Source organism: Silene latifolia, chromosome 9 (assembly GCF_048544455.1).
Source record: "Silene latifolia isolate original U9 population chromosome 9, ASM4854445v1, whole genome shotgun sequence".
NCBI lineage: Eukaryota > Viridiplantae > Streptophyta > Magnoliopsida > Caryophyllales > Caryophyllaceae > Silene > Silene latifolia.
In genome coordinates this window covers 42,813,997-42,886,085 of record NC_133534.1, presented here as the reverse complement: position 1 = coordinate 42,886,085, position 72,089 = coordinate 42,813,997, and the positions used below count along the sequence as shown (strand labels likewise).

The 72,089-nt window shown below is 39.7% G+C and overlaps 1 protein-coding gene and 1 long non-coding RNA gene across 2 annotated transcripts; one reads left to right on the top strand and one right to left on the bottom strand.

Moving 5' to 3' along the window:
- Positions 1–10,042: 10,042 nt before the first annotated feature.
- LOC141599657 (glycosyltransferase family 92 protein RCOM_0530710-like) lies at positions 10,043–12,615 on the bottom strand. Its single transcript, XM_074419742.1, has one exon. The coding sequence runs from the start codon at positions 11,949–11,951 to the stop codon at positions 10,182–10,184; it is 1,770 nt and encodes a 589-aa protein (XP_074275843.1). The 5' UTR covers positions 11,952–12,615; the 3' UTR covers positions 10,043–10,181.
- A 28,211-nt stretch (positions 12,616–40,826) lies between these two features.
- On the top strand, positions 40,827–44,031 carry LOC141602632 (uncharacterized). The gene is made up of 4 exons (XR_012524573.1): positions 40,827–40,989; positions 41,089–41,156; positions 42,183–42,269; positions 43,676–44,031. It is a non-coding gene; the product is annotated as an uncharacterized LOC141602632 (long non-coding RNA).
- The last annotated feature ends 28,058 nt before the right edge of the window (positions 44,032–72,089 follow it).

Genomic DNA, 72,089 nt, shown 5'->3' with positions numbered 1-72,089 from the left:
CCATTTTTAGAGCTGTTTAAATGCGGACTTGGACCTGACATGATTATAGAATACGACTATTCCTTTTTTTTTTTCAAATTGATGCCATTACGAGATATTTGATTTAAAAAAAAAATATTGCCACTTTCGAAATTTGTTGCAAAAATTACGGTCGGTCAAACGTTTTTAACCAAATAAATTTTGACTGGCTATATCTAATGTCTACTGTAACACCCCCACATACGAAGGTGCGTTAACAGGACCACCCTAGCATGAGAGACTGTTACCATTTCGGTTTCCCGAGGCTAGTATATCAAAAGTTACCATTCCAAAACACTTATTTAAGTACTCCCTTCTATTCTAAATAACTCTCCATATTTCCGTTTTCGTCTATTCACAATAGTCTCCTTATTTCCTTATTTGACAATCTTTTATACTTATTTTATTCACCTCACCCCACAACAATACCCCACAATACTCATACTTTATCTTATTTTAATCACCTTACCCACACAACAATATTTATTTTAATCACCTTACCCTACAACTGATAGGCTATCGCACACCTATGCAAAGATAATATTTATACCCTAGCAAAACAAATGAATGTAGTACGTAGGGGTCGAACCACAGAGAGACGGGAGTTTATAATTTAGTTGTTATGGAGTGAATTTTACCTCGGTAGATTTACGGTTGATTGATTGGTTTGGTTTGATGTGATGATAAAACAATAATAAAGAAAATGTCTAGGGAGGTCGGGTCACACACGCAAACTATCTAAATGCTCATGTCAATTTAGGAAGTTGATTACTTGATAAATGTTTAGGCTTAAAGACACCCACCTCTCGATATTAGCGTCAACCATAGACCGGATCCTAGAGAAACTCTCGTTTATGACTAGGTCGTCCTACTACACATGCTTAGTCTAATCCGATTCCGTGCCTCTCGACTTATAGAACGAATTAACAAACTTAATCAACGATTACGGCCAATAACCAAAGATTAAACGTTGTGGCGCAAACATGTGATAGAAACAATTTATCAATTTAACTTAGCCTCGTTTCAACATTTACAATTTACTTAGTCATGCATGGTTTCCCTTACTCCTTAGACAAATATAACTACTCAAACATGTTGAAAGTATAAACTAAACTAATACTACATGAAATGATAAATAACATAATGAAAATAGAATAAGAATTACCTTGAATGGAAATGGAAATGGAAATGGAAATAGAAGAACAATGAAACTAGAACAAACTTGAAATGTAACTTGGAATTAAACTTGAAATGTAATTGTAATGTAATTGCTAAAAGGAAATGTAAACAAACTAAACTAAACTAAGCTAACCTAAACTAACTATTAAGATTTAGAGAGAATTTAGATGGAAAAGTATGTGTAAAAGATGTCCAAGAAGTGTCGACCAAAGCTTCTATTTATAGGAGTGAAGGGAGTAACGGAAATAAGCTACAGGGGACTAACCCCGATCGGGGCCACCCAACCCCGATCGGGGTCGTGGTATTTCTCAAATTTCTCTTAATTCCGTCTTAACTTTGCACTTAATGTTGATGCAGAATCCGATGCTTATGTCTTAATGCGTCCGTCTAAGGTATCTTAAGCATCCTTTGGCATCCAATGCAAACTCTTATCATGGGCTTTCATTTGGATTTCTTTTCTTTACATATCCACCAACTAAGATTGGTTTCCTCTTACTCGGGTTTTCCAATTTCTTCCCAAAATGCCCCTATGCTTCCCGAAACTCCTTTGCATGATCAAGACTTGCTCTCATTAGCCTCGTGAACTCTTGTACTTGCTACTTTGACGGGAAAAAGCTACTAAAAGCTTAATTTCCTACAAAACACAATAGAAAACAAGCAAGCACAACTAGAACACGGAATTAGCTCACAAACACTAACATTAGTGCAAATGACATGTAAAATAGAGGTAAAATAGGGGGTTAAAATGTATATAAAATGGACCTATCAAACTCTCCCAAGCTAAACCCTTGCTTGTCCTCAAGCAAGATCATCCCAACATTGCAAATCCCAAGTAGCTAACAAGCAATTGATTCAAATCCCGAAACAACATGGGCATAAGGATAAAGCAAAACACGGATGAGATTTACACGACAGCGTAGCATGGAAAACTTGAAATGAACCTTTAAGCTCTTGCATGATCTTTCGACTTATGGACTCTCACGGTGCACTCAAACTCTTTTATATGTGAAAGGACAATTTTGTGAATAGACACTCAACTATCCTCGACTTATAACAATGTGCCCGCAATTTAATATGGTAATCAATCAAAACTAGTAAGCCAAAACAGTCAAATGTAAGCATGATACAGAAGCCAAAATGGGTAGGAAGAAGGTAATATGTAATGGGTAAGAAGGGGGAACAAATAAATTATGGATTGTGGAGCTAATGTCAAGCTAGCAACAACCAAATGTAAGGATGCTCAATCCCAATTCTAACCAAATTTTGCAATTTTAATCATAAGTAAACTCTCCAAAATATATGAATAATGCATGAGAGTTTCTCATATCAATTTCTTCTTCTCTTTTTCTTTTTCAATTCATACTTCTTTTTTCATTTTCTTTCATGCTTTTTTTTTTCATTTTTTTTCTCAACTTTTTTTTTTCTTTCTTGATTTTTCATTTCAATTCATCATCACTTTTTTTTTTCTTTTTCTCTTTTTCTTCCCTTTCTTGAGCATTAAGACCAAGCTCACATGATATTCCAAACTTTGAACCAAATCCCAATTGAGCACCCAAACAAAACCAAACAAACCTACTAGCTCAACAAGGTAGGCAAATTATAATGTAGCTAAAGATAAATGTTTGTGAAGGGGTCAAAAAGGCAAAAATAGTCATGTGAATGGCTCCAAAATGCTATAACAAATGAATGAATGCTTACCAAGAGATGAAATGAAAACCATATTTGTGCGTTTTGATGAAACACACCATATAAGGAGACACCTACACTCACCTAAGAGAGACCGGATATGGATGCATCGGTCAAAAGGAGGCTCTACCTTACCATTTTGTAGCTTACCACAAGTCAAGATCAAGCCTATTCGGTTCATTCTCCATCTCCCACCTACTATGTCAAGACATCCCCATGCATGCTATATCCCGTCAAATGTAGTGAATCAAGAGCTATCAAACCAAAAATGGGACAAACAAGAGGAATTAGAGCAAAAACAACACAAATTTTTCAAAAATTCTCACTAAATCTACACTAACTAGATGTAAAAACTAATTATAAATTTCGAAAATTGTTGATTTTTTCAATTATTTGAAAGCAATAAAACAACTAGACACACTAAATCCCTCCCCCAAGCTAGAACATCACATTGTCCTCAATGTATAAAACGGGGTTGACCACAAAAGAAAGACAAGTAAAGCCAACAAGGGGAGATGGAAATGACACATGCGGAAAATAAAGAAAATAAATGCATACTAAATTTTAGAAGCCTCCCCCAAGCTAGCTTGAGAAGGGGCTTGGGAAGAAAAGACTTTTGTTTCTTAAAAAGCTCGTCAAAGCCCTTAGAAGCCTATCATATATCTGCGCATGAGCTATTTGAAAACATATGTAAGCAATTGACAAGATATATGCATAATAGATCAAAGTTAGAGATTTGTAAATCTCATTATTGCTCATATGTAAGACTTCAAACAATACCACCCAATCACCCCTCTCATCAGCAAGAGGTGGAGCATCATGTTTAAGACCATAAAATAAATCGTTAGTGTACAAAATATCATTCTTAATGGTCTCAAATGGATGATAAGAAGAATCTAGGAGGTAGGACTCATCAATAATGGGAGGCGTATCCCATTCATTTTCTAAATTAACATCACTAAGTCCTTTATCTACCTCAGTTGGATCAACATTATCTTCTACGAATGAATCGTCAAGGGAGTCAAAAGACTTGGGAGAAGCCTCATGAGAATCACAATGAAACTCGACAAATTCATTTGTGGGAGATAACTCATCTACAACAAGGGGTTCAATGTCATCAATATGAGTCTCTGCATCTTCTTTTGAAATGACACTAGATGGGACTTTTAAAGATAAAATTGGACCATCATCATTGTCATCACCCAAAAGTTCAAAATCATTAGTAACGGAAGACCCAAATTGGGGAGACGGAGAGACAAGAGGAGAGATAATAGACTCACTTACTTGAATAGGCTCACATGGACTTACTTTCTCTTGAGAAAGTTGTTCTATTTGAGCTTGAAGCACTTCAATCTTCTCTTTGATTCTCTCTCTTTCTCGACATTCGGAGGCCATATAATTCAAGAAATTCCATAGATCCTCCTTCCCAAGCAAGTTGTAGTAGTTCCCGTTATTCAAACGAAGAGCCATGTGACGTGTCTCGAAGTTCATGCCTTGAAGTACAACAACACCCATGTAGAGATTGTCATAAGTGTATCCAAGAGAATAGAGAACACGAACGTAAGCATAAAATCGATCAAGATAGTCATGGAAAAGCTCATTCGCTTGTTGCGGGAGAAATCGATCCATCATACATTGATCCATCATTATGAAATAGGCCAAGCTTTAATACCTACAAAATAAGTACTAAAACTACAAGAAAATGGTGAGATAAATCCTAAGGAACAAGTGTTCCCTAGGACAAGATAAGATAAAACTCAACAACTAAATAACAAACAAAACCGTGCTCCCCGGCAACGGCGCCAAAATTTGATAGGCTATCGCACACCTATGCAAAGATAATATTTATACCCTAGCAAAACAAATGAATGTAGTACGTAAGGGTCGAACCATAGAGAGACGGGAGTTTATAATTTAGTTGTTATGGAGTGAATTTTACCTCGGTAGATTTACGGTTGATTGATTGGTTTGGTTTGATGTGATGATAAAACAATAATAAAGAAAATGTCTAGGGAGGTCGGGTCACACACGCAAACTATCTAAATGCTCATGTCAATTTAGGAAGTTGATTACTCGATAAATGTTTAGGCTTAAAGACACCCACCTCTCGATATTAGCGTCAACCATAGACCGGATCCTAGAGAAACTCTCGTTTATGACTAGGTCGTCCTACTACACATGCTTAGTCTAATCCGATTCCGTGCCTCTCGACTTATAGAACGAATTAACAAACTTAATCAACGATTACGGCCAATAACCAAAGATTAAACGTTGTGGCGCAAACATGTGATAGAAACAATTTATCAATTTAACTTAGCCTCGTTTCAACATTTACAATTTACTTAGTCATGCATGGTTTCACTTACTCCTTAGACAAATATAACTACTCAAACATGTTGAAAGTATAAACTAAACTAATACTACATGAAATGATAAATAACATAATGAAAATAGAATAAGAATTACCTTGAATGGAAATGGAAATGGAAATGGAAATAGAAGAACAATGAAACTAGAACAAACTTGAAATGTAACTTGGAATTAAACTTGAAATGTAATTGTAATGTAATTGCTAAAAGGAAATGTAAACAAACTAAACTAAACTAAGCTAACCTAAACTAACTACTAAGATTTAGAGAGAATTTAGATGGAAAAGTATGTGTAAAAGATGTCCAAGAAGTGTCGACCAAAGCTTCTATTTATAGGAGTGAAGGGAGTAACGGAAATAAGCTACAGGGGACTAACCCCGATCGGGGCCACCCAACCCCGATCGGGGTCGTGGTATTTCTCAAATTTCTCTTAATTCCGTCTTAACTTTGCACTTAATGTTGATGCAGAATCCGATGCTTATGTCTTAATGCGTCCGTCTAAGGTATCTTAAGCATCCTTTGGCATCCAATGAAAACTCTTATCATGGGCTTTCATTTGGATTTCTTTTCTTTACATATCCACCAACTAAGATTGGTTTCCTCTTACTCGGGTTTTCCAATTTCTTCCCAAAATGCCCCTATGCTTCCCGAAACTCCTTTGCATGATCAAGACTTGCTCTCATTAGCCTCGTGAACTCTTGTACTTGCTACTTTGACGGGAAAAAGCTACTAAAAGCTTAATTTCCTACAAAACACAATAGAAAACAAGCAAGCACAACTAGAACACGGAATTAGCTCACAAACACTAACATTAGTGCAAATGACATGTAAAATAGAGGTAAAATAGGGGGTTAAAATGTATATAAAATGGACCTATCAACAACAATACTTATTTTAATCACACAATATCTTCCCTCTCTCCAATCTCCTACCCCTACACAAATACTTTACAATATAATACTCCATTCCTTAATTCTTGTGCCCCCTTGAATATGGAGGGTTATTTAGAATAGGAGGGAGTATATAGTTAAAGTTAACAATTACAAGTTCCAAACCAAATCCAAAACAAATGTTGACTAGTACTCAACAACTAAAGCTAAAACAGTAACTCTCATGATAGCGGAAGCTAGACTCGAAGTGATGACTCCCCATCTCGTCCCCAAAGCTAAAGACCATCATTACCTGTCATAACCTGCTGACCATCTCCGAATGGATCACCACAGATTTTACAAAACAAAAACAGGGTAAGTTCACTGTATAATCAAAATAAGACATGTACGATAAAGATAAACAGCTCTTCCACAATCCACCTCCAACTCCCAAACACATCTCGTAACTGACTACCCACTAAAGTGTGTAACCCTGCCACTGGGGGGACCGCAACCTTGCCTACCTAAACCCCCGCTCATCAACGAGCGATAACCCTGTTCATTAATGTGCACATCCCCTCCTGTGGCGGGTTTCACAGAGGGCGAATCAACGGCGTGAAGCCACTCCCGCAAGTGACTCCACTCAACCGAGGACGCACCTCGCGAATATCATCAACCATCTTAACACCAACACCAAACTCCAATCCAACAACGGCACAGAATCACAAAATCAATCGTACAAACAATTACAACACATATCTTAAATCAATTAAACAGTAAATCGAGTAGGAAAACCCTACCTTTTCGCAATCCAAGCACACACAAGCAATCAATAGCGATAATCCATGACACCGTCTGTAATACTCCGTATTTATAAGTCTTGGGGTACTCTATCGAGTAGGCCTTACTCTGTCGAGTAAGGGTAAGTTGCGTTTTAGAAAAGTTTCTTACCTGTTGGGTACTCGATCGAGTAGCTGGGGCACTCGATCGAGTAAGGGGGTACTCGATCGAGTACCTCGGGTACTCGATCGAGTACCTCGGGTACTCGATCGAGTAGCCGGTTTTACGGGGAGTTTTCTCGGGTTTTGTTAATTATGCGATTAAGGTATATAAGCTTTGTCGTCATTATTCTAAATCACTTTTGCAAAACCTAAATTACTGTTTAAGAGAGAAAGCAAGCAAGTTCTTCATCCTAATCGCATTATTAGCAATACCCGGAGTTTGGAAGGTCAGTTCTTAGCGTTGATTATACCGTTGAGTTCCTTGCGTCGAGGGTAAGATCTATGTACCCTTTTTATTGTCTTTCCTTTAATTTGGTTAAACCCTAATTTAGAGATTTGGGGGTTTATGTGTAGTATGTGATTTTGTAGCCTTTATGTGTTGTATGATAGGAGGAGGGTTCATAGAGGAAGCTTTTTGATTCAAAGATGAGACCGTCGATTGTGTGCTTACCGGTAGGATTTCTACTCGGTATTAGTCCCATAATGGGATATTGGTTGATGTGTTGTGTTTGGTTGTTTGATATAGTAATTGTATTGTGATTGTGGTTGTGATCGTTGTTTATGGTTCGCGAGGCGTGGCCTCGGCTGAGTGGGGTCACTTGCGGGAGTGGCTTCACGCCCTAGTTTCGCCTTCTGTGGAACCCGCCACAGAAGGGATGTGCACATTAATGGACAGGGTTATCGCTCACTATGTGGAGCGGGGATTTGGTGGGTACGGCTGCGGTCCCCCACTGGCAGGGCTGGTCCAGTGGACAGTCAGTGATTGAGATTATTGGATTTGGCGTGATTGTGTGTGTGTGACAGTAAAGCTGCCTGTTTATCTTATTGTTGGTATATATTGAATTGTGTGATTAGTACTGACCCCGGTGTTGTTTTGTAAACCTGCGGTGATCCATTCGGGGATGGTGAGCAGATATTGAGCAGGTATTGAGATGAGTACTAGGATAGCTGGGATGGCCACGACATGATGATAGGAGTCTTCCGCTGTAGCTTATTAGTTATTTACATTTCAGTTAGAACAGTCAGTTTGATAACATGTATTGCACTTTGGTTTGGTTTTGAGAATTGTAACTCTTCGCTAAGTATTTATAATAAACGTTGTTTTTTCATTGTTATTTGATTATCATTGCCTCGGGTAACCGAGATGGTAATGTCTTCATACATGAGTGGTCCTGGTAAGGCACTTGGAGTATGGGGGTGTTACACCGTCACCTACACACGAATAAGAACATACCATCACTATAAACCATTCCCCTAATCTAACCCAAATTAAGGTTTACACAAATTCTAACAATAACAATGATAAACTGATTAGGAATACTGGAGACTTACTAACATAGACGACACGGACAACGAGATCCAAAAGATCGCAATCGATCACCCTTGGCTTAGGAAGAAATGAAGATGATTAGAGAAGTTTAGAGCGTCGTTAGGTTTTGTAAAATAATAATTTAGAACTAATTAGAAACTGCTCAACACGCTATTTATGCTTCTCTAATCATTTTAATTAAACCGCGGAAATAATACCCGTCAGACCGGATACTAGATCGAGTATAGAGTATACTCGGCCGAGTATTCTTGGACAGTAACCTCACCAGAAACACACGACGCATTACTCGGTCTAGTAAGCCTTATTCGGCCGAGTAACAGGATTTAGAAAAACGTAGTATTACATCTACGGGTTCATAAACTAACGATTTTTTTTTCGAATTGATCGTCTTTACGAGATCTTTAATTTGAATTTTTTTTTGTCATTTTCGAGTTCGAGACCAAGAATTATAGACAGTATGAAAAAGATGGGTACCTCATACAAAAAAAATATATATATATACACACACACACACACACACACACACACACACACACACACACACACACACACACACACACACACACACACACACACACACACACACACACACACACACACACACACACACACACACACACACACACACACACACACACACACACACACACACACACACACACACACACTAAATATAATATAATAAATAATAAGAATACTAAAACAAGAATAATAATAATGTTGAACAGAACTAATCTAAAATGAAGTGAACTAATTTGAATTTAATAAAAATCAAATCGAATCGAATCAATCGAATCGAATCAACTAAAATTAAGTCCAAAAGAACAAGGGTTATGAGTTACTCCCTCCCATCCAGACCAAAGTTAACATGAACCCACTTTTCTCCTCACAAAAAGTGCATCCCATGTTACCTTTGGTCTGGATGGGAGGGAGTATTTAATATGATATTCACTGTAGGACACTATTATTATATTCACTTTAAGTTTAGTGAATATCATAGTGTAATTTGATGAATATGTGTTATGTAGTGTGATATTCAGCATACAGCACTACATGTACTGTAAAGATGTAGTGGCATGTGGGTAGTTATTATTTTTTTTTTCATTTGTATTTTTTTTATTTTCCTTATAACTATCCTGGGAGTATTTTGCTCCCTAATTCTGGCAACATGATATAATTAAAATCGATTTTAGGGCTCCAACCTTCGGGTTAAATTTTTGTTGAGATAGTTTCTTGACATGGTATAAGAGTCAATGTGATCAAGAGATTGTGGGTTTAAATCTCACCACCTTTATTTCTAAGGTGAAATATGAGCATCGGGTACGGGGAGGTTTGTTGTTATATCCACACTCCAAGTGCAAATGGCCTTTGTGTTAAGGGGTATGTTAGAGTATAAAACTGATATTGGGGCTCCAATCATCGCCTTAAACTTTTGGTTAAGAGGGTTTCTTGATAATTGCCTCGGAGAAGATGCGCACATGTAAGTTTATTAGACGTCCAGACGGGTGGGGAGAAAAGTGGCAAAAACGACTTAAATTCAAATCAAAAATTCAAAAATTACTGAAATTGCATTATTCACCACTTCAAAAATGATTCAAAGAATTATCCAGGCCGTTAAACTTTTGCATTTGTCTATACGTATACAACATGTTGGACTGTATATCATGTTACCAAAGTTTATATTAAACTATCTACAACCACCAAATAATTCAAAAAAATAAAAAAATAATTAAGCAGATCTATACCAAGGAAGTAAAGTTGAATTATTGAAAGCCAAATTAGCTCGAATAAAGTCCCTTAATTTGGTATCCCAAACATCACAAAACTTGAGATGCCAATTTTGTGGTTCAATAGCTTGTGTACCCAACCCTGGTGTTCTATCTTTTGACTTTTCACTATTCTTCTCTTGCCAATCTGGAACATATGCTGAAACTCTTCTTACAAACTTTGTTTTGAATACATCCCAAACTTGGTACTTATAGTGATTGACCACTGCCCTTCTTAGAGGCATGTTTCGGGATGTAAAACCCGTCTTCAACTCAAAATGATGAACTCGATTTAATAGAGATTCATCGACTGCATCAGGTCGTACTATTGATTTATGCCTGTCGTTAGCCTTAACCCGGCATGTGTAACCTACTGCCACTCCCTCAATTGGACTTTTCTTTAGTCCCGACGGTCCAAAATTGTAACAATTTGTCTTAATTTGACCTTTTGATGGTGACCTTAATGTAACATTGTTCACCATATCTCGAAGAGAGTTTCGTCCTCTACCAGGGACAATATTGTTCTTGAGCTTCGGAGTTAGCAAGTAGTAGAATTCGTCAACATCAAAGAACGCGACCCAGTTACATTGATCTCTTGCCCTTAACAAGCAATGTGCAAAACCGGCCTCTTGTGACTTAATCCATGGCCAAACATGTCTAGACACGTTATAATTCTCGGAATTAAGATCGTTAATTACCTCATTTAATTCATCGTCACTATTATTATCATACACAAACCACTGCCCAATCCCGAGCCAAGCATGGTAAACTATCCATTCTCTAATAAACGCGGCTTGGTTCCAAACCATAGTACAAGCACAAAGATCATGCTTATAATTTCGCCTTAAATGAGAATTGCCGCTATTCTTATGTAATTTTGCTATTGAGGGTACTACATAATTCCTTCCATGTACCTTAGAATTGACCGTCCTTTCGACTGTGACACGAATTTCCTCGTTATTTTTCGATATACTTGATTTTGTGACACCTCTAGGAAGGGGACACCGGATGACTTCTTGAGCAGCTGTGATCGCCTTTGTAAATAACTCGAAATCATTGCCAAATCGACACGTGAATTGACTCGGGTCAGACTTCCTTTCACCATTGAGGCCTAATCCCTTCACAAAAATAGCAATTGTTTCTTCCCCATCAAATGTTACCTCATAAGCCAACATTTTACCCCATGATATGGCTGTCTGATTTTCTGTTATTTTCGCCACCCAATTAACACCCGCCACGTTATCCGACTCTACCCGCCCGATTGACATTAGCCGGGTTTGTGGCGGTGATGGGCATCGGACTGTCCACCTTGACCCACCCGGATCATATTCATCAATAGACAAAATTGGATAAGAAATTCTACCACTTTCATTCGTTTCTTTCTGATAAAAACAGTGAATTCTATCCCCAACAAAATTACGAAACCCAGAAACTTTGGAATTTACTGCTAAAATTACCAAAATAAAATCCTGAAACAACACTGAGTCTTCAATAATCAACTCGATTTTCGGGTTTTTGTGGGAAATGTTTTTTTTGACTGATATACTAGTAGCAGAAACGGGAATTCTAGGAATTTCTATGACATTTGAAGTTAAAAAAATGGGTTTTGTATTTTCAAACTTTAATATGGGAAATAAAACTAGAAAAATGGACAAGATGAAGAAAAAACAGAGTAATATGAATTTTCTTGAATGGAGTATCCGTGCACATCGTTTGATGGTTCGAGAATCCATTGTTCATAGATTTAATTGTGTATGTAATTTTAGGATTTAGGTAGAAAGACTAAGAAATGCAAAAGTTGTGATGATCAGTATGACTTTTGTGACAAGTAATGGAGAATAATTCAAGGCATGTTGCCAGTTAGGTTGTACATTATGTTGAACAAAATGATAAGAGAGTGACATGAACGTATGGAAAAACATATAGTTGAAAAATTAGTTTGCTTCGGTTATTATTGAATTTATTTCAGTATTAAGTTGGTTTCCTTAAAGACGGTCTTATCTTAATACGGAGTATTAGAAAATGACGATATTTTTTTAATAGAAAGTAATTATTTAATGATAAAATGTAAAACTAAAATTGTCAATTTTAACAAAAAACTGACAGTAATATTTATTAGGAAATATTTACATTTTATCGTAAAATGATGACATTTAGTACGTCTTAGTTTTAGACGAAAATAGTTCATCTGAAACAAGAATTCGCCTTCAGTATCAGTCTTTTGTGATTACTTTAAAAAAAATTGTAGAAGGCGGTTTTACAAAAATTTTAACGTAAAACGGGATTTTTTTTGTAACCACTTTTACCCACGCTCTGTTCATTTTGGTTTCGGCTGATAAGAGCTGAACTAAAGTGAATGGAGTTGAGGTGAACTGAATAAAGCTGAACTGAACTGAACTTGACTCAATAGAGTTGAGCTGAAATTAAGCCGGAAAAAACAAGGCGTAATAGAATTGCGTTTAAATCTATTTTACAAATATATTAATATAAAACCGTTTTACATAAGACTAGCTAATTATTTAGTGCTTGACTACTACGAGTCTACGAGTATACTAATTAAGTAATTATAAATTAATAGGGGGTAGTTAGAACATAATATTCATTAATTCATAAGAGAACAAATGACAGCGTGTCAGTATAGTTCTGATTGAAGAAGTGTGCATGTTCTTCCAATTGTCTTTCCCTATCAAAGGGATATACATCATACATGTACAAGAAATAATGCGGATCAATGATGTAATGACATAATTACGTCAATTTTAGAGAGTAATTCTCTTATTTAATTTCTTATTTACTTGCGTATAAGTAGATATACTAGTCAATCTTTCTAATTAATTTTGTCCCATCATGTCAACAACATATAAATATGTCACAATATAATAATCCCGAGCGTTTGTGGTCTTATCTCGAGTTTTAGGGTGTGTTTGAATTGAGAGATTTAGACAAAAAAGAAAATGGAAGGAGAGTAGGAAATCTCTTGTTTTGATAGCAAATAAGCACCAATACTATCTTATAACTAGTTGTATAGTAGCATTATACAGCCGCCTCAAAGTTGTTGAGCTCTTACACAAAGTTATTGAACTATTTTACAAGTTATTGAGTTATTTTACGAAGTTATTGAGCTTAATAATTATTCTGTTAAGCTCAATAACTTTGTAACATAGCTTGATAATTTTGTCAGTAGAATTCGATAACTTTATAACAAAGTTCAGCTACATTGAATAAATTGTATATACAACCAGTTGTATAATACATTAACTGACAAATAAGAGTAGAGGAAAATGAAGGAGAAGGGATTTGCATTTTCCCTCCTCAAAGCCTAATCAAAATCTCTTCATAATAGGAAAGATTTAGAGGAAAATTATATCTAAACACCAACACCCCACTATCCCTTCTCTTCCCTGCTTTTGCTTTCTCTTCCCTCATTCCCTCTCCCCTTGCTATCCCTCCACTTTACTATACAAACACACCCTTATGTTTGGATACCAAAATAGGAGGAAACTAGTATTGGTGCCCAGCTTCGCCTGGGCTACCTCTACTTACCATTAATTTTTTTTTTCATTAAATAAAATCTCTTCTTAATAAGTGTACATGTTTATACTAATAAATTATTTTATTTTAAGGAAATTGACCATCTTCTAGTCTTCTATAAATATTTAGGAAAATTACCAAACATCTTGTTTCTTTTAGTCTCCTTGAAATTGACCATCTTAATTAATTATTTTATTTTATGAAAAATTGACCATCTTAATTCATTATTTTATTTTAAGGAAATTGATCATGTTTTAGTCTCTTACAAATGTTTAGGAAAATTATCAGCTTCTATATAATTTAATTTTAACCCAAACTATATAATATTTGCATTGAGATCCCTTAATCGAGTCCATCACACGGTGCTAGTGATTTAAAACTATATAGTATAATTAATTTGTATAACTTTCTTTAATTACATGGAAGTTCCTGAGTTTCTGGATTTAATATATAGTATTGAAGTAAGGCGAGGGTGAATGAGGGAAAGGGGAATGGAGAATGGAGAGTGAATATTTGGATAGAATTTTCCTCCAAATTTTGTTGGGAGTATTTTAATTAGGCTTGAAAATAGGAAAATGTATCCTTCCAAATCCTTCCCCCTCTATTTCCCTCCACCTTTATTTGATATATCAAATAACGGATTTTGAATCCCCTTTTCTCCTTCCCCTTTCTTTTCCTCCAAATCTTTTCATTAGCAACACATATAGTTTGTGATCATCCAAACTAAATATTGATCATAAATGTGCAATTTTTATCGTTAGAAGAACAAAATTTATAAGTAAACGTTTAGACTGAATTAACTCGGCCTAACCGACAACTCTAATACCGGTCCATGACAACGCAAATGGCATGCCTAATGGCCTGCCCCACCAATGGCATGATCCCAACCCTGACGAGCAAGTGGGCCAGCTCGTAGATCGTGACGCCATCCAACGAGTTAGACATCGTATGGCACGACATGGTGGCATGGTAACACGGTCCAGTACTTTAGCCGGATCGTGGTGCGCACCTTTGCCCGACTCTAGGGCAAGAATACAAGCATCAATGTAACACCCCCGCACATTAGGATGCCTTACCAAGGACCATCCCAGTGTATGAAGGTGTTACCATCTCGGTCACCTGAGGTCGTAGATCACACAGACAATAAAGAACACTTATAATTAATTATTTTAACACTTTACAACCACAGTACAAAACTGGATTCCCTCCATGCCCAACAGCAACAGACCAACGGTATCTGCTAAGCCAACTGCTCACCATCCCCGAATGGATCACCACAATTTTGAAAACATAACACGGGGTCAGTTACGGAACAATTAAAATAAGACAAGTATGATAAGTAACCAGCTGATCATCCACCATCTCCGGTCTCCCGATCTTACACAGTAACCGACTACACACCGAAGTGTGTAGCCCTGCCAGACTACCCATCGCAACAGGTAGCTCTCGCTGCCAGTGGGGGACCACAACCAATCCCCACATAAATCCCGCTCATCAACGAGCGATAACCCTGTCCCTTAATGTGTACATCCCCTCCCGTGACAGGTTCTACGGAGAGCGAATTAGGGTGTGAAGCCACTTCCTCAAGTGACTACACCACAACCATCACAACATCATCACAACCACCACCGCACCAACACTCCGATGATCAGCAGACAACAGTCATATACAGTACAATCACAACATCTCAAATTAATTAAACACAACTGAGTAGGGAAACCCTACCTTATCGCCAACCATGAAAATGCATCCACAAACAGCCAAGCAAGACTCCGAGACGCATCCTACAACAATAACCACATCCAATTATACAACTACCCCCCAACAATCTACTGAAAGAGACAACAAAACAGCGACTTACCTAGTAACGCGGACCGACGGTGACACGGACGACGACCACGCACGCATCCTTCCAACGCAAGCCCCGTCCTTCCCACGGTTGAGGCCTACGCTACATATATGAGAGTGTATGGAGTTAGGGATGATAGGTGAGAGAGAGGTAGACTAGGGTTAGAGGAAAGGAACTGTCGAAAATGAAGAATGAAATGAAACTTGCGTTTTTATATCGACGCGTCAACAGCAGCCATACTCGGTCGAGTACTCCCATACTCGGCCGAGTATATACACTACTCGACCGAGTAGTCCATAGTAGGTCGAGTAAACACTCTCGTAATGCACTTATCCTCACCTAGCCTCTCACCTATCTCCTCATAAGGTATTTCCTGGCCAAAGGGTCGGTCAAAAGTGTCCTTAAACATTGTGGGTATTACAATCAAGGTCTAGTACTAGTGAGAGATCACTCACTAACACGTTTCTCGGGACTCTGGATGTGTGTCGGAAATCTTTTTCACAATTATCAAAGTCTGGCACACGAAAGCAATAAAAGTAAGCAATACGATTATTGAAAGTAAGAGACAAGCAATATCAAGCTTAAAGGTGAGAACCGGTTTTCATTAATTAGCACTCCTCACATAGGCTTATTTAATAGTGTGGTTCTTGTAGCTAGGCCCGGGCATCGGTCCGGAACGGACCGGAATGGACCGGAATCGGAATCCAAAAAAATCATGGACTCGACCGTAAATAAAATTCCGGTCCAAGACCGGACCGGACCGGTTGGACCGGAATTATTTTTACATACCCTCTTTTTCAAATTCCGGTCCAAAAAACTGGACTGGTTGGACCAGAATGGACCGGATTAAATAGGTATACGCTTATTTTTTTATATACTTTTTTTAAAAAAAATAAAGAATACAATAATTCCGTATTTTCGGTCTGGACTAGAAAATTCTGGTTCAAGACCGGACCAGACCGAAAACCGAAATCTTTAAAAATGTTGGACCACGGACCTGACCGAAATTTTAATTCTGGTTCTTGTCCGGTAGTTTCCGGTCCGGACCGGTCCATTTTTCCGGCCCGACCCGGATTATGCCCACCCCTACCTGTAGCAGGATACATTGAGTGTGCAAAATAGCGATACGTTTTCTAAACGCCTAAAAACGTATCTTAAACTAAAAACTAAGCTCCAAGATTCGACACACAAGAAGTAGTCTTAGATTACTAATAGAAAATAAAAAGAGAAATAAAAATACATAAATGCATGAAAGAAATCTAAGGGCTCGAAGTGAACGGACCGCGCGCGCAATTCTTAGGGATTATGCGGCTAAAAGTGCGGCTCCTTACACTCTCCCCACCTAATCTGTTGCCGCCCTCAACAACACAAAAATCTTGAACGACGCTTCAGTGAGACATCCTAGGTGAGCTGTGGCCATCCATGCTGCCTTGAGGTTTGGCTTTTTTTTTTTACTTCGGCTCGTAGATATTTTTCGGTCCACACCTTGATCGGATTCATCGTTCCTTCAAGGGTAGAGTGCAACTCCTTGACAGTGAGACTGCCGAACATCAAGTCCTCCAAGTTTATCACTCGTCTATGATCATTCTGGAAAGTCCACGTCGTTATTGCTCGAGCGGAAACTTCACGAGACCGTTCCAGATGCTGGCTCCAGCGCACCTTCATCAGGTCCATCGCACTTCAGCACCTACATTCAAGGGTAAGTGAGTTCTCTAGGACGCTGAATAAGCATTTCGACGCGGCCCCCTAATGGTACGAGGCCTTCTCATTTGGGTCGACTAAGCCTCACACCAGGACGTCGAGTCATTACTTCGACGCGGTCCCCTAATGTCACAAGGCCTTCTTCCTTAGGTCTTTTGACTCCCATTGTTTACCTACCTTCAAGGTGGCAGACACTCATTCCGTCTTCTAGGCCACTTAGCAGCGTATTTAGTCTGGGTCTTGTTCGCCCTCGGTTCTGCTGAACCTTTTGTCATTCTCCAAGTTGGCATCCCTCGTCTCGGTGTTGGTATCACCCTCATTGTCGATAGTCGAGGGTTTCCCTTGTCCTCGTCTGCATCCACGGTCTTCACTATGAAAGACCTCATCTACAACATTGATCCGTCACTCGGCTTCAACACCACCAACGCTCTCTAAAAGAACTCCATCTCGAGTACTAACTTGAAGTCATACAATGGAACAGTGGTGAAGTCGAGCTCCCCTACCCTCTCACCCACCTGTACCGCGATCCTCTTAATCACTCCTTGGATACGTCTCCTTTTCCCTTTAACAGGCTTCAAGCTGTTATTATCATCGCTCAGAACCAGTCCCAGCCGATCGACTTCTTCTTTAGTCACGAAATTGTGGGTGGCGCCCGAGTCGATCATTGCTTGTGCCTAGGTCCTGTTCACCGTCAAGTCCACGCACATCAGCCTCGTTGATTTCTTTGCGAGGGGTTCATCTAACTTCCCCATCACACATATCCTCCAAAGTGAGCCCATTCATGGTTGCTCCTTGTCATCACTCAAGTCTTCGTCATACTCTTGGTGATAGTCGGCCAGAGCCCCATCAAGACGTTCTTGAGTTTCCTTCGGCATGTTCTGTAACATCGCGTTAAACTCTACCTTGTTGGGATATTTGATCATCGCACGCAAAACACGCAAACGGCTTCTTCTTGTAGACGGAGTAGAGCTTCCCCACTTTCGAAGACGAGCTTGTGGATGAGTTCCCGTTATTCCCCGATCGAGCTTGACTCCCTTGTGTGTAAACCGACTGCTCCCAGCCGAAACCAAACTAGCGTGCGGCCTCTTTCCATTAGACCCATACCGAGGCGTATAGATACCTCGTTTCTACACCTTCCGCCAACCACGCAGTGATAATTGGGCCGCATGTTTTATCACGCGAAGCGATTTATGACATATCTTATGTTTTTCGACAAGTGATAGCTAAAACAGTCGAGTCAACCTCATGGTCGTTTTGACAGTAATTAGAGTACATTTGGAGTCCGGGTCAAAAACTATTTTCATTTTCTAAAAATCGTCTTAAGCCGAGTCGAAATGTTCTGGAACATTCTAGAGTTTTATTCCTAAATATTTATTTTTTTATGATGAAACACGGAAAATATCTTCTTAATGGAATAAGGAAGCATACATATTCCCTAATTCCTATTTTAAAAACGCGGAAATATTTCTTATGGAGGAGGAAATCACCCAAGAGAAAATGCAACAGGTGATGCGCCTCTTGGAAAGGTCGCAGTTCCTGCTGTGCCTCTTCCTAGACTGCTTTTTCCCCAGTTTCCCGAATGTTTCCAAATTTATTTCTTAATCCGACCTTTTCCTAAATTCCTCCTCGTGATTAGTATAAATAGAGGCCTCCGCCTCACATATTTTTCAAGCGAGTGTACGCCCTTCTCTTCTCCCTTTGCATTCTAAGACCGAGCTCTTGCTTTTCGACGCCTACGTGCTTGCTCTACGCGACCACGTAAATTCAGATCATTCTTAGTACCAGTAACGTTTCATAGACCGACCCACTTGACCAACTCCACTTAATCAACTTAATCAATCGTTTTAAATCCTTTTTCAAGGGCACTTTTATATTTGCATACATCGAGTCGAGCAATCACTAAACGACAACTTAGTCGATCTCGTTTCGTCAAACACGTAAGTCTGAGGGTGTAAAACCTATTTAATCTTGTATTTTAATTTCTGTGTTCAATTAATGTACGAACTTATATCATAGATATGCTCAAACTATTTCCAAAAGTTAAGCTTTAAACTGTTTTGATGAAAACAGCAACGATACGACGTCGAGAAGAAACGCATCAATTGATACGCCTTCTGGAATAGTCGCAGCATCTACTGCGCCTCTTCTAGGGGCTTCTTATCAGTTGCTGCTCTTCTTCTTCTTCTTCCTCGGGTTTCTGTTTTTTTGTCTTTTCCTTTTCTCTTCTTTATTTCTCCAAACCTATTTGAGTTCTGTTTCTAAATTTATTTTATAAATTCTTTTCAATAATTTACGACTTAAATCCCTTGTAATTAATATTTGCGGTGTTTCGTCGTCTTATTCAAATCCAGATTTTAAAGTTTTGATTCTCCCATATGGAGTCCTTAGAATTCGTCTTTGGTAAATGATTTTCTTTAGTTTCCACTTTCGTTAATCTAACTTCGTTTTTGTTCGTTTTAAAGTTCAAAGTCTCAATCTTTGTAAACCCGACATCGTATAATTGTATGCCACGGTAATATATTATTCAAACTCGTTCTTTAATCTGACTTATGACGATGATAGTATACATAATGTAACACCCCCTTCTTCCCCGGTCAAGATAATTGGGAGATGTTACCTTCTCGATTTCTCGAGGCGATAAATCGGAAATACGATGACGAGTTTAAACTAATGAATAAATTACAACTCGTGGCTACTATACTCATCTAACTAGTGATACTCATCTCGTGACTCATCAAGCTCGTCCCGTCTCCCGTGTACTATCCGACAATCTGTATCTAACCTGCTCCCCATATGATCAAATGACATCATATAGATCAACAAAGGCCACCCCAAAAGAGACAGGTGACAAATACACAGACACAACAAACCCCGATTTCAATAGACAAGTAAAAGATGACACGACAAGTGTAAAAACATGACTACTAATGTGAATGAGATGCTATCAAACCACCGCCACCACGGTAACGGGACACGCCCAGACATACCGACAACCACACTGGTTTCGGGACACGCCCGCACATACCAACAACCACAAACAGGTACCGGGATACGCCTAGACGTACCGGGTCCAGAAGCCAACCGGGTACCCTGCCAGACGTCGTGTCTCAACCACACGAGTCCCTCCTTAACTCAAGCCATTAATGTGCACATCCCTCTTGGAGTGGGAAGCTCAAAGAGGCGACTCAAGCGTAAGATGGTCTCCCAACCATCTTACGTCTCTAAATAAACAACAACAATAACAATACAACGACAACAACAACAAATCCTCCAACATATGATAATGACCAATGAATGAACCACAACCAACGTATCATAATCATCCTCTTAATGATGCAATCACCACTAAACATGTTATAATACAAATACCCTTATTATGCAAGGCTAACTACAACATCAACATTATTGAAACCGAGTAGGATTAACCTACCTTTTAGCAATCCTCAAGCTACTCGAATTCGGACCAAAACTGTCTCAAGGAACCATCTCATCCTATACAAAACACATGATAACTATCACAATACATCCTATACTAATATAAACTACAAAGCCTCTTATTATCACCCCTTAATTACTCCAAATATACCTACTAAATACTAAATAATTACTCATGACGAATTCCCCCAAAAGTTAGGGCTTAAAGACTAGAAAAGGAGAGATCTTTACTTACTAAATGAAGGAGATGAAGAGGAAGGTGGTAGATCTTCTAATCCAAGCTTGAATCCCATGTAGAAGGTGTTTGTGAGGGTTTTAGGGAGAGGGGAGGGAGTTTGGAGAGATAAGGAGGAAGGTGTAAATGATTTTAGGGTTAGGAGAGAAAGGGGATTAAGCTCGTTTTCTGAAAGCAGCGGCACCCGACCAAGTTCCGAGTCCACTCGGTCGAGTGAACTCACTCGGCCGAGTAGCACTCCACTCGGTCGAGTGTACCCTTCACTCGTCCGAGTTGACCCACTCGGTCCGCTGCAAAACCAATCGGTCTAGGCTCTGTATGGCTATTCTTCCCTTCCGAGTGCTCTCTTATCGGTCTAAACCTCTTCTCACGTGTCCCAAGGTCTAAGTACGGGTCCCACAAAGGCTGGGTATTATAATCTTCCCTCCTTAAAAATGAACATCGTCCTCGAAGTTCGCCTCACCCTCACTTATCCTTCACACTTTCTTACGTCTCATTCGTGTCATGTCTCACTCCCAGAAATCTTCCTCACACATTCGCTCTTCTCTCTCGCTAGTGCTCACGTGTAGTTCTTTACCGTACATGTTTTTTTTATGTTCTCATGTCCTTTCTCATTCCTAAATGTTACATTCACTCCCCCTAAAAGAGAACTTTTTCCCGAAGTTCGCCACCCGATCTCTTGCGAGAAGGATCCTCTTATTCACTCGATCTAGGCTTATGGGTTTGAGTACAAGTCAAGCTCAACATTCATTCCCACTATCATGGCTAATGTCTAGTCTTACCGTGCATAGTTTGTAACTCTAGGTATGCATGTATAACTCATGACTCCGTACATAACAATCATAACGCGGTCGAGTACATCGTCTACTGTGACTCCCTCTCTTCCATATTCCTTATTCCGGACTAATTCATGTTGTGCATAAACCACGTGATCACGCATGTACGCTTATCCATCCCCGTATCATATCATTTCACTTTGGTTACCACAAGACTCGATCATGTGTAAGACTCATAGACTTCTCACTTATCCTACCAATTATCGCTTCGTTATTAATCTTACTAAACAAGTTAGATCTCATCCATCAACTAAACATGTTTGTACCACCATATACAAATTGACACAAGTTATCGTAAACAACTCATTTCAATTCATTCATTAACGGTTTCTACGTTTACATAACTACTAGGGGCCGGTAGGGTTATAAAACGGAAGTACTCAATCCATGGTGGTTTAAAACCACCCAAACAAGGTCAAAACAGTCCACTTGGTCGAGCGGAGACTTACTCGGTCAAATGGGGATGGCACTCGGTCGAGTGATAGTGTCACTCGGTCGAGTGCGGGTTTTTACAGAAAGTTTTCAAGGTCTGTTTTCGGCTCACTCGATCGAGTGAATAGGGGCACTCGGTCTAGTAGACCGCCACTCGGTTGAGTGAAAGCCGCACTCGGTCGAGTGTCACCTGATAATCCAAAATCCGGTCATTCATGGTCTTTAAACTTACCTATGGTCGATCATACTTGCCAAAGGGTCTCAATGGTGATCATAGCATCATCCCACCACACAAAATCTACTAGGTTTTGGCCTTATGGCCGAAATTACAACGCGAGAAAAGCAAATTGTTCAAGAGTCAACCGACACAAGGTCACGCAAGTTTTCACATGAGTAGACAAAACTAAGAAGATGAGTTCCTCCTCTTACCAAGCCTCTTCACCCACCGAACTAGGGCTCCTTGGTTGTTTACCGGTGACTCCTCCCTCCGCGTTCTAAGCTCTCCACTCCTTTTATCTCCCGAGGTGTCCATTGTTGCGTCTTCTACAATTGCGTTGACGTAGCGGTCATGATACTCCATAAGTCCTGGAGCCCAACTGGATGTCAGTGTCATGTCACGCCTCCACTCCCGCTTCCATAGAAAACATTGCTCCTACCCTCGTGAGAGACACCTCCCACCTCGTGTTGGTATGAGCTATCCATGTTACCTTGGTAATCACCACCCACATTCTCTTGGTAGCCTCCACCTTGGTGCGTATCATTAAAGAAACTTCTGGTGGTATAGTGTGGTCCCGCTGAAGGACCAAGAAAGTGTCCGTCACCGTGAGGAACTCTATGACCCCAATCTGAGGGTTGAATACCATAGGCTTTGAATACTCCGGCTGTCCCCATCCCCGGACCAAAACCTAGGGCGCTCGGTCGGCCTTACCACTTGGTTATAGGTGAACTCATGCATATCTCTTTGGACCAAGGAGTTGTTCACTCTCTCAACTAGGTCCGCTGATGCGTGTCATTTATATGATGTTTTACACCCTATTTTACACGCATTTCAAAGCTCATTTATGTAGTTTAAGGCTACTATTTGCCCCATTTCGTCTACTTTCGTATTTTTGTGTAATATTGTAGATTTTTGCGGAAATGAGTAGATTTTGAGCCAAATCCGTCCCCGATTATCTTGCATTGCATCTGACGTGAAGTATTTACTCAAGGAACGAGCTTGGTGCGCATTTCAAGGCCCGAAAGAAAAATCCACGAGAAGTTAGAAGTCAAGTATCAGCTAAAGCAGTCGATCGACTGGCTCCCTTAGTCGATCGACCAAGGCACGTAGATCAGAAGCTACTGTTCAGCATAAGTTGGTCGATCGACTGAGCATCATGGTCGATCGACTGAGGCCGTGATTCAGCGTGAATTAATAGATCGAGAAACTTGAAGCCCAAAGCTATATTAGGTTTAGGAATAAAGTTACGTGAGTTGGCTATATAACGTAACCTAGTTTACAGATACAATCATCAAGTTTTATACATTCAGTTTTCAGTAAGTTCTTTATCAGTTTTAGAATATCAAATTAGGGTTCGGGATATTGTTTCGTACAATTTACACTCGCATTTGGTTTGATCTTTCTTCTGAAATTCCGTCCGGTACTATTCTGTTCTTATTCCAGTTTATTACTTTATTTGCATTCTTAGACATAGAATTGCTAGTTAATATCCCAAGGCCAATTATAGTTTATGTTATTTGTTTATTTAATCGTTGCAAGCATGAATTCAATAGTTTATTTCGTTATCATTATTGTTGTTTTTATCAGTACCATGAGTAGCTAAATTATTCGTGCTAGGATGTAGGGAATCTGTAGGATTAGGCGGCGTAGAATAGTAGACTGAAATCGCGTGTCAGTCGATCGACCGCCATACCTGGTCGATCGACTGGCCACGTGAGGTTTTGCTTCGTTTTAATTGATTTAAACTCTATATTTGACAAATCGAGTGCACACGACTAGTTGAATGTTTAGGATATGACTGACCCATTAGATCGAAAGATAGGGAAGGTTGATTGACCACCAATTAAAATGACTAACTATGCTGAGATCGAAAGATAGGTAAAGTTTAGATTTTTAATCACTTTTCAGGACGAGAGTCAGTACTAGTGATATTAGGGACCCGTAACGAGATCGAAAGATGCTACTTGTTAAGAGTGGACCGAGAGGACCTCTTGTTTTCCCGTCTCATGTGTTTGATTTAGACCTACTTAGTATGCTGCCGCCGAAACTATAGTGAACCGACCATCCTTGCACCCCTTTTAATATTTGTTTTATCCGTCTATTTAGTTTATTGTCTTTTATTGCCCTTAGTTATAGACTAAATCAACTAAACCCCCACATTCGTTACCTTAGACTAGAATTAGACAATTAATAATTACATCTGCCTCTCTGTGGTTCGACCCTGTTACCAGTAGCTTTTGTTAGTCTTAATAGGAAATATAAATATTATTTTTGGTACTCACAACGACGGGTATCAAATTTTGGCGCCGTTGCCGGGGAGGCAATTGTTCTAATTTTTAGTTGTTTTATTTTAGTCTGTTTCTTAGTTTAAGGGACATTCGTTCCTTAAACTATTCTCATATTCTTTTTGTAGTTTCTTCTTATGCGCAGGTCACAGGGTAGTGAATTAGTACCTTTCAACCCTGAGATTGAGAAGACCTTGCGTGAGTTGAGACGATCATCTAGGATATTTCCGATAGAGGAAGAGCTGAGTACTCGGTCTAGTTACTACGAGAATGAGCTATACGAGGAGGATCCACCTTCATCACCCATTTCCACTTCTTCAGCTGAGACAGTCACATCTCCAGAATTTCCAGTCATGGCTGAAGAAGCGAGTATATCAAGTCACTCTGAGCCGACAGCTGCAAATCTATACAAGGGGCTCGAATTACCGGGAGCTGATAGGAAATTCGAACCGAAGCCTGCTTATATCAACTTGGTTGAGAGAAACCAATTAGGGGGAGCTGCAAATGAAGATGCAGCCAAGCATATGGAGATATTCATTGATTATTGCTGCTCTATACCCCCGCCGACCGGTGTGACCTAGGACCAGATAAAGGAGACTATGTTTATATTCTTACTCCGCGATGCTGCAAGGGAGTGGTACAGAGATCTGGACCGAGCTGATAATGGGATCACCGGCTGGAATTCTTTGTCCTTGGCATTCTACAAGAAGTACTTTTCTGCCTCGAAGACGAATGCTATTAGAGCTCAAATCACGAGCTTTAAACAGGGGCCTGATGAGAACTTTCATGAGGCATGGGCCCGTTTCAAGAAACTGGTGCGAACCATTCCGCATCATGAGTTTGAGAAGTGGAGCCTATGCAATCAGTTCTACAATGGGCTCTATGACGATCAGAGGGCTATCCTGGATGCGACAGCTAATGGCAGATTCCAGGAGAATACAGGGGAGACTAAGGGGTGGAAGATCATTGATGACTTGGCCACCCACAAAGCTGAGTATGGGAATTCCCGGGGAAATCAAAGGAGAGCTGTTGAATCTCCTTCTGTAGCTGCATTAGAAGCTCTCACGGCGAGATTTGACAAGTACGAGTTGGGAGGAGCTTCCAAAGGAGGGATTTACCATGTAAATGCTGTTTTAGACGGTCCTTTCGTCTGTAAAAGATGTGGAGCTGAGGGACATGTTTCAGACAATTGTCCTAGTCCCTTCGAGTCCTGTGCTGCCTTTCAACATTATAGGCAGACAAATACTTACTATGAGCCGAATGTCCACCCCAACTTGAGGTGGAGTAGCCAAAATGTCTTGAATCCGACTCAACCTCCACAAAGAAGAGCAAAGCAGCAGAACTATGTGCCCCCTCATAAGCAACAACGATTTCAAAAGCCTCCGTATGTCCCACAAAGAAGAAAGAACAAACCCAAGGTTCTGATTTCAATGAGTTAAAGAATTTGTTGCTGAAGGAATCCCAGGTTAGAGAGGCCGGGATGAAGATGTTGGAGAGCCAAATTGCCCAATTGGCTAGCAAGAACACAACTCGAGCTCCGGGACACTTACCGACTCAGACGGAGCAAAAAGAGACCCTTAGTGCTATCACTTTGAGGAGTGGGTCTACCCTTGAAGGGCCTGCTATGATAGAGGATGCCCCTGAAAAAGATGAGGCGGAACCGAGTCAGAAGAAAGCTGGAACAAACAAAAGCAAGAAAAAGACGATCAATAGGTATGTCAGTCGATCGACTGACATACCCGGTCGATCGACTGAAGTGCGACAAACAGTAGCTTCTGGTCCTGTACAAGTCAGTCGATCGACTGACCAACCTGGTCGATCGACTGAGATTGCTGCTGAAGGTGATTCTTTTCGTCCTCCAATGCTCGACAACCTGAGGGATCACTTGTTTCGGGGTACTGTTGCCCCGAAAATATTGAGGACAGACCCGAATGCTGATGGGTCCGTTCCGGTTCCGAAGTACGACCCTTTGTCGATTAATGGTTCACATTTGAGACGGTCTGAAGAAGGGTCGAGCTACAACAAGGAGAAGGTTGTGGACTTCCAGCCAAAGTCCACCGATGCCGGCATGAGAGATCTAGAAGAGAGGGCTAAATTGCTACTTTCAGCCCCCTATCCGGAGAGATTGGTGCCGACAAAGGAACAGGTATCATTTAATAAGTTCGAAAATGTTGTTCGCAGTTTAAATGTGCAAGTACCTTTCCTTGAATTAGTCAATCAAGTGCCTGCTTATATGAAATTCATGAAATAACTCTTGTCTAAAAAGAAGTCACTTGAAACTGTGCATACTGTCGCACTAACTGAGGAGACATGCTCTTATTTGACCCATACTGCACCCCTTAAGCTAGAAGACCCAGGTAGTTTTTCTGTCCCATGTAATATTGGCACCTTTCCTATAGAGAAAGCCTTATGTGACTTAGGAGCCAGTATTAGTGTAATGCCCTTGAGTCTTGCTAGGAAGCTCAAATTGACTAGGTTTGCAGTCACCAACATGACAGTACAGATAGCTGATCGCTCTGCGGTCCAGCCAATAGGAGTCTTAGAGGACATCCCCGTGCAAATAGGGAAGTTTTTCTTCCCTGTTGACTTCGTAGTACTCGATATGCCCGAAGATGCCCACATTCCTATCATTTTGGGTAGACCATTCCTGCACACTGCTGGTGCAGTTATTGATGTTGGTTCGGGTACTTTGACCTTTAAGGTAGGCAAGCATTCCATTGGCTTTGCCCATACAGCTAGGAAGAAAGACCCTATGTGGCCTGTCACTTGCAATACGGTTTCTGAAAAGAAATCTTATTTTATACTTCCTGATATGCCTGTCTCTATTCCTACTCCTGTTGTGACACCTCCGCCCCATATTGGGAGCAAAGAGGAGGAAGATTCTACTGTTTTAGATATTGCAGGAGCTGGTTTGGGGAAGGAAGAGCCACATGTTGCTCCAACTGTGAAGGAGCCAATTGTTCAATGAAGTGGTCTAGGATGCCTTAGCTATGGCACTGATGAGGAGCCTGAAGATGAGCCGGTCAAAGCAACGGAGTCTGATCTGGATTCTGACGAGTCAGAGGAGGTCATTGAGTGGGAAGATGTCCGACATGTTGATCCGTTGAGCTTGTCGGATGATAGAGCTGAGAAGAGTGCAGCTGATAAGATGAGCACTGTTGAGGCTACCTCTTGTAGCCAGAAGCCAGTCAAGTGGGCCATTCCATGGCCGTTCTTGATCAACTATTAGTTGATTGAGACTTTTTCACAAAACATTTACATTTTATTGCTTTCGTTGAACCTTTTTATTTATTGTTTTGTGTGCGCGAAACTTCGCCGTTTACGTTTGCTTAGGATTTTAAACACTTAGGATGGTTACTTTGGGTTTTGCGCAATTTTGGGCGCGTATTATTGTGCATTTGCAGGTTTTTAGACCTTATTAGCTCATGTTCTCGAGTTAATTGAGAAATCAAAAAGTTACAGCAGTATTTCCAGTCGATCGACTGACCCTTATAGTCGATCGACTGTGATGCACAGTTCCAGGAGCTTCTGTTCCTGTTCACCTGGTCGATCGACTAGGTGAGATGGTCGATCGACCGAGGACGCTGTTGTGCTTGTTTACGATCACTCCCCTGCTGTGTTTGGTCGAGTTGCGGAATTAAGGGAGTTTTCTACTCCACTTTATTTTCCGTCATATATCTGATTTCTTCCATTTTCTTAATTTTGCACATAATTACCGCTTCAACATTGCCTTCTCGGTTTTATGCGTGGTATTGTTGTCTTTTCAGGTACTTATTGGTAGCACTGCTAGCTACAGAAACCTCCTAGCTCACGCTGGTTTGGGGAGATTTCCTTTTGCTGCGCTTAAAGTCTTGTGAGTCTCCTTGTCTTCACTTCATGTTTTGTTTACTTAATTTTTCGCAAACTCCCATTTCCTGTTTGTTTCATTATATGATTTTGCACAATGGGGACATTGTGCGATTTGGTTTGGGGAAGGGTTTTGCGTTGCACTTCATTTGTTTGCATTCACGTTTACATTCTGTTTTGCATTGTTGTTTACTTTCTCATATATACAGAAAATTCAAAAAAAAAAAATTGAAAAATTTCAAAAAAAATTTCAAAAATTGCACGTTTATTTTAGCATATAGGTTGAGTCGGAACGGTAGTATTTCAATGATGACATTGCATTTTCAGCTGTTTATGCCTAAGCCTTGCTAATTGACATGTTATTAGTAGAATCATATATGCATACCTACGAGTTTTCGTTAATTTATTTGCTAGACTTGAGACTTGACTTAGATTTTTGGCAAACTACTTATATTTCTGAGTTTTAGAGCCTATAGCTGGTGTCATTCATGACCAGTTTATCTAGATTGTGAGTAGTTATTCCTTATGAGACATGTTACATTAATATGCACAAATATGAACTTGATCTGCTTAATACCTGTATGCATTCGGGTTTGTGGTTTGTTGACACATGTGGTAGAGGTTCTCCTTTATTCATTATACCCATAAGCCCCACACTGCCAAAAACAGCCTTTTTGTCCCATTACTACATCCTACATTTAGCCTACCCTTGTCAAGCTAGTAGTTTACGTTCTGGGATTGTTACTTTATTTTTGGTAGCATATGCTCTGTTGAGATGATGATTGGAAAATGAAAAAGGAAAGAAAGAAACAAAAAAAAAAAGAGAGAGAGAGAAAATAATATTTCGAAAAAGAAAAAGAGTGCTGTACTGTATAGGCAGTCGATCGACTGGCATCATCGGTCGATCGACTGGGACCCGAGAAGAGAAAGAGAAAAATCAATTCGCATGATTCAAGTCTTTATTCAAATGGCGATTTTTGCTCCCATGTTTCATTTATATTCTTATGGGGAGTTGATTGATTATAATTATTACGGAGATTGTGAGTTTTGTACTTGCTATAGCACCGTATCGATTGAATTTTGAGCAAGAAGAAGGATGTTGTCATATGGCTTTGTTTCGGTACTAGCTTGATCACCTGTACCCCCACGTTTCCATAAATGTTTTGCCTCTTTCTGCCCATTACCTCACATATCCTATATATACCTCGGCATGTGTCATGGTCATTTGTTTGGTTGGAATGCATACGTACGGTTGTAGAGATTACTTTCATATTATATTGCAGGCATGTTCTTATAGGTTGTAGTTAGGTGAGTGTCACTAACAAAATGAATTCTTTCTATCTTACATATATTCACCTTGTTCTTATTTGAGTGATTCGAGCGACCCGTGAGAGTCCAATTTAATGAGTCTCTATAGTTGACGGTTCAGCAGTTTTTAATGACTCTATAACTCGTTTGCATGATTCACATCTCTAATTGATTGATGGTTGTGCATTAAATCGGTTTAGGCTATTCAATTGCATTTCTCTCTGATATTGAACTCGTTCCTATAGATCGAGTCTAGTTCTTGTTTGGGGACAAGCAAGGGTTTGGTTTGGGGAAGTTTGATGCGTGTCATTTATATGATGTTTTACACCCTATTTTACACGCATTTCAGAGCTCATTTATGTAGTTTAAGGCTACTATTTGCCCCATTTTGTCTACTTTCGTATTTTTGTGTAATATTGCAGATTTATGCGGAAATGAGTAGATTTTGAGCCAAATCCGTCCCCGAGTATCTTGCATTGCATCTGACGTGAAGTATTTACTCAAGGAACGAGCTTGGTGCGCATTTCAAGGCCCGAAAGACAAATCCACGAGAAGTTAGAAGTCAAGTATCAGCTAAAGCAGTCGATCGACTGGCTCCCTTAGTCGATCGACCAAGGCACGTAGATCAGAAGCTACTGTTCAGCATAAGTTGGTCGATCGACTGAGCATCATGGTCGATCGACTGAGGCCGTGATTCAGCGTGAATTAATAGATCGAGAAACTTGAAGCCCAAAGCTATATTAGGTTTAGTAATAAGGTTACGTGAGTTGGCTATATAACGTAACCTAGTTTACAGATACAATCATCAAGTTTTATACATTCAGTTTTCAGTAAGTTCTTTATCAGTTTTAGAATATCAAATTAGGGTTCGGGATATTGTTTCGTACAATTTACTCTCGCATTTGGTTTGATCTTTCTTCTGAAATTCCCTCCGGTACTATTCTGTTCTTATTCCAGTTTATTACTTTATTTGCATTCTTAGACATAGAATTGCTAGTTAGTACCCAAGGCCAATTATAGTTTATGTTATTTGTTTATTTAATCGTTGCAAGCATGAATTCAATAGTTTATTTCCTTATCATTATTGTTGTTTTTATCAGTACCATGAGTAGCTAAATTATTCGTGCTAGGATGTAGGGAATCTGTAGGATTAGGCGGCGTAGAATAGTAGACTGAAATCGCGTGTCAGTCGATCGACTGCCATACCTGGTCGATCGACTGGCCACGTGAGGTTTTGCTTCGTTTTAATTGATTTAAACTCTATATTTGACGAATCGAGTGCACACGACTAGTTGAATGTTTAGGATATGACTGACCCATTAGATCGAAAGATAGGGAAGGTTGATTGACCACCAATTAAAATGACTAACTATGCTGAGATCGAAAGATAGGTAAAGTTTAGATTTTTAGTCACTTTTCAGGATGAGAGTCAGTACTAGTGATATTAGGGACCCGTAGCGAGATCGAAAGATGCTACTTGTTAAGAGTGGACCGAGAGGACCTCTTGTTTTCCCGCCTCATGTGTTTAATTTAGACCTACTTAGTATTTTACCGCCGAAACTATAGTGAACCGACCATCCTTGCACCCCTTTTAATATTTGTTTTATCCGTCTATTTAGTTTATTGTCTTTTATTGCCCTTAGTTATAGACTAAATCAACTAAACCCCCACATTCGTTACCTTAGACTAGAATTAGACAATTAATAATTACATCTGCCTCTCTGTGGTTCGACCCTGTTACCACTAGCTTTTGTTAGTCTTAATAGGAAATATAAATATTATTTTTGGTACTCACAACGACGGGTATCATCCGCCATGGGGTATTGGTGACCATAAGCCGGCGGTGGTTGGTTATATCCTCCAATGAAGGACGACATGTGCATGGAGTGTCCATGAGAGTCATGGTGCGGTGAAGGATCGTGCATGAAAGAAGAGGACGGGCCGTAAGTGAAGTGTGTAGGGCGATCAAAGGGCGGCGAGGGCGGCGAGGGCATGGGCACATAGAAGGATGATGGGGCTTGTGGGGAGGTTCTAGAAGGATCGAAAAGGAGTTGCGGGGTTGGTTCCTCTCGTACCGCTTCACTATCAAGAGTGTGAGTGAGATTCTTGGGAATGAGGTATGATCAGGCCGGAGGATGAGGTGGTCTAGCTCGGATAGGTGAGTGGTTTCGGGCAATCTCCCGTTTGCGGGAAGCTTAATGTATACTTATGTGTTCACCCTCTATGAGTACCCCTTTTTGTCTTTTCTATCCACAACCCAAAACATGCCTTTCATGTAGGCAATGTCGAAGTATGGCACTTCCGTACTCATGGGTCTATCAACTGGCCCCGGTACATAACCCAAGAGATTCTTGGCTAGTCTAGTCACTAGGGCACCACAATAAAAGGAGCACTTGTCGGACTTGGTTATCCTTTCAAATGCAAAGCACACCATAGACACGGGCTAAAGTAAAAACGCCTCTCATAGTATGAGTTGAGGTAGGAGCTTAGAAGTATTACCTCCGAGGAATTAAGCTTACTAGGGTCCTTTCTTCCCTAAAGGAAGTTGGTCAACCGGTGAAAGAAAATTTTCAAAACGGGATGTTCCACATCATTTATTTTCATGGCGCTGACGTTAGTATTGTGGTTACCCGTGTAAAGGTTGATGTATTTTGTGGCATTCATTTCCTTCCTCACCTTGTCAAGAGTATGGGTGACCCTTTTTCCTACACCTAGCCGCTCCGCAAAGACATCACTATATAGGTGAAAGGAGGTGTTCTTGAGTCGAAGGCTCACGATGTGGTCTTTTGGGTTGTAGAGGAAGGAGCTCAAAAATTCTAGGGTAAGGATGCGGTAGCTTATTTCCGCTAAGTTATACAATCCCTCCATTCCAAGTACGCTAACGATGTCATGCACTTGCATCTCTATCCCTAAGGTGTAACACCCCGTATTTTAATAAGTTGGATAAAATTCTTTTAATTGCTACTTTATATTTAATTACGTTGGTTAACGATTTATATATTTATTTTCTCAGCTAATTAATTAATTTCATTATAATTCGTTACGTTAAATTTAATAATCGTTAAGAAGTTCTTTTAAAAGTTAGCTCGAGTTTGTTTAGTTGACTTTTTATGGGTTCATGTAAATAGTTTTATCTATTTAATAACTTTTTGTTTCTTTCTAAGTCCCTTATCGAAGTCGAGCTAAGTGGGCTCCAGACGGATCAGTTAGCTATTTCGAGTTTGTTCCGCTAAATTAGCAAATATCTTTAAAAGCCGCTAATTTAGTTAAAATCTCTAATAATTCCGATTCGAGCTAATTTCGTATTATTTTAGTTAACTAGCTGAGTTTATTTTATTTTCATTCATTAAATTTATTTATTATTGAGTATGTTTTATCTCGAAAAACTTTACTAAAATCGCCTCTATTTAACTCGAGACGATTTATTATGTGTTGTTATATTGTTGTTCACATGATAAGCACGATTGTCTAGCATCCATATGCTAAGGCTATGTGTTATTCATATTCATATTCTTATGTTTACATGTTATATTAATTATGACATTTCGTGGTCGAGAACTCGGAGTTACTCCCCACTCGATGTGGCTTTCGTATTTGTATAAAATGCGAATGACAGGTAGGTGATGCATATATGGGGTACATGGACGAGCTAGCGAGCAAAGTAACCTTGGGACCTAGACTGGTTTTATTTCATTGTGACCCTTAAACCCTTTTTGTGTCACATACATTTTAGGGACATATGTCTCCCTTTCTCATATTTGGTTTGTATAACTTTGTTTCGCGACTTTAGCGATGTTTCATTCATGAGATTTATTTTGGACCTTGCATGTTTGACACCTTCCCTTTTGGATATCTTTATAACAGGTTCAAGTTTTAAAAATTACAGGTTTTTACCCAATTGAACCTATTACAAACATATCCTGTCAGTTTTTCTGTAGAATTACGTGTTTACTTTTCCGCATAAATGAGGGGTGTCACGGTTGGTATCAGAGCATATTTGCTCCCGACGCACGTTTGTGCACCCCAATATAAATAACTTGACCTTAAAATAATAAACTTGAGAGATGGGTAGGATGGGTAGACTTAGGACCTTATGTTGTAGTCTCTTTGTGTTTGCTCTTTGTTAGGTACTAACCTGTTTGTTGATTGTCATTTAATAATTGCTGCGTTCTTAGATCAATGACCGTGAGCTTATCTATAGCTAATGGAATTATTACCCTTATTATAAAAAAATTTGAACTAAAGGTTTTGAAAAATATTTTAATGTTTTTCACTGGTTTTAACGTCAATTAGTATTAAAGCTTGTTATTGGAGACGTCTGATAATTAGTTTTATCATTTGTTGGTGTAAAAATGTATTTTTATGTCTTTGAATTGGAATATTGATGTTCTTGAGTGATCGCCAAGAGTATCTCCGTTCCATTGAAAGGACACTTATATTTTAAGAAGATCAAGATTTAGTGCCTATTCTTTGAGATTGAAGATTTGTTCAACCTTTGAAGAATGCTTCTACTTCCTTGAAGATGTTTCTCGTTCTTTTTGTACCTTGCCTTATTCTTAATCTCTTGGTGCTTATCCTCCTTCTAAACTCCCTTCTGTTTTACTTTAAAAGCTACTCTTGTATTTCCTAACTTGTCCTTTGTTCCTTGCTTATCCTTCCTTAACGCCTTTTGATAATACTATTTCTTTTGAGAAATGTTGACCTTGGTTGGATTTGATTCTTAAGTATAAAAGTTTACTCGTTAATTCCTTGTCTTGAATACCTCCCTAATTCTAATATCTCTTACTGGGTGTTAACTAGTTATCTTTGTGATTCGACTCTTTTAGTCTCACATCTTGACATGTTCATATATCCCTTTTAAATTTCCTATCATTTCCTGACCTGGTTATTACCCTCTGTTTCCTTAGTGGAGTGATGACATTGTTGTTTGAGATTTGAGTATCTGGCGTTTCCTTGTTGTCTCATTTTCCTTCTTCTTTGATCATGAGCGTTACCGTTCATACCTCCTTTCCTCGCTTCATCTTGCTCCTCCTTTAAGTTTGACACTCGTATCTTGTGAAACTTTTGAAATAATTTTAGTTCTTATGATAAGTAACCTTTTAAATGTTTTGATTACTGATTCCAAAGTTCCAGTTTTGTTTTATATAACCTTTCATTTCTACTTTCAAGTTTCGAGGACGAAACTTTTTAAAAGGTGGGGTGATTGTAACACCCCGTATTTTAATAAGTTGGATAAAATTCTTTTAATTGCTACTTTATATTTAATTACGTTGGTTAACGATTTATATATTTATTTTCTCAGCTAATTAATTAATTTCATTATAATTCGTTACGTTAAATTTAATAATCATTAATAAGTTCTTTTAAAAGTTAGCTCGAGTTTGTTTAGTTGACTTTTTATGGGTTCATGTAAATAGTTTTATCTATTTAATAACTTTTTGTTTCTTTCTAAGTCCCTTATCGAAGTCGAGCTAAGTGGGCTCCAGACGGATCAGTTAGCTATTTCGAGTTTGTTCCGCTAAATTAGCAAATATCTTTAAAAGCCGCTAATTTAGTTAAAATCTCTAATAATTCCGATTCGAGCTAATTTCGTATTATTTTAGTTAACTAGCTGAGTTTATTTTATTTTCATTCATTAAATTTATTTATTATTGAGTATGTTTTATCTCGAAAAACTTTACTAAAATCGCCTCTATTTAACTCGAGACGATTTTAAAAGCGAGCGAAATTACTTAACGATGAAGTAACGTACGTATAATTAATAGCTAGCAAGCTAGCTGGTGTCTCATTATTATTATTATTATATTTAGTATTACTAATGTTATTTGGTTGTTGACCGTCACTTTCCCTTCATTTCTTCCTTTCCCCTTTTTTGTTTCTACCAGCAACAACAAACCCAGATCAAAACTCCATTTCCGTCGACATTCAACCTCAGATCCCGGCCCATTTCTCGATCAAATTCTGTAATTTTTGTACCACTCTCTTCCCCTTTCCTTCCTCCTCCTTTTAAGGTAAGAAAGTCTCCTTTTTGTAGTGGTTTCGTCTTTCGCCGTCTTATAAAAGTGTCGTCTTTTAGCTTCTTTATTCCGTTTTCTTGCCCTTTTATGAAGGATTCGAAGACCCGGTGAGGCTCGTGCCTTGTGGACCATTTATTCGAAGAATAAGGGGCGTTTAAGGTAACACGATTCTACCGATCCTAATACGCTTATTATTATTCGGGGTTGTATGAAATATGTGCTAACTGCTTTTCGTATTTGAAATTATATGGTGATTGTTCTTTTCGTACTTGATGGTAGTTATTGTTATAATATAGGAATAATATTACAATAGTATAATAATTTAGCTTCGTCAAGTTCATGGTTGTGAGATGGGCTTCGTTTATTTGAGGGTTTGTACTTGTTTATGGCCACGGAAATTAGAGCTTGTGGAAATTCGGATTTAGAGCAACGAGAGTGTCTATGCTTAAAACGTAAACAAGCTTGGAGGTGGCAATGTATACGTTGCCTATACGAGAGTAACAGGATGATTGATGACAAATAGCTGTATGATTAAAGGAGCTTTTAGTTGCAAGTTGTCCCATTATTTGGCCAAAGTGATAGGATACAGAAGTAATCAATGATTTATATATGGTATAAAGGATTATCTTGATATTCGGCATTGTACATTACCACCAGTATTTGTACCCCCGTATTGTGTTTTTATTATCATTTTCTTTGACCTTGACTCGTGGGTGAGTAGCTTGGAGTTATACTCTAAATGTTGAGCAATTCCTTTAATGGAATATTTGACAATATCGATATTGAAATTGAGATGGAAATCTGGTTACTATGGAGTATTATATTATAGGACGGAGTAATGAGAGAGATGGGGTAGAGAGTTGAGATTGAATTAATTTTTGGGACGAGAGTGACTTTTATAAGATTGGCCTAGCAGCGGCCTGGCCGTGGCCTGCTGTAGCCTGGCCGTGGCCTGTTGTAGCCTAGCCTAGCAGCGGGGGCGTGGCCTAGCCTAGCCGTGGCCTTTGCCGTGGCCTAGGTGCTTTGGCCGTAGCCTAGGCGTGGCCTTAGCTAAGTCGCGAGTTTGGGCCGTATCTATAAATTGTTTTGACGCTAGTTTGGTTTATTTAAAATATAATTAAATTAATTTTCGTCTCATATTTTATATAACGATAATTCGTTAATATCGTCCTTTCACATAATTATTTTAGGTGACTCATATGTGGTTGAAGATGAAGAGTAATTTTGGGTTTTAGAAGCTTTCTCAAGTTTATTGCTTGTCTCTTTGCTAACTTAAGGTAACTATTCCGAGTTACTCGACGAATTAATGTCACATTAGTAGTTAATGTTGTGCTTGTTGTTTGTTAAGTGTTTAGGTGATTGATAATGTGTTACTTTCGTTTTTCACATGATAGAAATTAGAAATAGCATGAGAATGATATTGTGATAAATTTTGTAATTTGGGCCAAAGTAGGCCAAGACTCGAGCTGGGCCAGATTGACCGAACGAGTTTGGTCAAGCTAGGTTTAAACCAGTCAGCCTCGATTTGACCGATGACCCGTCGCGGGACTCGGGTCGAGGGTTTGTCTTTGAGGTAAGATTAGATGTTTTATGTTATGCCTTGATATTTGTAATTATCATTTCACATGTTGGTTGTTGGATGCTTTGGATGCTTTATACTTGAGTCTTCTTGCCTTGTTGCCATTTTAGCTTGTTCTCATGAATTATGAGATTAACGGTTAGCTGGAATTTGGATTATTATTGATATTGAGGATATTGTTGGATTGTCTGCTGAATAGACATTTATATAGCCTTTCACATGATAGAATGTTAGCATTTATGTTGGTAAGTTGGACTCTCTGCCCTCTTATGGTTAAGTGGGTGTCTTACTTGTCTTGTGTGGTGTGGGCTAAAGTATTCAAGTCGGGACTAGGCGGGACTAGGTCCTAGGTGAGTATTTCGGCCTTCATCATAGATAGGTCTTTATAGTCTTTGACGAGTATATGTTCACTGCTTGATAGCCTTTGTGTTCCTGACTAGTGGATTTATATCCAAGTTGGGGCATGACCTCATTACTTATTTTGATAGTAAGTGGTCAGCTTAAGTACTAGCCAACCCTTTGGTGGACTCCTTAGGGTACTCACTTTGTTTTAGAAAAATTGTGGGTCTTGGGTGCGGTGGTGTGTATCCGCATGTCTAGGTCTCAAGTGATTTTAGGCTAGGGTTGTGTTGTGTCTTGGCCATGTTTTATTAATATTAACCGCTGAGCCAAGATACCGGTTCGATTACCTTCCCTACCTCGTGGTATAGACTCGAGTTACAGAGTGACTATTGACGGTACTAAGAACTTATGCCTGTCTTTGATATATTGCCCTTTCTTGTATGGTGATTCTATGAATCATAGAAGGTGAGATGCAAGCCGGCTATGGTTGATAGAGTTTGGATTCCTGGATGTTATGTGATTCACATGATAGTGTAGTATGAGTCGGTCTAGTATTCACTGGCTAGGACTATGTGTTGTTATATTGTTGTTCACATGATAAGCACAATTGTCTAGCATCCATATGCTAAGGCTATGTGTTATTCATATTCATATTCTTATGTTTACATGTTATATTAATTATGACATTTCGTGGCTGGGAGAACTCGGAGTTACTCCCCACTGACTGTGGCTTTCGTATTTGTATAAAATGCGAATGACAGGTAGGTGATGCATATATGGGGTACATGGACGAGCTAGCGAGCAAAGTAACCTTAGGACCTAGACTGGTTTTATTTCATTGTGACCCTTAAACCCTTTTTGTGTCACATACATTTTAGGGACATATGTCTCCCTTTCTCATATTTGGTTTGTATAACTTTGTTTCGCGACTTTAGCGATGTTTCATTCATGAGATTTATTTTGGACCTTGCATGTTTGACACCTTCCCTTTTGGATATCTTTATAACAGGTTCAGGTTTTAAAAATTACAGGTTTTTACCCAATTGAACCTATTACAAACATATCCCGTCGGTTTTTCTCAGTAGAATTACGTGTTTACTTTTCCGCAATAAATGAGGGTGTCACAGTTGGTATCAGAGCATATTTGCTCCCGACGCACGTTTGTGCACCCCAATATAAATAACTTGACCTTAAAATAATAAACTTGAGAGATGGGTAGGATGGGTAGACTTAGGACCTTATGTTGTAGTCTCTTTGTGTTTGCTCTTTGTTAGGTACTAACCTGTTTGTTGATTGTCATTTAATAATTGCTGCGTTCTTAGATCAATGACCGTGAGCTTATCTATAGCTAATGGAATTATTACCCTTATTATAAAAAAATTTGAACTAAAGGTTTTGAAAAATATTTTAATGTTTTTCACTGGTTTTAACGTCAATTAGTGTTAAAGCTTGTTATTGGAGACGTCTGATAATTAGTTTTATCATTTGTTGGTGTAAAAATGTATTTTTATGTCTTTGAATTGGAATATTGATGTTCTTGAGTGATCGCCAAGAGTATCTCCGTTCCATTGAAAGGACACTTATATTTTAAGAAGATCAAGATTTAGTGCCTATTGCTGAGGATTGAAGATTTGTTCAACCTTTGAAGAATGCTTCTACTTCCTTGAAGATGTTTCTCGTTCTTTTTGTACCTTGCCTTATTCTTAATCTCTTGGTGCTTATCCTCCTTCTAAACTCCCTTCTGTTTTACTTTAAAAGCTACTCTTGTATTTCCTAACTTGTCCTTTGTTCCTTGCTTATCCTTCCTTAACGCCTTTTGATAATACTATTTCTTTTGAGAAATGTTGACCTTGGTTGGATTTGATTCTTAAGTATAAAAGTTTACTCGTTAATTCCTTGTCTTGAATACCTCCCTAATTCTAATATCTCTTACTGGGTGTTAACTAGTTATCTTTGTGATTCGACTCTTTTAGTCTCACATCTTGACATGTTCATATATCCCTTTTAAATTTCCTATCATTTCCTGACCTGGTTATTACCCTCTGTTTCCTTAGTGGAGTGATGACATTGTTGTTTGAGATTTGAGTATCTGGCGTTTCCTTGTTGTCTCATTTCCCTTCTTCTTTGATCATGAGCGTTACCGTTCATACCTCCTTTCCTCGCTTCATCTTGCTCCTCCTTTAAGTTTGACACTCGTATCTTGTGAAACTTTTGAAAGAATTTTAGTTCTTATGATAAGTAACCTTTTAAATGTTTTGATTACTGATTCCAAAGTTCCAGTTTTGTTTTGTATAACCTTTCATTTCTACTTTCAAGTTTCGAGGACGAAACTTTTTAAAAGGTGGGGTGATTGTAACACCCCGTATTTTAATAAGTTGGATAAAATTCTTTTAATTGCTACTTTATATTTAATTACGTTGGTTAACGATTTATATATTTATTTTCTCAGCTAATTAATTAATTTCATTATAATTCGTTACGTTAAATTTAATAATCGTTAATAAGTTCTTTTAAAAGTTAGCTCGAGTTTGTTTAGTTGACTTTTTATGGGTTCATGTAAATAGTTTTATCTATTTAATAACTTTTTGTTTCTTTCTAAGTCCCTTATCGAAGTCGAGCTAAGTGGGCTCCAGACGGATCAGTTAGCTATTTCGAGTTTGTTCCGCTAAATTAGCAAATATCTTTAAAAGCCGCTAATTTAGTTAAAATCTCTAATAATTCCGATTCGAGCTAATTTCGTATTATTTTAGTTAACTAGCTGAGTTTATTTTATTTTCATTCATTAAATTTATTTATTATTGAGTATGTTTTATCTCGAAAAACTTTACTAAAATCGCCTCTATTTAACTCGAGACGATTTTAAAAGCGAGCGAAATTACTTAACGATGAAGTAACGTACGTATAATTAATAGCTAGCAAGCTAGCTGGTGTCTCATTATTATTATTATTATATTTAGTATTACTAATGTTATTTGGTTGTTGACCGTCACTTTCCCTTCATTTCTTCCTTTCCCCTTTTTCGTTTCTACCAGCAACAACAAACCCAGATCAAAACTCCATTTCCGTCGACATTCAACCTCAGATCCCGGCCCATTTCTCGATCAAATTCTGCAATTTTTGTACCACTCTCTTCCCCTTTCCTTCCTCCTCCTTTTAAGGTAAGAAAGTCTCCTTTTTGTAGTGGTTTCGTCTTTCGCCGTCTTATAAAAGTGTCGTCTTTTAGCTTCTTTATTCCGTTTTCTTGCCCTTTTATGAAGGATTCGAAGACCCGGGGTGAGGCTCGTGCCTTGTGGACCATTTATTCGAAGAATAAGGGGCGTTTAAGGTAACACGATTCTACCGATCCTAATACGCTTATTATTATTCGGGGTTGTATGAAATATGTGCTAACTGCTTTTCGTATTTGAAATTATATGGTGATTGTTCTTTTCGTACTTGATGGTAGTTATTGTTATAATATAGGAATAATATTACAATAGTATAATAATTTAGCTTCGTCAAGTTCATGGTTGTGAGATGGGCTTCGTTTATTTGAGGGTTTGTACTTGTTTATGGCCACGGAAATTAGAGCTTGTGGAAATTCGGATTTAGAGCAACGAGAGTGTCTATGCTTAAAACGTAAACAAGCTTGGAGGTGGCAATGTATACGTTGCCTATACGAGAGTAACAGGATGATTGATGACAAATAGCTGTATGATTAAAGGAGCTTTTAGTTGCAAGTTGTCCCATTATTTGGCCAAAGTGATAGGATACAGAAGTAATCAATGATTTATATATGGTATAAAGGATTATCTTGATATTCGGCATTGTACATTACCACCAGTATTTGTACCCCCGTATTGTGTTTTTATTATCGTTTTCTTTGACCTTGACTCGTGGGTGAGTAGCTTGGAGTTATACTCTAAATGTTGAGCAATTCCTTTAATGGAATATTTGACAATATCGATATTGAAATTGAGATGGAAATCTGGTTACTATGGAGTATTATATTATAGGACGGAGTAATGAGAGAGATGGGGTAGAGAGTTGAGATTGAATTAATTTTTGGGACGAGAGTGACTTTTATAAGATTGGCCTAGCAGCGGCCTGGCCGTGGCCTGCTGTAGCCTGGCCGTGGCCTGTTGTAGCCTAGCAGCCTGCGGGCAAAGGCCTAGCTGTGTCCTGGCCGTGGCCTAGGCAGTGGCCTGGCCGTAGCCTAGGCAGTGGCCTGGCTAAGTCGCGAGTTTGGGACGTATCTATAAATTGTTTTGACGCTAGTTTGGTTTTTTTAAAATATAATTAAATTAATTTCCGTCTCATATTTTATATAACGATAATTCGTTAATATCGTCCTTTCACATAATTATTTTAGGTGACTCATATGTGGTTGAAGATGAAGAGTAATTTTGGGTTTTAGAAGCTTTCTCAAGTTTATTGCTTGTCTCTTTGCTAGCTTAAGGTAACTATTCCGAGTTACTCGACGAATTAATGTCACATTAGTAGTTAATGTTGTGCTTGTTGTTTGTTAAGTGTTTAGGTGATTGATAATGTGTTACTTTCGTTTTTCACATGATAGAAATTAGAAATAGCATGAGAATGATATTGTGATAAATTTTGTAATTTGGGCCAAAGTAGGCCAAGACTCTGAGCTGGGCCAGATTGACCGAACGAGTTTGGTCAAGCTAGGTTTAAACCAGTCAGCCTCGATTTGACCGATGACCCGTCGCGGGACTCGGGTCGAGGGTTTGTCTTTGAGGTAAGATTGGATGTTTTATGTTATGCCTTGATATTTGTAATTATCATTTCACATGTTGGTTGTTGGATGCTTTGGATGCTTTATACTTGAGTCTTCTTGCCTTGTTGCCATTTTAGCTTGTTCTCATGAATTATGAGATTAACGGTTAGCTGGAATTTGGATTATTATTGATATTGAGGATATTGTTGGATTGTCTGCTGAATAGACATTTATATAGCCTTTCACATGATAGAATGTTAGCATTTATGTTGGTAAGTTGGACTCTCTGCCCTCTTATGGTTAAGTGGGTGTCTTACTTGTCTTGTGTGGTGTGGGCTAAAGTATTCAAGCTGGGACTAGCTGGGACTAGGTCCTAGGTGAGTATTTCGGCCTTCATCATAGATAGGTCTTTATAGTCTTTGACGAGTATATGTTCACTGCTTGATAGCCTTTGTGTTCCTGACTAGTGGATTTATATCCAAGATGGGGCATGACCTCATTACTTATTTTGATAGTAAGTGGTCAGCTTAAGTACTAGCCAACCCTTTGGTGGACTCCTTAGGGTACTCACTTTGTTTTAGAAAAATTGTGGGTCTTGGGTGCGGTGGTGTGTATCCGCATGTCTAGGTCTGCGTAGATTTTAGGCTAGGGTTGTGTTGTGTCTTGGCCATGTTTTATTAATATTAACCGCTGAGCCAAGATACCGGTTCGATTACCTTCCCTACCTCGTGGTATAGACTCGAGTTACAGAGTGACTATTGACGGTACTAAGAACTTATGCCTGTCTTTGATATATTGCCCTTTCTTGTATGGTGATTCTATGAATCATAGAAGGTGAGATGCAAGCCGGCTATGGTTGATAGAGTTTGGATTCCTGGATGTTATGTGATTCACATGATAGTGTAGTATGAGTCGGTCTAGTATTCACTGGCTAGGACTATGTGTTGTTATATTGTTGTTCACATGATAAGCACGATTGTCTAGCATCCATATGCTAAGGCTATGTGTTATTCATATTCATATTCTTATGTTTACATGTTATATTAATGATGACATTTCGTGGCTGGGAGAAGTCGGAGTTACTCCCCACTGACTGTGGCTTTCGTATTTGTATAAAATGCGAATGACAGGTAGGTGATGCATATATGGGGTACATGGACGAGCTAGCGAGCAAAGTAACCTTGGGACCTAGACTGGTTTTATTTCATTGTGACCCTTAAACCCTTTTTGTGTCACATACATTTTAGGGACATATGTCTCCCTTTCTCATATTTGGTTTGTATAACTTTGTTTCGCGACTTTAGCGATGTTTCATTCATGAGATTTATTTTGGACCTTGCATGTTTGACACCTTCCCTTTTGGATATCTTTATAACAGGTTCAGGTTTTAAAAATTACAGGTTTTTACCCAATTGAACCTATTACAAACATATCCTGTCAGTTTTTCTGTAGAATTACGTGTTTACTTTTCCGCAATAAATGAGGGTGTCACATAAGGCTTCTAAGGCACTCTCCGACACACACCTAGTGGCATTCATACGTCTCTAGGTGATGCCTAAGAAGGTATTCCTATGGGGTTCACTCTCAAATTCTAACCCCGGGTATCTGGGATGGGTAAAGGCGGGTGGTGCCTCCTGTTCAGGTTTGGGTTGACGGTTGTTTCTCCCACGGTTACTCCTCGTGTTTCTTGACATGCTACAAGAGAAATCACACACAAGACATAGAAGGAAATATGAGACTTGTGACTAATTTTGAAAGTGGATGAAATTCTCCCCCAAAATCCCAATTTAAAATTGACCAAGTAGTGAGCATCGAAATGAAGTTTTTGACATAGTGAGTGTTAAAATTTGAGAAATTCATTTACATTTTTGAGATGAAACTTTCTTGATCTACCTCATATTGTAATAATAACAACAACAACAACAACAACAACAACAACAACAACAACAACAACAACAACAACAACAACAACAACAACAACAACAACAACAACAACAACAACAACAACAACAACAACAACAACAACAACAACAACAACAACAACAACAACAACAACAACAACAACAACAACAACAACAACAACAACAACAACAACAACAACAACAACAACAACAACAACAACAACAACAACAACAACAACAACAACAACAACAACAAATAGAGTTTTAGAATTATTTTTAGAGGAATTTTGGTGTTGTTGGAATAAGGTGAAAATGAGATATGAAGAAGATAAGGAATGGAGAAAAAGGGAATCAAACCCATGTAATTCTCAGCTCCGTTCCACTCAGTCGAGTGGCAAGTTCACTCAGTCGAGTGGGAGTTTACTCGGTCGAGTGGCATGTTTTCCAGAAGTTTCTACCCTCTAGAAAGCGGTCCGCTCGGTCGAGTGTCGGGCCCACTCGGTCGAGTGCACCGTCATTCGCTCGAGTCCGGACTCGTACTCGGTAGAATGGTTGCTTACGGTTGGAAATTTATAGTCGAAAGCGAACGATGAAATCCCTGCAACACAAAGAGAAGGTTCGAGAGTCCACCGGCTTTCGTTGACTCACCAGAGTTAGCGTATACGTCATCCCATTTTATCGTCTTTTGTGTAAAATCATGGTACTAGTGACTACTATACCAACATAATTCACTAATCATATACGACAAATACAATAACATGCATTCATTTAGCACACGGTGTAAAATTCAAAAGCAAAGTCATCATTCGTATACCAACATATACTACTATTTCTAAGCATAGTACTCCTAACAACCTAGCATTCAACCTCCACAGTTTCATGTATCATGGCAAGCACTATATCATGCGAGAACTTAACGTAAATCACGCGTTCATGCAAGCATACAACTATACAACTTCCACATAGCGTTCACCCATACTTTTAACTACACACATAGTCACCAACTGAGACAATATGCACTAGTTTTGATATGAGCGTGCCCACTCATACAAAACTTATCTTCTATCGTACTCAAGCTGGGTTCATTTTATTAGCCGCACCTAGGTTCATTTTGGTTCATTGGTTTAGGCTCCAAAATCGTCGCTTTGATACCACTTTGTAACACCCCTTCTTAACCGGCCAAGATAATTTGCAGATGTTACCTTCTCGGTTTCCCGAGGCGGTAAAGGTAAATTGTAGATACGATAAAGAAACATTTATTATAAATGACGAGTTTAGTTATTACAACCATAAACTAATGAATAAATTACAACTCATGGCTACTATACTCATCTAACTAGTGATACTCATCTCGTGACTCATCAAGCTCGTCCCCGTCTCCCGTACTATCCAACAATCTGTATCTAACCTACTCCCCATATGACCAAAGGACATCATATGGATCAACACATGCCACCCCAAAAGAGACAAGTTACAAATACATAGACACAACAAACGTCAGTTTCAATAGACAAATAAAAGATGACATGACAAGTGTAAACATGCAACATGACTACTAATGTGAATGAGATGCTATCAAACCACCGCCACCATGGTACCGGGACACGCCCAGACATACCGACAACCACACTGGTACCGGGACACACCCAGACATATCGACAACCACACTGGTACCGACATACTAATAACCACAAAAAGGTACCAGGACACGCCCAGACGTACCGGGTCCGGAAGCCAACCGGATCCCCTGCCAGACGTCGTTTCTCAACCACATGAGTCCCTCCGTAACTCAAGCCATTAATGTGCACATCCCTCTTGGAGTGAGAAGTTCCATGAGGCGACTCAAGCATAAGACGGTCTCCCAACCGTCTTTCGTCTCCAAATCAACAACAACAACAACAACAACAACAACAACAACAACAACAACAACAACAACAACAACAACAACAACAACAACAACAACAACAACAACAACAACAACAACAACAACAACAACAACAACAACAACAACAACAACAACAACAACAACAACAACAACAACAACAACAACAACAACAACAACAACAACAACAACAACAACAACAACAACAACAACAACAACAACAACAACAACAACAACAACAACAACAACAACAACAACAACAACAACAACAACAACAACAACAACAACAACAAATAGTGTTTTAGAATTATTTTTAGAGGAATTTTGGTGTTGTTGGAATAAGGTGAAAATGAGATATGAAGAAGATAAGGAATGGAGAAAAAGGGAATCAAACCCATGTAATTCTCAGCTCCGTTCCACTCAGTCGAGTGGCAAGTTCACTCAGTCGAGTGGGAGTTTACTCGGTCGAGTGGCATGTTTTCCAGAAGTTTCTACCCTCTAGAAAGCGGTCCGCTCGGTCGAGTGTCGGGCCCACTCGGTCGAGTGCACCGTCATTCGCTCGAGTCCGGACTCGTACTCGGTAGAATGGTTGCTTACGGTTGGAAATTTATAGTCGAAAGCGAACGATGAAATCCCTGCAACACAAAGAGAAGGTTCGAGAGTCCACCGGCTTTCGTTGACTCACCAGAGTTAGCGTTTTATCGTCTTTTGTGTAAAATCATGGTACTAGTGACTACTATACCAACATAATTCACTAATCATATACGACAAATACAATAACATGCATTCATTTAGCACACGGTGTAAAATTCAAAAGCAAAGTCATCATTCGTATACCAACATATACTACTATTTCTAAGCATAGTACTCCTAACAACCTAGCATTCAACCTCCACAGTTTCATGTATCATGGCAAGCACTATATCATGCGAGAACTTAACGTAAATCACGCGTTCATGCAAGCATACAACTATACAACTTCCACATAGCGTTCACCCATACTTTTAACTACACACATAGTCACCAACTGAGACAATATGCACTAGTTTTGATATGAGCGTGCCCACTCATACAAAACTTATCTTCTATCGTACTCAAGCTGGGTTCATTTTATTAGCCGCACCTAGGTTCATTTTGGTTCATTGGTTTAGGCTCCAAAATCGTCGCTTTGATACCACTTTGTAACACCCCTTCTTAACCGGCCAAGATAATTTGGAGATGTTACCTTCTCGGTTTCCCGAGGCGGTAAAGGTAAATTGTAGATACGATAAAGAAACATTTATTATAAATGACGAGTTTAGTTATTACAACCATAAACTAATGAATAAATTACAACTCATGGCTACTATACTCATCTAACTAGTGATACTCATCTCGTGACTCATCAAGCTCGTCCTGTCTCCCGCGTACTATCCAACAATCTGTATCTAACCTACTCCCCATATGACCAAAGGACATCATATGGATCAACACATGCCACCCCAAAAGAGACAAGTTACAAATACATAGACACAACAAACGTCAGTTTCAATAGACAAATAAAAGATGACATGACAAGTGTAAACATGCAACATGACTACTAATGTGAATGAGATGCTATCAAACCACCGCCACCATGGTACCGGGACACGCCCAGACATACCGACAACCACACTGGTACCGGGACACACCCAGACATATCGACAACCACACTGGTACCGACATACTAATAACCACAAAAAGGTACCAGGACACGCCCAGACGTACCGGGTCCGGAAGCCAACCGGATCCCCTGCCAGACGTCGTTTCTCAACCACATGAGTCCCTCCGTAACTCAAGCCATTAATGTGCACATCCCTCTTGGAGTGAGAAGTTCCATGAGGCGACTCAAGCATAAGACGGTCTCCCAACCGTCTTTCGTCTCCAAATCAACAACAACAACAACAACAACAACAACAACAACAACAACAACAACAACAACAACAACAACAACAACAACAACAACAACAACAACAACAACAACAACAACAACAACAACAACAACAACAACAAGAATAACAAATCCTCCAACATATGATAATGACCAATGCATGAACCACAACCAACATATCATAATCACCCTCTTAATGATGCAATTACCACAAAACATGTTATAATGCAAATATCCTAATTATGCAAGGCTAACTACAACATCAACATTATTGAAACCGAGTAGGATTAACCTACCTTTTAGCAATCTCCTCAAGCTACTTGGATCCGGACCAAAACCGTCTCAAGGAACCGTCTCATCCTATACAAATTACATGATAATTGTCACAATACATCCTATACTAATATACACTACAAAGCTCCTTATTATCACCTTTTAATTACTCCAAATACACCTACTAAACACTAATTAATTACTCATGACGAATTCCCCCAAAAGTTAGGGTTTAAAGACTAGAAAAGGAGAGATCTTTACTTACTAAGTGAAGGAGATGAAGAGGAAGGTAGTAGATCTTCTAATCCAAGCTTGAATCCTAAGTAGAAGGTGTTTGTGAAAGTTTAGGGAGAGGGGAGAGGGGAGGGAGTTCGGAGAGATAAGGAGGAAGGTGAAAATGATTTTAGGGTTAGGGAAGAAAGGGGATTAATCCCGTGTTCTGAAAACAGCGGCACTCGACCGAGTGCCGAGTCCACTTGGTTGAGTGGACTCACTCGGCTGAGTAGCACTCCACTCGGTCGAGTGTACCCTTCACTCGTCCGAGTAGACCCACTCGGTCCGCTGCAACACCAATCGGTCTAGGCTCAGGTCTAGTGTAAGGCTATTCTTTCCTTCTGAGTGCTCTCTTATCGGTCTAATCCTCCTCCCACACATCCCAAGATCTAAGTACGGGTCCCACAAAGGCCAGGTATTACACATAAACATGCTAAATTACTTATATTTGAGTTGCATATCAATAATTAACGTAAATTAACCAACGAACAATAACTAAACCGCGGGTCTGACTTTCACAGTCATAACCCAGCTCAAGAATAGACGTAGGGTCTGATGCGCCTCTTCCAGAGGACGCAACAATTGATTCGCCTATTTTGTGTTGGTTTCTGCCTCTAAGCTCTTTCTCGTCTTGACGTAGGCTTCTAATCGACTATTATTCATATTATCTCTCTAAAATACGACGTATTTTCATATTTATTTTCTTTTATTTTTAAATCCTTCCTTTTGAGTGTATCTATAACGTAAATTCATGTAATCCATTGTAATTTATATCATGTAATTCATTTATATATTTTTCATATCATTCTTGTATGATTTATCTTATCTGGCATATTCACATGTAATCAACCTAAATTCTTACTTCAACCCAATTGAGTGCTAAATTGTTTGTTAACTAACATAGTCTAATTTGACATGCTAGGATTAATCTCTGGATGTTGCATTGCATGCATTACAATTGACAACATATCGAGTATAAATAATTTCCCTGATCATTAGTAGAGGCCGCTATCGAGGCGGGCGGGATTAGGTGTTCAAATAAAGAGCTTCCTAATACGTACCCTCACCCCTTACTCAGATATCTGTGAGCATCCGTGTTCATTGGCATTGCGAGAGTCATTCTAGACATAGAATGCTTAGGGTGACGAATTTCTTAGTGTTCATGTCTGATGAGTCATAATTATATACATATTTATGCCTCCCCTTGGTTACTTTTGATATGGTTTTCATGTTAGTTTATATTAATTACATGCCTTTTATGCTAGAATGTTGATACTTCCGCTATTCGGTGTTTAATACAGGAATGATGCATTTATGGAGCAAGGGAATGAAATGAGCACTAAGGAGTGGGCATGAAGGAATACATGGAGCATGGCACAGGAATCTAGAAGAATAAAGGAAGAGAAGTGAAGAAGACAACACGAAGAAAAGAGCTGAAACAGGGAGCATGCTCGATCAAGCCCAAGTGAACTCGATCAACTGGGAATGTACTCGATCGAGTGCACCCAAGCTTGATCGAGTACACACTATTTTGAGGATTTTTCTGTAATTTCCTTAAGTCGGTTATGTTTTACTATAAATACCCAATTCGTACCCTATGTTATTTTTACGCTTTATTTTACCTAGATACGTATAATTTACCTTAGAAATTCTCTAAAAACTCTTAGTTTAGTTTTATTGCTCTTATTTTTAGATCTAAGCACTCTCTATTACGGTATTTCTATTACGGTATTATTGTTAATCTTTCTTCTATTATTAATCATTCATTTATTGCTCATCTTTTATGCTTTTAATTATGTCTTCTATTATTATTATTGTTGTTGTTCTTTCTATCATGTGTAGCTAATTTACTCATCTAGGGTAAAAGAGGATCTAGGTCGTTAGAAGGGGATTATATTAATGAATTGATAGTTAAATTGCTTATTCGTTGTTGTTCAGTTTATTGTTCTTCATCTAGTTAATTAATTACTGGCCAGGGTTAATTGACTATTATAGCGAATTGAGACTTTCACCGACCGAGTTAGAATCAATATAGGTTGCGATAACTGAATAAAGTAATTTAATGATAGCGACCACATGTTAAATTAGATCTAAAGGGAATATCGAATCGACCGATCATATAACCTTAAACAACATAATTAGCTCTGTTAATGAATTAAATCTGACCCCCGGATGACTACCTAGTGAACTTGATCCTTAGACTCTTTACTATTATTGAATTTGTCTTATTTACTTTATTGCAATTAGTTTTAGCAAACCAAACAAACAAATCCTTCAAGAAATTGGTTACCTTTAAGACGAACGTAAATATTAGCAAATAGAACAATTAACTCACCTCCCTATGGATTCGACCCTTTCTTGCCACTAGCTACCAGTTATTAGTAACTTAGGATTTATTTTGATATGCCAACGACTGAAAATAACCTTATCAAATTTGGCGTTGTTGTTGGGGAGGCAACATTTTTTTCTGTTTGTTTTTGTTTATTTTTGTCTTTTTTTTCTCAGAGAGCATCAGTTCCTTTAAACAGTTTGATATTTTTCTTGTTGTTTTCGTGTATGCCCAGGTTCAACGGGTCGAAGATTGTAACTTTTCATCCCGAGCCAAATAAGACTTTCCGCTATAGACTAAAATTTCAAAGAGAAGTAAGTCGAGTGGAAGACTTGAGTACACTTGACTACGAGCGGCTTACTTTCGCAGAAGATTCGTCCTTTGAAGAGGACACATTAGTTTATGCACACGTTATTTCTACAACACTAAAGATGCCGACCTTGGCAAGTCATTGCGAACCCACCATTGATCCTAAAGGCTTTAAGCTCCTTACCACTGATAAAGGGACCTTTGAGATCAAACCGTCTTACATAAGCCTGTTTGAGCGAAATTTATTTGGAGTAAGAGCTGGAGAAGACCCTGCCAAGCACATGGAGAAATTTGTCCCATATTGATGTTCTATTCCCTTGACTGTTGTGGTGACTCAAGATCAAGTCAAACAGACTCTTTTTGCTTTCTCTCTAAGAGATGATGCAGCAGGATGCCTACGTGACTTGGTTATGGAGACCAATGCAATCACTAACTGGAATTCATTAGCTCTTGCATTCTACAAGAAATATTTCCCTCCACAGAGACAAATAATCTAAGGAGCATATGTTCGCTTTAAAAGATTGGTTCGTTTAGTCTCTCACCATGGCTTCGAGAAGTGGTTTCTTTACAACCAGTATTACAACGGCTTGTATAACGATCATAAGGCTCTACTAGATTCTTCAGCTAATGGGAAATTCCAGGACAATACTAATGATGATAATGCATGGAAATTGATTGATCAGATAGCTATCCACACTGCTGAATATGGTAACCCCATAGGTAGAAAGAGAGGGGGTGGTTCAGATAATGTTGTTGCAGCACAGATGGAGGCCTTGACTGCTCAGATAGCCGAGTTAAAGACCTCTCAGTCTTTGGGTAATAAGAAAGAAACGGTTCATGCCATGACTCAACAAGAAGTGTCCTGCAAGAGATGTGAAATTGATGGCCATACTGCGGCCAAGTGTATGAGTACCATTGAACAAGTTCATGCTTTTCAGTCTTTCAAGCAAGGTACTCCATATTCTAGCTCCTTCCCTGAAAGGAGTCAGAATGTGTTTTCTCAAGCCCTGCAGTAGAATGCATATATCATTCTCCAAAATTGTGGTAATCAACCACAAGCGAATTTCGTTCGCCAAAATCAAGGAGGTTTTCAACAGCTTCAACCTCCTCCTCAAGCTCTTAGTAATGACATGGCCGAGATGAAAGCTTTATTGCAGCAAACTTTGATGATTCAACAAAAGCAAATGGCTCAACTTTCTGAACTTATAGCTCATAACAAGATTTTGGATACTCAAGTTGCTTAAATGACGGCTCAAAATCCTTCAAAACAGCTCGGCAATCTTCCTCCTCAAGGTAAACAAGCACATGAACAAGTTAATGTTATTTCACTGAGGAGCGGTACTTCTTATCAGAGTTTGGATGTACCCATTGATGATGATGAAGTCCCTTACATGCATGCTAAGGTATTAGGTAATATTGAGCTAAGTGATGACGAGAAAGAATTAAGCAAGGATCAAACACGGAATAAGCAAAAAGGCGAAACAACGAGGAAAAGCATGTGTCCTCGATCGAGTACCAGCAGGCTCAATCTAGTACACCACCCAGAACTTGATTTTTCTCATGTTTCAGCTACCGCATTGGAAGAAAATAGGATCCTCGATCGAGTAACCACTAGACTCGATCAACTACACCTCATAACTGACGACGGTGCATCTAAATTAACAACCAAAGCAAATGAAGCCGAGCCAATTAAAATTCAAATACCTTTTCCACACCGATTGCAGAAGTCTAAGCTTGAACAACAGTTCGGGAGGTTTATGGAGGTAGTGAAGAATCTTCAAATAAATTTGTCATTTACTGAATTGGTAACTCAAGTGCCGGAGTATGCTAAGTTTTTAAAAGAGATCTTATCAAAGAAGTGGTGATTTGATGAAGTTGAGACTGTGGCATTCACTCAGGAGTACGCGGCCGCATTGTAATCTAACTTACCATCAAACCTAAAGGATCCAGGGAGTTTTTCTATTCCTTATCATATTGGTAGTATAGTTATAGATAAAGCCCTTTGTGATTTAGGGGCTAGTTTTTGTGTCATGTCGTATTCTATATGTAAAAAGTTAAATATAGGTCAACTCCGTGTTACCAGTATGACCTTACAAATGGCTGACAGATCTTTAAAGAGCCATATAGGAGTCTTAGAGGATGTGGCAGTTAGAGTAGAAAGATATTTTATTCCAGTTGATTTCCTTGTTATGGATATGGCCGAGGACTTCCAAATACCTATCATTCTTGGTAAACCGTTCCTTCACACTGCGGGAGCAGTCATAGATGTTAGGAATGATAGTTTGACACTAAGGGTTATGGATGATACTTGTGGACAAGGCCCTCGGGAACTGCGTCCGCGGGATCCACACTAGGCATAATCGACTCGAGGTTCTTTTGAATCGAATTAAGACAAATTAGAGTCGCCACCAAGTTTTTTGGGAACTTGGAACCGTTCAAGTCAACTTTACACCTTTCATTGAAAAGCATAAAGCCAATCGACTACGAGTGATTAAAGATAAAGACTTGTACCCTATATCACTCGATTTGAATGACTCTCGTAATCCAATGGTATTTAGACGGATCCACAAACCATAGATCTTGAGTAAGGGGTGAGGGTACGTGTTAGGAAGCCCATAAGGACACCTAACCCCGCCCGTCAATAACGGCCTCTACTAAGTCAAGTATCGGATTTCAAACAAGGTCATAGCTACTACGATATATGATATGCAAACATCGTTTTCAAAACCCTAACATGTGAAATTTCTATGTCGATTTAGATGCAACTACACTAACTTTGTCAAAGTTGTAATTTAGCATGTGGGTTGATTGATCTAACAACATATAAACGAAACAATCAAGGCTTGATGGGAATGGGGGAGCCGTTGGGATCTACCCTATTACAACCCAGGCATTTCATGCCGACACAACAATAAATTAAAGATACAACTCGATCTAAATACAATCGCTATATACGACACCGTACATGACACATTACACGGCCATTCGACCTAGAAAAACGTGCACAAAGGGGTGGCCCACGGCTTACATGACTCACGGACTTGGGTCACTCCTCGTGATGTGTGTTTTCACTTAATCTTATCGAATTAGACATAGGGCTACGCACCAAAGCACGCATTAGCATAAATCGGGCCATGTTGCTTTAAACAACATGTGATTTACTACGCCCTCACATGCATTGGGGCACAACCATCTAACCAAACAAGACTAAGGTTTTTGGAAGAGGTTTTGACTCGATAAAAGAAAGCTAACTTGAAAATTACAACTCGACTAACAAACGATAAATTACAAGCGACAAAACAATAAAGAACAAACGATGTAAAACAAACGAAACAAGAAAGACCAAAGGACACGGCCAAGCCACGGCCACTCTAGACACGGCTACCCTAGGTCCTAAGTCAGGTTCATTAGTTAGATCAATTGATTGCGAAACAAGTTCGAAAGCGGGTTAGAAAACAAGTTAGAAAACAAGTTAGAAACGACGTTGATAGATTGAGATGATGTCGCGCCAAGGTGTATTCTACACGGCCTAAAAGGGTCAAATTAGGTCAAGTTCGCTAATTAATTTAACTCATCGAGTGTTAATAAGACGGTGCTAATCACGCACTCTTATACTAGCGAGAAATTAGGTGAAAGAGAGAGATGTATTCAATTAAGTTACAGAATCGTCAGTTGATTTTTAAAGCTATGTCGATGTACCCTAACGTGTCTAATTAGGTTATTAAATTGATCTAATGTCATCTAAACGAGTTATATGTTAACAATCAGAGGTCATACTAACATGTAAATGGTCCAGGGGCAGGTCGAATCACACGAAACAAAGGAGGGATCAAAAGCGAAGAACGAAGTCAGAAATCATTTTATTAATGCCCTACCTTGAACACGAGGATATGTAAATGAGACGGGGGTGTACGACCGACTGATGTAGCGGTTTCTTTCCCATCTTAAGTCAACGCGGGTGTTCATGGTGGTACTTTAACTCATACTCGGACTAAACTAGTTTCATAGTTAATAAGAACAATCGATAAACAAAAACGATAAACAAAAAAAACGAACTATAAGAAAACAAACATAAAATACGAAATAAAAGGGAGAAAGAGGAGGATTTGATGCACCCTCAACCTACATGTATCTTTGACACCGTCTTGGGTCGTAATCGATGGTAGATTTTATCTCGAGAGGCCGTCGTCGACGAAGAAACAAAGCAAACAACACGTTTTTATCGAATCTGGACAGCAACTTTCAAACAGCGATTTCTCTCTCGTTTCACGATGAAAATTCGATTTAAAAGATGTTTTGAAAACTAGAAAGAGAGGAGAACAGAGATATTAAAACAATCCCTGCTCGTTTTGAGTTATTGGGCACGAAAAACGAGCACAAACAGAACTGGACAGACAGGAAAAACCGCGAAAACAGAGTGTATAACACTCTATTTTTCGAGGGAATTCGTGTACTCTCAAGGGCAATTTGGCTCGTAAATATTTGTCTAATATATATATGGATGTTGTATAGTTAATTAGGAACAAGAAACTCGAATTTTGATGGATGTTTGAAGGAGGAACGAATTGTATTTCGAAGAGGACACACAAACTGTTCCAGTTTGCAAGTCGGTTTTGTGAAGGGTTTTTGAGAGGCAATTAGGGTTTGTTTCTGGAGTTTAAAGCTTGTAAGTGAAGGTAGTATGTATGGAGATCTTAGAGGAATGGATGTATGGTGAAGGGTGGGTATTTATAAGGAGTTAAATTAGGGTAAAAGGGAGGAGAGGCAGACGGGCTTGGCTGAGCATAGCTGCTGTCCAGCAGCTTTTGGGGGGTTTTCTAGGGTTCGTATGGGGGGTTTTCTTGGTGGTTAAGGTAAGGTAATATGGGTAGGATATTAGGGTATGGGTTAGGGTTAATGGGCACGGGTTTTGGTGGTATTTGGAGCGGGTTTTGGGCTCGGGTTCGAGCTGCAAAACAGGGGGGGCTGTTTGTGTATGCGGGCTTTTTGGGGTGATTTGGGGCATGATTTGGGCCGTGGTTATGGGGTTAGAACTGGGGTTGGATGGGTAGAGGCTTAGGTTGGTTAGTGTACTCAAGATTCGTGCCAACTCGTAAAGAAAACGGGCCCAAAAACCGAGCTATAATCGAGCTCCAAAACACGTGTTTGAAACGAGTTTTTCTCGATTTTTAAATCGATTTTTCAAATCAATTAACACATTAAAATAAATGATTTTTCAAATCAAATATACTCATAAAATGATTTTTCAAATCAAATATTTATTTTATTTTCAATAAAATAAACTTGAGAAAATAAATTCAAAATAAAGTAAAATAAATTGAATTCATCTTAAAAAAAAGCTTTAATTTAAATATCATTTAAATTAAAAGAATACTCCGTCGACAACGCTCATTCTACATCGTAAAACGAACCCAAATAATGACAATGACAACTGAAGAATACATGTGTCCTATCATCATCGGGTGTTTGTCGGGTTCTCTATAAATTCCAATATCGACGGATACGGGTATCTCTGAGCCCCCACTTTGACCGAGGCTTGGACAAGGCGAAAGTCAAAGTATACCCCAGTCCCTCTCGACCGAGGATTCTTCGGGTCGTTTATAGTCCATTAGACTTGCGTATATAAGCTCACCAGCCATAAGAAGAGATCATACCCGAAACTTCGTTGGGGATTGACTCTTGCTTCACATTGTGTCAAATTATCGTCATTGGTCGTCGACCCACAAATTGCATATATGGTGGGTTGAGCCTTATCCTCAGGCGCCTACGTATCCGTTTCTGATGGAATCAAACCCGTGTCGTAGTTCGGCAACTGCTGACACATGCCCAAAGTTTATCATCTGCTGGCGTTTGTCCAAAATTCATCATCTGCTGACATTTGCCCAAACTTTATCATCTGCTGGCAGGTGCCAAAATGGGACGGGACTTTCCGAGGAGGTTGCCGCCACTTTCATCATTTGCTTTCAGCTGCGGAATTCTTCCATTTCATACTCTTGTATTGAATTGAATTTTGGGTGGATGTCATCCCTTTCATCTTGATAATGGTCTCTCGAAGCCAACGGCTGTGAGCCCCATTTGTAATGGCTCTAAAGTCGAAGACTTTAGAGCCCCCAGTTGAAGCATATCCTGCTACATTTGAAACACAAAAACGTACTAGCAATAATCATCACATAAGCACATTTGGATCATCGATCTTAAAATCGGATCATTTGAAATACTGGGTCATCGACCCGAAAATTGAATTTGAAAATTTTGAATAATTGGGTCATCGACCCGAAGTTTGAATCACTTAGAATATTGGGCCATCGACCCGAGGTTTGAAGTTGAAGTGTTGGAATGCTGGGTCGTCGACCTAAAATTAAATTTGAATGACTGGGTCATCGACCCAAAATTTGAACAAGTTGAAAATTTTGAATAATTGGGCCATTGACCCTTCAAAAATTGAATTTGAATTTCGAAGGATTGGATCATCGACCCACAGAGATTCCACTACTTGCATCATCTATCCACAATTCGCAAAAAGTTTTTGAAATTTCAGAATTCTGAAAAATTTGGCATTTTGAAATCGAACCTTGACGGGTGAGCATGAAATACGACTCAGATACTCCGTATGACCCGTAAACAAACGTGGGCGTAGCCCGCTACCGTAAAACAAAAAAGGAAAATAAAACCGTAAGTGTGCACGGTTTTTAATTCAATTATTGACTTGTTGGGGGTAGAAATGTAAATTGGCCATTCTGGCGCACCCAAAAGATGGCAAATAGGAATCACAAGGCCATCAGACTTGAGACACAGATATCGTAAGGCATGGGCGTGCTCCCGAGGGCACATGGGAATCAAGATCACTTGGTATTGACAAGGTGGATTAAACTCACGGAGCAACAACGTTGGCTTCGCCCAGACACTAAACACAGACTGATTTTATGAGAACACTTAGACATCACACATGACTTTTGAGGGGAACATTCTGTCACTCTTCTCCTCGCCTCCTTTCTTTTCAGCGAGTTTCATCATTTCTTGCCACCGCCTTTTTTCTTTTCAGCGGGCTTTTACTATTTTTTCTTCCACGCCTTCTTTCTTTTCAGCGGGTTTTTCATATTTTCTGTTCCCAACACAAACCCACATCTATGTGACTCAACATCTTTGCCTAAACCATTAGATAAAGCTCATTCTGAGACTTGATACTATTCATCTGAACCTATATCCTCATCCTAGCCTACATCGAGTGCTAAGACCGACTCAAACAAAGGTGGCTTCATTTGGACTTGGTTAAGACCCGTAAGAAACCGACAAGATGACAACTTGGTTGATGAGCGGATTGAATCCCTTATTCTGAAGGACTGCCTACGTATTCGCGTGGAGCGAAATCAAATCCGACGTAGTTCGATCAAGGTGCATTAAACATGGCATTTTGATTGTGTGTACACACTCAAAGGTTTCACCTAAGATATCATGTCGTATCCCATTCTAGCCTGTAAGGTACCGTTAAATCCCGTGTCTAGGGTTGGTACAAAAGGTTGTGGTTTTTTGGGATGTAGAGCTTGGTAACAAAAAGTTTGAATGGTTAACCATCATTCTGAAGGTTTGTTTTGTGGTGTTAAGGCTAAGGGCTATGGCTGCTGATTTGGATGGAGATGGTGTCTCAGGTTTGATGAAACCCGAGTGCAAATGGGTTAGGAAAACGATGTGGGTTCAAATCTCCATATCTGGACCCTAAAGGCTGGGTGTAACGAGCGGAATGATTCTCAAAATTCCCGACTATCCCCTTGTAACTGTCTCAGGAAGGACTTAGGGGTAAAGAGGTTACTACTTAAGCTTTTGGGCTTCGCCCATTGAACCTCAACTATGGGTACTTGACTTGAATTAAACGGCGCTTCCGTAACTTCGACATTCAACCAAAAAGCATTCCGCAATAACTTCAACATCTTTTTTCCTTTTTTCTTTTTCTTTCATCTTTTTTTCATTTTTCTTTTTTTTTTTTTTCATTTTTTTTCATTTTTCCAATTTTTCTCTTTTTCTCATTTTTCATTCTTTTTCATCTTTTTTCTCTCTTCGAAAATGATCTTCTATTCATTCTCTTAGTCATAAATGGATACACCTTGAAAACTGGGCTTCGCCAACTAATTTGGGTAGGAACTAACAATTCCTTGTTAGAACGGGTTGATATCTTCTCTCTTCGAGATGGGATGATTTTGTTGGGGAAAAGGCTTGCCTTCCATCATCGATAGGGGAAACAAAGAGCTAGTCCGGGTTTGTCATAGAATCATCTAAAAGCTTGTCATAAACATTGGTTCAGATGGAGGTTTTCTACCACCAGACATGGAATAGGTAAAGGAATCAAACACGGGATCCTAATGTACCTTAAATTTTGAAATGGGACATATTTCTACCCCAGGGATGCTTTTGAGTGTGTTGTGCATTTTATCATATTTCGGAATGATTGAGGATTGGAAACAAGACATATTTAGAAACGAACTGCAACTTTTATTGGAATGACACATGCTTAACAGACTCGAAGGAACAATTCCTAGGACACACCCTAGGTCATCGTGGAACAAATGACTCAATTTCAGGAAAAGAAAGTCCTAGACTCGACTCGACTAAGAAAAGAAAACAGATCCTGACTCATAATTTTTCAAATCTGGTCTTGAGCTTTCCCTTGTTCACTGTCGACTTAGATGCTCGGCTCGGTCCTCAATTCCTATGATGGTCCCTCTCCATCCCGAGGTAGTCCTCTGAGGATCTACGCCAGTGATGAAGGTTGGTGAATCAAATTGTCTTTTATTAACTTCGTTAATGAGAGGAGTACATTCTAGAGCGAGACTCCCGATTTGAATTTCATTCTTCGGTTTGGCAAGAATTCACAGCAATCCACAAATATTTTCCCGATAAACACCCATTTCAAGTGACATGGGCGGATAAGATGGGAATAATCGACATTGTCTTCGACAGAAACAAAGTTGGCGTGATCGCCAAATGGATTGGTGATGTTATTGGGTTTAACAGTTGGGATCGGGAGTGTTCCATTCTCAATCATGTCTTGATTTCGTGCTTCATCGATAGCACCTTTCAAAGATCATGGCCTTTCCCTTGATGAAAGGAACAGTAGGCATTCGGTTTATACCATTTACCTTGTTGCTCAGCGGGTGGGTCCGGAGTCGGACCAATAGGTTTCAGCTTTCCTTGGGCTATGAGCCTTTGGAGAGCGTAGGCGTAAGAGCACCCGATATCGGTGAATACCCTCGGAGCTTGGCGCGGAGGCCTTTTTTACTGTCCATCTAAGAGATTGACAGTTTCAACAAAGTGGGCCGCTGCTGGTGCTTTTGCTTTAGATGACGAGGCCCCTTGGTATCCTTTTGGCTTCTCAGCTTCAGCCATTCGGACATCGTCCTCTACCTTTATCCCGATTCTTATCAATTCTTTGAAAGAGCCAAAATTCTGGTATTTCAGAGCATTACGGTAAATAGGTCGTAGATTCTTTGCGAACTTATCTACCATTTCAACTTCATCAGGCTTCTTGGCTAATTTCACGCTTTCAGCGCGCCATCTTGCGAGGAATTCAGTAAAACCCTCTTTTTCCTTCTGTGTCATTACTTCTAAAGTCCTTATGTTGGTTTGAATCTCAACATTGTCAGCATAGTTCTTAAAGAACTCCACCGTAATATCTTCGAAAGTGGGGAAGTTCTTAAGGTCAAGATTATAGAACCACGCCTTCGTGTGTTCATCCAGAGATTGGGCAAAAATTTCAGAGAGCATGTCAGCAAGGTACTCCCTTCAGTGCTAAGTACCCTTTATAGGCCTTAGCATGGTGGACTGGATCTTCGGTGCCCTTGAACTTTAGGATGTCAGTGAGTACCATGTTCGTGGGCAACTTATCCTGAACTGGGGCGTAGGCCCTAGCATTCTCATAGTGGATGTTCTTCTCCTGGGAGAGTTTCAGACGGTCTTCAATGAACTTGAACCGTTTCTCCAGATCAGTCAGAGGTGGGGTAGATAGAGGGGAATCTTCACCCAGCTTAGATTTGATTGCATCCATTCGGGTCATCATGAGGTTCACGGCCTCGGTGAGCTTGTTGACAGCATCTTCCATTGCTTGACGTCGGGTTTTGGGCGGCCTTTCTACAAGAAAATCCCGAACCGAGTCAATATTTAAAGTAAGAGCCCCTGCACACTTAAAGACACGACACCAACTTGACTCAAACAAAGACTCGACTTGAGACGGATTAACCAAAGGTTCGACTCACGGTTGGATTTAGACCTCGATTCATTTTAGACACGACAAAACGACATGACTCAAGCTGTCATAGCTCGATTCTAAACTGGACTCGGTGTGACTAAACCCGTGATTGGACTAACATAGTCCTTAGGTTCGAGTGAAACGTCCTAAATGGCCTAGCTTGGGCGTTTCTGTGGACTATCCTAGACCAATTGGTCGACCAACATGACTCAAAGCCCAAGAGGTGAGCTTGGGTGACCCAACAAGGTCGTGTTCTAGACTCTTGGAATGAAAAAACGCCTGGCCTAACACGGCCATGACCCGGACACGACTCGACGCATTTCATGCTTGGTTAAGGTTCAAGAAATATTTTGGATTGAATTTGAAAAAAACGAAGGATCGATTTGAAAATGAGATTTGAAATGGGCAGCATGCCGGCTATAAAAGCTTATTTTGGCCGAAAATTCTAGTCCTATTTGGGCAGCATTCCGCGTTTTGAAAATCATGCTATTTGTTCAAAAGTTCGGTTTTGAAATTGACATGGGAAATTTTGAAAAGACTCGGGAAAACACCTTGCACATTGTCATTCTCATGTTATAAGGATGTATGCTCTTAGACATCTCTAAGTCTCGGCAAGTCTTCTACAAGAAGGTCTATGCCCTCCATCCTTTTGCGGTCTTATAGAGCAAGGGCCTTAAGGTAAAGTACCTAGAAGAGCGTCCCCGCCATCAAGAACCACGCGAGGTGAAGTGGAAGCGAGCAATGTGCAGCTTCCTAGCATAGTGGGACGTCGCCCCCCACGCATCACAAAGAAACGCTGGGACGGCCCGGGAAAATCCTTAAGGGTTTATGCATGAATCGTAGCACTATGAGTAATGTTTTACTTTCCAACACTTTCTTTTCAAGTTTCACCTCGGAGGAAAAGACCCTAGAAACAAAGTGTAACTAGTCCTCTTTTCCCCAGCGGAGTCGCCAAACTGTGGACAAGGCCCTCGGGAACTGTGTCCGCGGGATCCACACTAGGCATAATCGACTCGAGGTTCTTTCGAATCGAATTAAGACAAATTTGAGTCGCCACCAAGTTTTTTGGGAACTTGGAACCGTTCAAGTCAACTTTACACCTTTCATTGAAAAGCATAAAGCCAATCGACTACGAGTGATTAAAGATAAAGACTTGTACCCTATATCACTCGATTTGAATGACTCTCGTAATCCAATGGTATTTAGACGGATCCACAAACCATAGAACTTGAGTAAGGGTGAGGGTACGTGTTAGGAAGCCCATAAGGACACCTAACCCCACCCGTCAATAACGGCCTCTACTAAGTCAAGTATCGGATTTCAAACAAGGTCATAGCTACTACGATATATGATATGCAAACATCGTTTTCAAAACCCTAACATGTGAAGTTTCTATGTCGATTTAGATGCAACTACACTAACTTTGTCAAAGTTGTAATTTAGCATGTGGGTTGATTGATCTAACAACATATAAACGAAACAATCAAGGCTTGATGGGAATGGGGGAGCCGTTGGGATCTACCCTATTACAACCCAGGCATTTCATGCCGACACAACAATAAATTAAAGATACAACTCGATCTAAATACAATCGCTATATACGACACCGTACATGACACATTACACGGCCATTCGACCTAGAAAAACGTGCACAAAGGGGTGGCCCACGGCTTACATGACTCACGGCCTTGGGTCACTCCTCGTGATGTGTGCTTTCACTTAATCTTATCGAATTAGACATAGGGCTACGCACCAAAGCACGCATTAGCATAAATCGGGCCATGTTGCTTTTAAACAACATGTGATTTACTACGCCCTCACATGCATTGGGGCACAACCATCTAACCAAACAAGACTAAGATTTTTGGAAGAGGTTTTGACTCGATAAAAGAAAGCTAACTTGAAAATTACAACTCGACGAACAAACGATAAATTACAAGCGACAAAACAATAAAGAACAAACGATGTAAAACAAACGAAACAAGAAAGACCAAAGGACACGGCCAAGCCACGGCCACTCTAGACACGGCTACCCTAGGTCCTAAGTCAGGTTCATTAGTTAGATCAATTGATTGCGAAACAAGTTCGAAAGCGGGTTAGAAAACAAGTTAGAAAACAAGTTAGAAACGACGTTGATAGATTGAGATGATGTCGCGCCAAGGTGTATTCTACACGGCCTAAAGGGGTCAAATTAGGTCAAGTTCGCTAATTAATTTAACTCATCGGGTGTTAATAAGACGGTACTAATCACGCACTCTTATAGTAGCGAGAAATTAGGTGAAAGAGAGAGATGTATTCAATTAAGTTACAGAATCGTCAGTTGATTTTTAAAGCTATGTCGATGTACCCTAACGTGTCTAATTAGGTTATTAAATTGATCTAATGTCATCTAAACGAGTTATATGTTAACAATCAGAGGTCATACTAACATGTAAATGGTCCAGGGGCAGGTCGAATCACACGAAACAAAGGAGGGGTCAAAAGCGAAGAACGAAGTCAGAAATCGTTTTATTAATGCCCTACCTTGAACACGAGGATATGTAAATGAGACGGGGGTGTACGACCGACTGATGTAGCGGTTTCTTTACTATCTCAAGTCAACGCGGGTGTTCATGGTGGTACTTTAACTCATACTCGGACTAAACTAGTTTCATAGTTAATAAGAACAATCGATAAACAAAAACGATAAACAAAAAAAACGAACTATAAGAAAACAAACATAAAATACGAAATAAAAGGGAGAAAGAGGAGGATTTGATGCACCCTCAACCTACATGTATCTTTGACACCGTCTTGGGTCGTAATCGATGGTAGATTTTATCTCGAGAGGCCGTCGTCGACGAAGAAACAAAGCAAACAACACGTTTTTATCGAATCTGGACAGCAACTTTCAAACAGCGATTTCTCTCTCGTTTCACGATGAAAATTCGATTTAAAAGATGTTTTGAAAACTATAAAGAGAGGAAAACAGAGATGTTAAAACAATCCCTGCTCATTTTGAGTTATTGGGCACGAAAAACGAGCACAAACAGAACTGGACAGACAGGAAAAACCGTGAAAACAGAGTGTATAACACTCTGTTTTTCGAGGGAATTCGTGTACTCTCAAGGGCAATTTGGCTCGTAAATCTTTGTCTAATGTATAGATGGATGTTGTATGGTTAATTAGGAACAAGAAACTCGAATTTTGATGGATGTTTGAAGGAGGAACGAATTGTATTTCGAAGAGGACACACAAACTGTTCCAGTTTGCAAGTCGGTTTTGTGAACGGTTTTTGAGAGGCAATTAGGGTTTGTTTCTGGAGTTTAAAGCTTGTAAGTGAAGGTAGTATGTATGGAGATCTTAGAGGAATGGATGTATGGTGAAGGGTGGGTATTTATAAGGAGTTAAAGTAGGGTAAAAGGGAGGAGAGGGCGGACGGGCTCTACTGAGCATAGCTATTTCTTTGTCTAGCGACTTTTGGGGGTTTTCTAGGGTTCGTATGGGGGGTTTTCTTGGTGGTTAAGGTAAGGTAATATGGGTAGGATATTAGGGTATGGGTTAGGGTTAGGGTTAGTGGGCACGGGTTTTGGTGGTATTTGGAGCGAGTTTTGGGCTCGGGTTCGAGCTGCAAAACAGGGGGGGCTGTTTGTGTATGCGGGCTGTTTGGGGTGATTTGGGGCATGATTTGGGCCGTGGTTATGGGGTTCGAACTGGGGTTGGATGGGTAGAGGCTTAGGTTGGTTAGTGTACTCGAGATTCGTGCCAACTCGTAAAGAAAACGGGCCCAAAAACCGAGCTATAATCGAGCTCCAAAACACGTGTTTGAAACGAGTTTTTCTCGATTTTTAAATCGATTTTTCAAATCAATTAACACATTAAAATAAATGATTTTTCAAATCAAATATACTCATAAAATGATTTTTCAAATCAAATATTTATTTTATTTTCAATAAAATAAACTTGAGAAAATAAATTCAAAATAAAGTAAAATAAATTGAATTCATCTTAAAAAAAAGCTTTAATTTAAATATCATTTAAATTAAAAGAATACTCCGTCGACAACGCTCATTCTACATCGTAAAACGAACCCAAATAATGACAATGACAACTGAAGAATACATGTGTCCTATCATCATCGGGTGTTTGTCGGGTTCTCTATAAATTCCAATATCGACGGATACGGGTATCTACAGAGCCCCCACTTTGACTGAGGCTTGGACAAGGCGAAAGTCAAAGTATACCCCAGGTCCCTCTCGACCTGAGGATTCTTCGGGTCGTTTATAGTCCATTAGACTTGCGTATATAAGCTCGCTTGACCATAAGAAGAGATCATACCTGAAACTTCGTTGGGGATTGACTCTTGCTTCTATTGTGTCAAATTATCGTCATTGGTCGTCGACCCACAAATTGCATATATGGTGGGTTGAGCCTTATCCTCGCGCCTACGTATCCGTTTCGACGGAATCAAACCCGCGTCGTAGTTCGAAGAATCGCGACACATGCCCAAAGTTTATCATCTCACGGCGTTTGTCCAAAATTCATCATCTCACGACATTTGCCCAAACTTTATCATCTGTTTGGCAGTGCCAAAATGGGACGGGACTTTCCGAGGAGGTTGCCGCCACTTTCATCATTTGCTTTCAAACGGGAATTCTTCCATTTTATACTCTTGTATTGAATTGAATTCGGGTGAATGTCATCCCTTTCATCTTGATAATGGTCTCTCGAAGCCAACGGCTTGAGCCCCCGATTTGAATGGCTCTAAAGTCGAAGACTTTAGAGCCCCCAATTGAAGCATATCCAGCTACATTTGAAACACAAAAACGTACTAGCAATAATCATCACATAAGCACATTTGGATCATCGATCTTAAAATCGGATCATTTGAAATACTGGGTCATCGACCCGAAAATTGAATTTGAAAATTTTGAATAATTGGGTCATCGACCCGAAGTTTGAATCACTTAGAATATTGGGCCATCGACCCGTGGTTTGAAGTTGAAGTGTTGGAATGCTGGGTCGTCGACCTAAAATTAAATTTGAATGACTGGGTCATCGACCCAAAATTTGAACAAGTTGAAAATTTTGAATAATTGGGCCATTGACCCTTCAAAAATTGAATTTGAATTTCGAAGGATTGGATCATCGACCCACAGAGATTCCACTACTTGCATCATCTATCCACAATTCGCAAAAAGTTTTTGAAATTTCGGAATTCTGAAAAATTTGGCATTTTGAAATCGAACCTTGACGGGTGAGCATGAAATACGACTCAGACACTCTGTATGACCCGTAAACAAACGTGGGCGTAGCCCGCTACCGTAAAACAAAAAAGGAAAATAAAACCGTAAGTGTGCACGGGTTTTAATTCAATTATTGATTTGTTGGGGGTAGAAATGTAAATTGGCCATTCTGGCGCACCCAAAAGATGGCAAATAGGAATCACAAGGCCATCGGACTTGAGACACAGATATCGTAAGGCATAGGCGTGCTCCCGAGGGCACATGGGAATCAAGATCACTTGGTATTGACAAGGTGGATTAAACTCACGGAGCAACAATGTTGGCTTCGCCCAGACACTAAACACAGACTGATTTTATGAGAACACTTAGACATCACACATGACTTTTGAGGGGAACATTCTGTCACTCTTCTCCTCGCCTCCTTTCTTTTCAGCGAGTTTCATCATTTCTTGCCACCGCCTTTTTTCTTTTCAGCGGGCTTTTACTATTTTTTCTTCCACGCCTTCTTTCTTTTCAGCGGATTTTTCATATTTTCTGTTCCCAACACAAACCCACATCTATGTGACTCAACATCTTTGCCTAAACCATTTGATAAAGCTCATTCTGAGACTTGATACTATTCATCTGAACCTATATCCTCATCCTAGCCTACATCGAGTGCTAAGACCGACTCAAATAAAGGTGGCTTCATTTGGACTTGGTTAAGACCCGTAAGAAACCGACAAGATGACAACTTGGTTGATGAGCGGATTGAATCCCTTATTCTGAAGGACTGCCTACGTATTCGCGTGGAGCGAAATCAAATCCGACGTAGTTCGATCAAGGTGCATTAAACATGGCATTTTGATTGTGTGTACACACTCAAAGGTTTCACCTAAGATATCATGTCGTATCCCATTCTAGCCAGTAAGGTACCGTTAAATCCCGTGTCTAGGGTTGGTACAAAAGGTTGTGGTTCTTTGGGATGTAGAGCTTGGTAACAAAAAGTTTGAATGGTTAACCATCATTCTGAAGGTTTGTTTTGTGGTGTTAAGGCTAAGGGCTATGGCTGCTGATTTGGATGGAGATGGTGTCTCAGGTTTGATGAAACCCGAGTGCAAATGGGTTAGGAAAACGATGTGGGTTCAAATCTCCATATCTGGACCCTAAAGGCTGGGTGTAACGAGCGGAATGATTCTCAAAATTCCCGACTATCCCCTTGTAACTGTCTCAGGAAGGACTTAGGGGTAAAGAGGTTACTACTTAAGCTTTTGGGCTTCGCCCATTGAACCTCAACTATGGGTACTTGACTTGAATTCTGGCTTCCGTAACTTCGACATTCAACCAAAAAGCATTCCGCAATAACTTCAACATCTTTTTTCTTTTTCTTTCATCTTTTTTTCATTTTTCTTTTTTTTTTCATTTTTTTTCATTTTTTTTCATTTTTCCAATTTTTCTCTTTTTCTCATTTTTCATTCTTTTTCATCTTTTTTCTCTCTTCGAAAATGATCTTCTATTCATTCTCTTAGTCATAAATGGATACACCTTGAAAACTGGGCTTCGCCAACTAATTTGGGTAGGAACTAACAATTCCTTGTTAGAACGGGTTGATATCTTCTCTCTTCGAGATGGGATGATTTTGTTGGGGAAAAGGCTTGCCTTCCATCATCGATAGGGGAAACAAAGAGCTAGTCCGGATTTGTCATAGAATCATCTAAAAGCTTGTCACAAACATTGGTTCAGATGGAGGTTTTCTACCACCAGACATGGAATAGGTAAAGGAATCAAACACGGGATCCTAATGTACCTTAAATTTTGAAATGGGACATATTTCTACCCCAGGGATGCTTTTGAGTGTGTTGTGCATTTTATCATATTTCGGAATGATTGAGGATTGGAAACAAGACATATTTAGAAACGAACTGCAACTTTTATTGGAATGACACATGCTTAACAGACTCGAAGGAACGATTCCTAGGACACACCCTAGGTCATCGTGGAACAAACGACTCAATTTCAGGAAAAGAAAGTCCTAGACTCGACTCGACTAAGAAAAGAAAACAGATCCCGACTCATAATTTTTCAAATCTGGTCTTGAGCTTTCCCTTGTTCAGCTGTCAGCTTAGATGCTCGGCTCTGGTCCTCAATTCCTATGATGGTCTGCCTCCATCCCGAGGTAGTCCTCTGAGGATCTACGCCAGTGATGAAGGTTGGTGAATCAAATTGTCTTTTATTAACTTCGTTAATGAGAGGAGTACATTCTAGAGCGAGACTCCCGATTTGAATTTCATTCTTCGGGTTTGGCAAGAATTCACAGCAATCCACAAATATTTTCCCGATAAACACCCCTTTCAAGTGACATGGGCGGATAAGATGGGAATAATCGACATTGTCTTCGACAGAAACAAAGTTGGCCTGATCGCCAAATGGATTGGTGATGTTATTGGGTTTAATAGTTGGGATCGGGAGTGTTCCATTCTCAATCATGTCTTGGATTTCGTGCTTCAGTCGATAGCACCTTTCAGTATCATGGCCTTTCCCTTGATGAAAGGAACAGTAGGCATTCGGTTTATACCATTTACCTTGTTGCTCAGCGGGTGGGTCCGGAGTCGGACCAATAGGTTTCAGCTTTCCTTGGGCTATGAGCCTTTGGAGAGCGTAGGCGTAAGTGCACCCGATATCGGTGAATACCCTCGGAGCTTGGCGCGGAGGCCTTTTTGACTGTCCATCTAAGAGATTGACAGTTTCAACAAAGTGGGCCACTGCTGGTGCTTTTGCTTTAGATGACGAGGCCCCTTGGTATCCTTTTGGCTTCTCAGCTTCAGCCATTCGGACATCGTCCTCTACCTTTATCCCGATTCTTATCAATTCTTTGAAAGAGCCAAAATTCTGGTATTTCAGAGCATTGCGGTAAATAGGTCGTAGATTCTTTACGAACTTATCTACCATTTCAACTTCATCAGGCTTCTTGGCTAATTTCACGCTTTCAGCGTGCCATCTTGCGAGGAATTCATTAAAACCCTCTTTTTCCTTCTGTGTCATTACTTCCAAAGTCCTTATGTTGGTTTGAATCTCAACATTGTCGGCATAGTGCTTACAGAACTCCACCGTAATATCTTCGAAAGTGGGGAAGTTCTTAAGGTCAAGATTATAGAACCACGCCTTCGGTGTTCATCCGGAGATTGGGCAAAAATTTCAGAGAGCATGTCAGCAGGTACTCCCTTCAGTGCTAAGTACCCTTTATAGGCCTTAGCATGGTGGACTGGATCTTCGGTGCCCTTGAACTTTAGGATGTCAGTGAGTACCATGTTCGTGGGCAACTTATCCTGAACTGGGGCATAGGCCCTAGCATTCTCATAGTGGATGTTCTTCCCCTGGGAGAGTTTCAGATGGTCTTCAATGAACTTGAACCGTTTCTCCAGATCAGTCAGAGGTGGGGTAGATAGAGGGGAATCTTCACCCAGCTTAGATTCGATTGCATCCATTCGGGTCATCATGAGGTTCACGGCCTCGGTGAGCTTGTTGACAGCATCTTCCATTGCTTGACGTCGGGTTTTGGGCGGCCTTTCTACAAGAAAATCCCGAACCGAGTCAATATTTAAAGTAAGAGCCCCTGCACACTTAAAGACACGACACCAACTTGACTCAAACAAAGACTCGACTTGAGACGGATTAACCAAAGGTTCGACTCACGGTTGGATTTAGACCTCGATTCATTTTAGACTCGACAAAACGACATGACTCAAGCTGTCATAGCTCGATTCTAAACTGGACTCGGTGTGACTAAACCCGTGATTGGACTAACATAGTCCTTAGGTTCGAGTAAAACGTCCTAAATGGCCTAGCTTGGGCGTTTCTGTGGACTATCCTAGACCAATTGGTCGACCAACATGACTCAAAGCCCAAGAGGTGAGCTTGGGTGACCCAACAAGGTCGTGTTCTAGACTCTTGGAACGAAAAAACGCCTGGCCTAACACGGCCATGACCCGGACACGACTCGACGCATTTCATGCTTGGTTAAGGTTCAAGAAATATTTTGGATTGAATTTGAAAAAAACGAAGGATCAATTTGAAAATGAGATTTGAAATGGGCAGCATGCCGGCTATAAAAGCTTATTTTGGCCGAAAATTCTAGTCCTATTTGGGCAGCATTCCGCGTTTTGAAAATCATGCTATTTGTTCAAAAGTTAGGTTTTGAAATTGACATGGGAAATTTTGAAAAGACTCGGGAAAACACCTTGCACATTGTCATTCTCATGTTATAAGGATGTATGCTCTTAGACATCTCTAAGTCTCGGCAAGTCTTCTACAAGAAGGTCTATGCCCTCCATCCTTTTGCGGTCTTATAGAGCAAGGGCCTTAAGGTAAAGTACGTAGAAGAGCGTCCCCACCATCAAGAACCATGCGAGGTGAAGTGGAAGCGAGCAATGTATGTGCAGCTTCCTAGCATAGTGGGACGTCGCCCCCCACGCATCACAAGGAAACGCTGGGACGGCCCGGGAAAATCCTTAAGGGTTTATGCATGAATCGTAGCACTATGAGTAATGTTTTACTTTCCAACACTTTCTTTTCAAGTTTCACCTCGGAGGAAAAGACCCTAGAAACAAAGTGTAACTAGTCCTCTTTTCCCCAGTAGTCGCCAAATCGTGGACAAGGCCCTCGGAATCTGCGTCCCGCGGGATCCACACTAGGCATAATCGACTCGAGGTTCTTTCGAATCGAATTAAGACCAATTAGAGTCGCCACCAAGTTTTTTGGGAACTTGGAACCGTTCAAGTCAACTTTACACCTTTCATCGAAAAGCATAAAGCCAATCGACTACGAGTGATTAAAGATAAAGACTTGTACCCTATATCACTCGATTTGAATGACTCTCGTAATCCAATGGTTTTTAGACGGATCCACAAACCATAGATCTTGAGTAAGGGGTGAGGGTACGTGTTAGGAAGCCCATAAGGACACCTAACCCCGCCCGTCAATAACGGCCTCTACTAAGTCAAGTATCGGATTTCAAACAAGGTCATACCTACTACGATATATGATATGCAAACATCGTTTTCAAAACCCTAACATGTGAAGTTTCTATGTCGATTTAGATGCAACTACACTAACTTTGTCAAAGTTGTAATTTAGCATGTGGGTTGATTGATCTAACAACATATAAACGAAACAATCAAGGCTTGATGGGAATGGGGGAGCCGTTGGGATCTACCCTATTACAACCCAG

Coding starts and splice junctions, on each gene's coding strand:
- LOC141599657 (XM_074419742.1), bottom strand. CDS start 11,951: ATGGATTCTCGAACCATCAAACGATGTGCACGGATACTCCATTCAAGA.